Below are 51166 nucleotides of genomic sequence, written 5' to 3'. Positions count from 1 at the left end.
AGGGCAAGCTTGGTGAGTTAGCTGTAAGGTGTGTGTGTGTGTAGGGGGGCGGCTTGGTAGCCGAGTTTATAGGACCAAGAGGGGGCTTCCTGGCCTGGGCCCAGCTGCTGCCAGGGGGAGGACCAGGGCCCGCTGCCACACACAAAATGGCAGCCAGGGCCTGCCGGCGGTGGGTGACGTCCCCCTCCGCTATCCCACAATGCACTGCTCCTTCACTTCCCTCTCCGAGTGCCGCCCCTTCCCGTCGGCGTCCCACAATGCACTGCCCCTCTCCAGTCCTCGCGCTTCGCCAATCCCACAATGCGCTGCTCCTCCGCTCTCCCACAAGACCCCCCCGCCCCCTCGCCTGCCCCACAATGCCCTGCTGCCGGCCCCCTTCTTCCCCTGTGAGCGGCAGTGTCGGTCCCTGTAGGAGGAAGATGGCGGACACAATGAGCAGGAGCCGCCTCTCCACAGCCTGAGCCGACCCCGCCTGAGGGCGCTGCCCGCCCGTGCCGAAGCCGCCTGCTAGCGCCGCGCGGCCCCTACCCAAGATCCGCGCGCTTCAGGCCCCTGCCCGGTTTCCCTTCTCCGCTGCTTCGCAGGCCCCGCGGGCTCTAGGCCGCCGCCCGGCTTCTCACGTTCACCGGCGTCCTCCGTGCCCGGCTCCCGCTGGGCCCCGGCCCGGCTCCTCAGGCCTCGCTCGCGCCGCCCCATCCCTCGCGGCATGAAGCTAACGGACAACGTGCTGCGGAGCTTCCGCGTGGCCAAGGTTTTCCGCGAGAACTCGGACAAGATAAACTGCTTCGACTTCAGCCCCAACGGCGAGACCGTCATCTCCAGCAGCGACGACGACTCCATCGTGCTCTATGACTGCCAGGAGGGCAAGTGAGTGGCGGGCCCCCCCGGGGGGGGGAGAGATCTGCCCGCGGGTGGGGGGTGAGCGGAGCGGAGTGGGGAGGGTGGCCCGTGGGTGGTGATGGGGGTGCGAAGGCGCAACTGCAGGACCCCCCGTGCCCGTGGATGGTACTTAGCCTCGTTGTAGCGCTGCCTGATGGGGTGCTGCCCTGGGGGACTGGGCGGGTGGAGCAGGAGGGATCGATCCCCCGGGATTATCGGCTCTCCCAGGTGAGGAGCCTGTCAGGGAGAAAACGCGGGTTCAGGAAGGGCGGAGAATGGCACGTGTTTAGTGTATACCTGCTAGCCAGAGCGCTAAAGCTGCCAGCTAAAGGCTGATGTGAAAGAGCCGGGAGTGGGGAAGACAGCCACCTAGGTGTGGGGAGAATCTCCCCAGTGTTGCTGATGCTCAGGATTTCCCCAGGTAGAAGCTGCTGAGTGAAACTGACATTTTTGTTACTTTGCTGCTGTCTACAAGGTTCTTCATAGCAAAAGTAAAGTTGATCAGAGATTCTTATGTGCTTGGTTGTGCTGCTGCTTGGCAGAGCTCTGAGCAGTAGCTGAAAATATTGTAATTGTGTGTCTGCAGACTAAGGAACCTAGAATAGGTGCCTTTATTTTAAAATGAAATGAGTGCATAAAAGTAAAACACCAGAAAAAATATGACTTGAAAATGGAGCTGCAACAGATTATTTTGATTAGATTCTGTCATGGCACTGTGATTAAAGTATCTGAGTCCCATCTACACTATAGCCTTCACTGTTACTACCTGCGGTGGAGCTGAAACTGTGGTGATTCACAGCTCCTAAATGTAGCATTGTAGATATAGACTGGAAGACTTTTGCTTCATATTTGGAGGGTTACAAATGTGATTTTCATACCTATGGAGACTAGAATCTTGTTTTACAAGAGCTAAAATTCGTTATTAACTGATGGTTCAGGACTTTTCACTGACCACAGAAATCTTTGCTTTCATTGGTGGGTAAATGAATGGATTTTTCAAGCTCTCTCATCTTAGATTTAGTTAGTAAAATTGATGGATAGCTATACTTACAGATGAGTTATGTATATGGGTCCAATTTTGAAGTCAATGGAGTTGCCATGATTTTTCCTTTGAGGAATATGCCTGTTGTTAGCTACACATTGCTGCAGACTCATTTCTTGATGAGTCTTTCCATTGATAATCTAAGCCAAAGAGCAAAAATTTGATTTGGGCATATTTAAATACCCTGTTTGGGTTTAAATGAACAGGATGAAATAGGAAACTGTTTTGACATGCATCTAGAACAGTTTGCCATTTTAAAAGGTAACCTTTTAAATATATTTTAATTCCTCAGTTGAAGATGGCATACTGTACATGCTCAGTAATTTTAAAAAACTGTAAAAACAATGAGGAGTCCGGTGGCACTTTAAAGACTAACAGATTTATTTGGGCATAAGTTTTCGTGGGTAAAAAAATCACTTCTTCAGATGCAGTTAAAAAACTGCGACACATTCCACTAGAATACATAGCCAATATTATTTAGGAAGAAAGGATTCTACTGTGCTTTGTGTGAACCCCTTTGAGTAGTTAACATCTTTACCTACAAACTAGAATTAAAACATGTATGATTCTGCTATAGAGCGAGATGGGGGGGCGGAAAAGGGAGGAGGTATTGCCTTGTATATTAAAAATGTATACACTTGGACTGAGGTTGAGATAGAAATAAGAGACAGACTTGTTGTAGGTCTCTGGGTAAGGATAAAAGAGGTAAAAAACAAGGGTGATGTCATGGTAGGGGTCTATCACCAAGCGAGGAAGAAGAATACATATATATACATGGATGAGGCTTTTTTTAAACAACTAACAAAATTATCCAAAGCACAGGACTTGGGGGGAGGACTTCAGCTACCCAGACATCTCTTGGGAAAATAACACAGGAGGGCACAGATATCCAACAAGTTCTTGGAATGTATTGGAGACAATTTTTTATTTCAGAAGGTGGAGAAAGCTACTGGGCAGGAGGCTGTTCCAGATTTGATTTTGACAAATAGGGAGGAACTGGTTGAGACTTTGAAAGGGGAAGGCAACTTGGGTGAAAGTGATCATGAAATGGTAGAATTCATGATTCTAAGGAATGGTAGGAGGAGAACAGCACAATAAATTTCAGTGGATTTCAAGAAGGCAGACTTCAGCAAACTCTGGGAGCTGGTAAGTAAAATCCCATGGGAAGCAAGTCTAAGGGGAAAAACAAATGGAGACTTTTGGCAGTTTTTCCGAGAGACGACATTAAGGGGACGAGCAAACTATACCACTGCGTAGGAAAGATGGGAAGTATGGCAAGAGACCACTGTGGCTTAACCAGGAGATCTTCAATGATGTAAAACTAAAAAAAGAGTCCTACAAAAAGTGGAAACTCAGTCAAATTACAAAGGATGAATATAAACAAATAACACAAGTATGTAGGGACAAAATTAGAAAAGCCAAGGCACAAAACGAGATCAAACTAGCTAGGGACATAAAAGGAAACAAGAAAACATTCTACAAATACATTAGAAGCAAGAGGAAGACCAAGGACAGAGTAGGACTGTTACTCAATGGGCTGGGAGGGAGGGGAACAATAACAGAAAATGTGGAAATGGCAGAGGTGCTTAATGACTTATTTGTTTTGGTTTTCACCAAGAAAGTTGGTGGCAATTGGATGTCTAACATAGTGAATGTCAGTGAAAATGAGGTAGGATCAGAGTCTAAAATAGTGGAAAAACAAATAAAAAATTACTTAGAGAAGTTAAATGTCTTCAAATCATAGACTCAGAGTCGCTTCTGACTGCGAAGTTGGGGAGCAGGACCCTCTGGCTTCCCCGGGAGCCCCGCCTGAGCGGACTCGCTGTGGGAAGTGTACGGAGGGGCAGAGGATGCTGAATGCTCCGAGGTCAGACCCAGGAAGTTGGAAGCTGTGTAAGCTGTTTGCCCTGCAGACAGTCTGCTCACAGAAAGGAGACTTCCCCAGAGTCCTGACTGGCTTCATAGGGAGCAGTTCCAGAGCATGGCCCGGGGACTCTGTGACTGTGTGTATGATAAAACCCATTGTTTCATGTGTTCTGTGTGTGTGTGTGTGTGTGTGTGTGTATAAATCTCCCCACTGTATTTTCCACCAAATGCATCTGATGAAGTGAGCTGTAGCTCACGAAAGCTTATGGTCAAATAAATTTTAGTCTCTAAGGTGCCACAAGTACTCCTTTTCTTTTTTGCGAATACAGACTAACACGGCTGCTACTCTGAAAAAAGGTCAGAAGGGACCATTATGATCACCTAGTTTGACTTCCTGCACAATGCAGGCCACAGAAACTCACCCACCCACTCCTGCAATAAACCTCTCGCCTATGTCTGAGCTATTGAAGTCCTCAAATCATGGTTTAAAGACTTCAAGGTGCAGAGAATCCTCCAGCAAGTGACCAGAGACTGATGAAATGCATCGCAGAGTACTGTAACTTCTCACTTAACGTTATAGTTATGTTCCTGAAAAATGCGACTTTAAGTGAAATGATGTTAAGTGAATCCAATTTCCCCATAAGAATTAATGTAAATGGGAGGGTTAAGTTCAGTGAATTTTTTTTTTGCCAGACAAAAGGCATTATATACATTTTAAACAAGCAATTTAATACTACAATTATCATTGCTGAGTATGGAGCTTGGTTGAGGTGGTGGAGTCAGAGAGTGGAAGAGGATGGATTGTCCGGCTGCTCCTCTTTCTGAACTCGAAAAAACACATTTAGAGAGTGTTGTTTTGCTTTCCTTTATTTTTTTTTTCTTGGTAAATTTCTTTATAGCAAGTTATTAGATGACCAACTCCCCTAATCACTTTGGAGCTGGGTTCCCTGTCAGGATCGTCGTCATTAAGAATTTGAAAGCAAGCTTCAGTCATTTGTTGGGAGTTGCCCCTGCCTTACTCTACACAGGCACAGCCCACTGGCACTGGAGATGAGGCAGGCAAGGAGGCTGAAGGCGCTGTAGGCTAGGAGAAGCACTTCGCGCAGTGGCAGCTTCCCCTACTCTGCAAGCACCAGGGGCGGGGGGCTCAACCCTCAGACCGCCCACTCCACCCCTTCCCCCAAGTCCTCACCCTTGACCCACCTCTTCTCCCCCCACACCTCCTCTCCCTTTACTTTGCATGCTCCATTTGGGCAGGAGGCTGGGAGGGGAGGGGGAAGGTGCTGATCAGCGGGGTCTGCTGGCGGGCAGGAGGCGCTGTAGGGGGGTGTAGGGAGGCTGCCAGCTGTGGAGAAAGCAGGCAGCCAAACAACGTAATAGTAGAGCATTGCACAACTTTAAATGAGCATGTTCCCTAATTGATCAGCAACGAAACAACGTTAGCCGGCACAACTTTAAGTGAGGCGTTACTGTACTCAAGGAGCTGACTGAGGAGATATCTGAGCCATTAGCAATTATCTTTGAAAAGTCATGGAAGACGGGAGACATTCCAGAAGACTGGAAAAGAGCAAATATTCTGCCCATCTATAAAAAGGGAAATAAGGACAACCCTGGGAATTACAGACCGGTCAGCTTAACTTCTGTACCCAGAAAGATAATGGAGCAAATAATTAAGCAATCAATTTGCAAACACCTAGAAGCTAATAAGGTGATAAATAACAGTCAGCATGGATTTGTCAAGAACAAATCGTGTCAAACCAACGTGATAGCTTTCTTTGACAGGGTAACAAGCCTCGTGGATAGGGGGGAAACGGTAGATGTGGTATATCTTGACTTTAGTAAGGCTTTTGATACTGTCTCACATGACCTTCTCATAAACAAACTAGGAAAATACAAGCTAGATGGAGCTACTATAAGGTGGGTGCATAACTGATTGGAAAATCATTCCCAGAGAGTAGTTATTAGTGGTTCACAGTCATGTGGGAAGGGCATAATGAGTGGGGTCCCGCAGGGATCAGTTCTGGGTTGGGTTCTGTTCAGTATCTTCATCAGTGATTTAGGTAATGGCATAGAGAGTACACTTATAGAATTTACGGGCGATACCAAGCTGGAAGGGGTTTCAAGTGCTTTGGAGGATAGGATTATAACTCAAAATGATCTGGACAAACTGGAGAAATGGTCTGAAGTAAATAGGATGAAATTCAATAAGGACAAATGAAGAGTACTCCACTTAGGAAGGAACAATGAGTTGCACACGTACAAAATGAGAAAGTACTGCCTAGGAAGGAGTACTGTGGAAAGGGATCTGGGAGTCGTAGTGGATCACAAATATGAGTCAACAGTGTAACGCTGTTGTAGAAAAAGCAAAGATCATTCTGGAATGTATTAACAGGAGTATTGTAAGCAAGACACGAGAAGTTAATTCTTCTACTCTACTCTGCGCTTATTAGGCCTCAACTGGAGTACTGTGTCCAGTTCTGAGTGCCATATTGGAGGAAGTCCAGAGAAGAGCAACAAAAACGATCAAAAGCTTTAGAAAACATGATGTATGAAGGAAGATTGGGGAAAAAAAAAGCTGGGGGGGGGGTTGTATAGTTTTGGAAAAGAGAAGACTGAAAGGGGATATAACAGTTTTCAAGTAAATGTTGTTATAAGGAGGAGGGAGCAAAATTGTTCTTCTTAACCTCTCAGGATAGGACAAGAAGCAATGGCTTAAATTGCAGCAAGGTTGGTTTAGGTTGGGCATTAGGAAAAACTTGCTAATTGTTGGAGTGATTAAGCACTGGAATAAATTGCCTATGGAGGTTGTGGAATCTCCATCATTGGGGATTTTTAAGAGCAGATTGGACAAACACCTGTTAGGGATGGTCTAGATAATACTTAGTCCTGCCTTGAGTGTAGGGGACTGGACTAGATGACCTCTTGAGGTCCCTTCCAGTTCTATGATTCAGTGAATGCAGATGTTTTCAGAAACTGAGCAAATATGGATTTAGACAATGAGAATAGAGCCATTTTGATTCATGAATGAATAAAATTCATCTTATAATCTTTCTTGGAGCACGTAGTAGAACATCAATCATGGTAATAAAGTCACAGAACTCTTGAAAAATGCACTTTCTGATTCGGTGTAAGAAAAAATATATATAAAAAAAATAATCCTATGTAAATGATTGTGTTTTGGGAATAGAACATCTGTAGATGGAAGACGTGAGTCATGTACTATTAGACTCGTATCAAAGTGAGTCAAACCATAATTCCTAAATATAATTATTTCAGGAAAAGGTAAACATCCTGGTGCGTTTACTTAATCTTTCTCAAAAAGTGCCTCTTTCTGATGTGGCTTTTCTGCTAATAGCAGTGTACCAAAGATAGTGTGTGTTGTTGTTATAGGGCCCAGAATTGAGCATGGAGCATCTCAGAAGACAAAGATGTGGTCCCTAATTCGATCTTTCGATGTGACACGAAAGGGTGACCAAAAGTAGCATGTGGATGGTACAAGAAGTCACTAGGGTCACAGATATGGTCATGTGGTTGCTCAGTTTAAGCAAGAGCACATCTTGATTATCTCAAGTGTTAAGGGTTTGTTTGTTTTTTGTTTTAAAGAATTTTATCAAATCATATGACAGGTTTCAGAGTTGCAGCCGTGTTTAGTCTGTATTCGCAAAAAGAAAAGGAGTACTTGTGGCACCTTAGAGACTAACAAATTTATTAGAGCATAAGCTTTCGTGAGTTACAGCTCACTTCATCGGATGCATTCGGTGGAAAATACAGAGGGGAGATTTATATACACACACAGAGAACGTGAAACAATGGGTTTTATCATCACTCTCCTTACAGTGTGTATGATAAAACCCATTGTTTCACGTTCTGTGTGTGTGTATATAAATCTCCCCACTGTATTTTCCACCAAATGCATCCGACGAAGTGAGCTGTAGCTCGCAAAAGCTTATGCTCAAATAAATTTGTTGGTCTCTAAGGTGCCACAAGTACTCCTTCTCTTTTTATCAAATCATATGCTGTACATCTTAATGTAGAGGTGAGTTTTTAGGAATTCTGTGAGGGGTGGAGTGGCATGAATGATCAAAGTAGGCTGCAAGGTACATATAAGGTGGTTAGAGTCAAAAAAACACAGCTTTGTAAGGGAAGTGGATGAAGAGGGCAGTAATAGCCAAGTGGAAGTGGTGTGGGACTGTCCAATAAAATGCTAGCCCATATGAGTCGGGAGAGGTGGTGTGATTATTTGACAAGAAAAAAGTTACTTGCCTGTGCTTTTATTCTGTCAAACAAATTAAAATGAACTATTGTCGCTGCTGTGATTGTTGAATGGCATCTCTCTGTATTCTGTTTTGAACTATTTTGTGTGGATTCTTTTTATATTTGTGTTTAGTATGTCACTTGGTTTTATGTGTAGTATGTCTTTTTGCTTTCATATAAATTAAAATGTTACTGCCACCGCCTGTCTGAGCCTAAACTAAGACTTTATAAGTTATTTCAAATTTAAATAAAAATCTAATACCCTAATAATATGGATGGTGTCCACTAGCTTTGAAATCTACATCTTGATTGTATATCCTCTACTAATGCTGGCGCTGATGAGCAGTTACTGTGACTGTCCATGGTGGTACTGTTCCTAGTCCCACTTCTACTCCTGGGGGAATTCTGCACCACTGTGCAATGCAGAATTTTGCAGAAGTTAATGTTGTGTGTGCAGAAGTCGTCTTCTCCCCCCCCCCACCAGAAATGAGCTGCTGGCCACCACTAAGGGCCACTGGACCTGGGAGATGCTGCTGTGGGGAGGGTAGGAGGAGCTGGAGAGTTCCTGGCAGCTGTAGTTCCTAGCATGCCCTGAAGGAAGAAGATGGCGGTGTGCAGGAAACTCTGTGCAAGCCTAGGACCCAGCATCAGGCTGTTTCTCCCTCTGAATCCCTGGGGAGTAGGGGGTGTGAGTGCCTGAGCTAGGGAGGGCAGTGTCTGGCCCGGGGAGGTGGGCAGAGAAACAGGAACTGGGTTGTCTTAGGGTGGGGTGGGCAAACTATATGGCCGTGGGCCGCTTCTGGCCCCCCAGACCTTTTAATTTGGCCCTCGAGCTCTTGCCGGAGTCCGGGGCTTGCCAGGGGGCTCTGCACACTGCCCCCACCCCTGCAGCTCCCATTGGCCGCGCAGAGTCACCTGGCCACACCTCAGCATAGGAGCTAGAGTGGAGACATGCTGCTGCTTCTGGGAGCTGCTTGAGGTAAGTGCTGCCCGAAGCCAGCACCCCTGACCTAATTCCCCAGTCCTGATCTTCCCCCCCCCCCCCCTGCCTTCCAAACCCTTTAGTCCCAGCCTGGAGCACTCTTCTGCACCCCCAATCCCTCATCCCCAGCCCCATCCCAGAGCCCACCTCACCCCCAATTTTGTGAGCATTCATGGCCTGCAATACAATTTCCATACCCAGATGTGGCCCTTGGGCCAAAAAGTTTTCCCACCCCTGTCTTAGGGGTTTCTTTAACCCTCTACTCCCTAAGGGAATTTTTGTGTGTGTTTGTATTGTTAGGCATACATGCTGACAGGTATTTTGGAATAAATTACCCAAATAATTGAAACTGACATGATTATATAGTGTTTTGATAAATAGATTTTGTGGAATTTTAAAATATTGTGTGTAAAATTTTTTAATTTTTTTGGTGCAGAATTTCCCCTGGAGTATGCTTCAAATCAGTAGACAGTAGCTTGATGAGACTGGAATGCATCTACAATTGGGCCTTTAGTTTATATCTGTCATGTCCTGATGTGGACTTGTTTAGATTAATGTCATTATGGAAAATCCACAGTTTGATATTGCAGTGCTAAAAGGTAATTAACGTTTTGTCAAGATAAATGTATCTGGAAGTGTAGGTTGCCTGGTGGTTACAGGATTTTTTAAAACATGCATATCCACTGTCATTTGTGCATTTGAAAGTAGGTGCAATTTTAAAGGCATCTATTGATTATAAGCCACTTTTCTCCTTACTTGTTTTTGTAAAGTGGCCTCGAAGATACTTAATTTGTACATTGCTATATTGGATTATTTCTTTTATCACTAGGCCATAGTGTGGACTCAAAGCACTGGAAACTGAATGATGGTTGCTGTACCATGGTGAAACTTGACAGCATCAGGCCTGTAGATCAGTTTTTTTTCCCTACAGTTTTGCCTCCAAGGAGCCAGAAATTCTTACCCTTTCAAACTTATTATCCCTAATAATATGCTCTTAAAAATAAGGGCAGGATGTTTCTCTTCCATTGCTGTGTTCCAACATAGTGCTTCCTAGCTTTTGCAAATGCCTGGTCTAAACTCACTAAGTTCTATCAGCATTACTGTTGGTGAGGGGATTGCTTTTTTTTTTTAATTGACATACACTACTGCTTTTATCAGCATAACTATTGGTATAAGGTGCTTTATGCCTGTATTGCTTATTTCACTTTGACAGACCTCAGTAAGCTCTACAGGTGTATATACACTTTCATTTTGGTATAACTGCTTCTACACTCGGATTCTTTTGCAATTTTATGCCTGCATAGTTAAAGCAACAAAGCTTTCAAGGGTCAGCAATGTCAAAGTTTCCGAAGGAGATCGTCTCCGAGAAATGGCGAGTAATCATGGTAAAAACAATGTGTCTGCATATTTGCCTGATCTTATAAATGCACCTAAATTGGACTATATTAGCCCCTGTCTCAGTTTCTGTTGCATGGCCCAAATGGGTAACAACTCAAATGATTGATCATTACCTTTGTTGCAATGGTTTGACTCACAACCCAGCATCCCTGGATGGACACCTCCAAAATTACTTTCAGTTGCCTGAAAGGCATCAGCTTAGCTTAACACTTTTTTTTTTTTTTTTTAAACTTCAAATTTTACAAATTTTTTAAAACAAATTCATGCTTTAAGATATGGACAATGTTTTTTGAGATCCAGGTTAGCAAGCAGAAGTCCGTGGGTGATCAAGAATGCAGCATCGCTATGAGGAGATTCAATTGCTATGCACCTTTATATAAGAATAACCTATATATATTGGTTTCAGAGTGGTAGCCGTGTTAGTCTGTATCAGCAAAAACAACGAGGTGTCCTTGTGGCACCTTGGCAAATAAATTTGTTAGTCTCTAACTCTGTCCGCATATCTATACATGGGACACCATCATAGGACCTAACCACATCAGCCACACCATCAGGGGCTTGTTCACCTGCACATCTACCAATGTGATATGTGCCAGCAATGCCATTCTGCCATGTATGTTGGCTAGAGCGGACAGTCTCTATGCAAAAGAATAAATGGACACAAATCAGACATTCAAAAACCAGTAAGATAGCACTTCAGCCTCCCTGGACACTCAATAACAGACTTAAAAGTGGCAATTCTTCAACAAAAAAACTTCAAAAACAGACTTCAACAAGAAACTGCACAACTGAAATTAATTTGCAAACTGGACACCATCAAATTAGGCCTGAATAAAGACTGGGAGTGGCTGGGTCACTACAAAAAGTAATGTTCCCTCTGCTGATACTCTCACCTTCTTGTCAACATTTGGAAATGGGCAACGTCCACCTTGATTGCATTGGCCTTGTTAGCACTACAAAAGTACTTTTCTCTCTCTTGATATTCACCCCTTCTTGTCAACTGTTCAGAGTAGGCCACTTTCACCTTAACTGAATTGGCCTAGTTAGCACTGTCTCCCCCGCACTTGGTAAGGCAACTCCCATCTTTTCATGTGCTGTAATATTTATACTGCTTACTGTATTTTTCAGTACATGCATCTGATGAAGTGGGTTTTCGCCCACAAAAGCTTATGCCCAAATAAATGTTAGTCTCTAAAGTGCCACAAGGATTCCTCGTTGTTTTTGCTATATTAATTGCTGCATCCAGAAGATGCTACAAAGTTACCCAACCTGTACAAAACGGATGTGCATTGACTCTTGCTCAGGTACAGGCTTGTCAGTAGCTTCATCAGTAAGCCTATCTTGCTGTATTCATTCTGAGAATGTCCCTAGGACACATTGTAATTGCCCCCAAAGTATTTTACTTTGTGGATGTTTGTATTGTTCCAGGATTAAGGCCACTTTTGGCTTGCAAGTGGCAGGATATTTCAAAATCTCTAGGAATTGATATTGTTCAGTGACTATAATCCAGTTTTTTTTTTTTTTTTTTAAAAGACACATTTTTGGATCTCCTTGTTGGGTTTTTATGGAGTAATCTAATAAGAGCTACTTACGGACAAAATGACACATTTTCCGTTTCCGTACATTTCATGAACCAAAGAGGAGTCATATGAATCATTGCTTAGAGACTTAGTACAATTATAAGAAGGAAAGTTTAATGTGTTCAGTGAATTAATTCTAGAGGTCGTGCACAAATTTACAAGAGGACAGCACAGCCCTTATCAGATTCTCATGCTTTGTGCAAGTTACACAAAATATTAATCTTTTCTACAAGAAACCCTATGGATATTTAGTCTTCCATTTAGTTGGCTCAGGGACTTCAGTATTACCATCTGCAGATCCAGGCTGCTTGTTGAGTTTTTTGGATTTAAACAAATGTATTTTAAAATAGTGTGGCAGTCAGGGATTAATTTGCAAATTAAACTGGCCGATTCTGAGAACAGTAGCAAACTTTGATTACAAAGTCGTAACAAAATATTAGAGCAGCCATTTCCTTCCTAAAAGAAATTTGAATTGTTTTGCAGCAGTAAATAGTCAAGTTTATTTTACTTCAAAGCCTATACTGGCTTGGTTGGCAAGCTAAGCTAACCTAACACTTAACCTTGTGGTAAAATGCCTTCCAATTACGCCTGCAGTGAAGACAAGTCCATAGTTTTGGGCATGCTTAAGCAGTTCACTACACACTCCTCCCACCCATTCTCCCAAGGCACTACTTTATAGTTAACATCAAGTAGGCTCATTTCCTTTCCTCTGCCTTGCAGCTCAGTTTTATTGCTCTGCTTAGTCATTTTGACTCTCCTTGTCTGTGCAGCAGCTCAACTCTTTTCTGCACTCCATTTTAGCTCCTTTGGTCACTCTCCCTCTAGCAGCTCTATGCTACTGTGCCCAAAGTCATTCAACTTTCCAGCTTATGCTTGTTCTAGGTCTCTGAGCAATATGATTTTTCCCAGCCTGGCTTGAGTTACATTGGGATTCTAAAGAGTGGACAGAACGTCTACATTTGATGTGATGGGGAAGAGGAGCCAGTGGAGAGGCTAAACTTGTAACACTTGAAAAAATGCTTGAGAATTTGATCAGTGGTACAGCCAAGGTAAACTATGGAGGGACATGGAATGTGTGTGTATTGGAAGAAGATTTAGTGAGCTAGTAACAGGTTTGATTCCTGGAATTTGGAGTTTTAATACTTAAAAAAAAAAAAAAAAAAAAAAAAAAGGAAAGGAGTATCTGTGGCACCTTTTAGAGACTAACAAATTTATTTGAGCATAAGCTTTTGTGGTCTACAGCTCACTTCATCTGATGCATTCGGTGGAAAATACAGTGGGGAGATAGATAGATAGATATATATATATTACACGCACGCACACAGAGAACATGAAACAATGGGTTTTATCATACATACTGTAAGGAGAGTGATCACTTAAGATGAGCTATTACCAGCAGGAAGGAGGGGGGGAAAGGAGGAAAACCTTTTGTGGTGATAATCAAGGTGGGCCATTTCCAGCAGTTAACAAGAACGTCTGAGGAACAGTGGAGGGTGGGGTGGGGGGAGAAATAACATGGGGAAATAGTTTTACTTTATGTAAAAAGAAAAGGAGTACTTGTGGCACCTTAGACACTAACAAATTTTTTTGAGCATAAGCTTTCGTGAGCATCCGATGAAGTGAGCTGTCGCTCACGAAAGCTTATGCTCAAAAAAATTTTAGTGTCTAAGGTGCCACAAGTACTCCTTTTCTTTTTGCGAGTACAGACTAACACAGCTGCTACTCTGAAACCTGTCATTACTTTATGTAATGACCCATCCACTCCCAGTCTCTATTCAAGCCTAAGTTAATTGTATCCAGTTTGCAAATTAATTCCAATTCAGCAGTCTCTCGTTGTTTTTGAAGGTTTTTTGTTGAAGGATAGCCACTCTCAGGTCTGTAATCGGAGAGATTGAAGTGTTCTCAGACTGGTTTTTGAATGTTATAATTCTTGACATCTGATTTGTGTCCATTTATTCTTTTATGTAGACTGTCCAGTTTGACCCATGTACATGGCAGAGGGGTATTGCTGGCACATATCACATTGGTAGATGCGCAGGTGAACGAGCCTCTGATAGTGTGGCTGATGTGATTAGGCCCTATGATGGTGTTCCCTGAATAGATATGTGGACAGAGTTGGCAACAGGCTTTGTTGCAAGGATAGGTTCCTGGGTTAGTGGTTCTGTTTTGTGTGGTGTGTGCTGGAAATGGCCCACCTTGATTATCACCACAAAAGGTTTTCCTCCTTCCCCCTCTCCTTCCTGCTGCTGATAGCTCATCTTAAGTGATCACTCTCCTTACAGTATGTATGATAAAACCCCTTGTTTCATGTTCTCTGTGTGTGTATATATAAATCTCCCCACTGTATTTTCCACCGAATGCATCTGATGAAGTGAGCTGTAACTCACGTAAGCTTATGCTCAAATAAATTTTAGTCTCTAAGGTGCCACAAGTACTCCTTTTCTTTTTTGCGAGTACAGACTAACACAGCTGCTACTCTGAAACCTGTTTTTAATACTAAGTCACTCGGTATCTATGGAAATTTTGAATGAATTCTTGTTTATACATAAAGTGTGGTGGTTGTCTGATTGTTCAGTTTCAGACAATCTACCTCTTCTGGTTGTAAGCAGAAACTTAAACCTTACACTGCAGTATGTTGCACCTAAAGTTTTGTCCATTTGTATTCTGAAAACAAAACAAATTAATTTGAATCTTAACTTCCTCTAGCATATTCAGGCATTTACTGAGGCTCTTGATATGTCAGCCCGAAAGTGAAATTCTATCAGAAAATTTAGATAGAGGTTACTGAAATTTTGGAGTACTAGAAGCAAATATTGTGTGGGTTTTTCCTCCCAATAACTTTTCTCTATTGGTCTTTTAACTTGTGGAAGAAATGTCGAAGATGTTCCCAAAACGTTTCCTAAAGCGGATTCAGTCTTCCCCCTGTTTAAGAATGAATGAAAAAGAGGTTTGGATTCTTTTAAGGTATTGGGAAAGAATCCAAGTTGCACTTCTTTGTGATGTGTGTGCATGAATTTAGCACCAATGAAAGCAAGGAACAGACTGCCATAACTTGTACTAGGTTTAGTGTCTCATGCTGTAGCTTATACCACACAACTTTGTCAACTGTTGCCCATTCCTTGCTTAAAACACCCCCAATTCCTCATGTTTCCCGAGCTGGCATGAGCATGTGTCAAATTCTACAGTGACTGTTGTGGTGATATCTTGTTCACTAGAGACTAAAATGAGTCCTATTAATTATCATAGGTTTTTAATATAGGTCCCCAGAGGTGGAAGGCTAATCCATTAGTGCACGATGTGACAAGGTCCCTTTTGGTTCTGTTTTCTGGTCTTAAAGATCTCAACAGTTTTCCTTCCTCATATAAAAGGACCTGGTACCTCAAAGGAGTTATAGTGTTAAGTTACTAAAAAGTGGACTAATAGTTGGTAGGTTGCAGCTTGATCTCTTGTGTGTTGAAGTAGACATAATTATTTCTGTATTTTCTTTTGACAGACCAAAGAGAACACTGTATAGTAAAAAGTATGGAGTGGACCTAATCAGATACACACATGCTGCCAACACTGTGGTGTACAGCTCCAACAAAATAGATGGTAAGTGACCATGTTTAATCTTTCTGCACTTAGATGGCACACCCAGATAAACAGTAGTGGAGGGCTGGGGAAAGCTTTGGTCTTGACTGACATGAATGGCTCATTTTTAGCAACCTCTAGGATGGTGGCAAACAGAGATGTTCATCTTTAAAGCATAACTCAGTCATTCCCTAACATATTGTTGCTAATTACTGTTCCTCTTTGCTATAATAACCAGAGTTAACATGATTTAATAGCTGAAGGGAGATGAGTTCTATTCTTGACTGTTTGACTGGCTGTTTGTTATGGGTCCAATCGTTTAGCTTCTCTGTGACTGTTTCATATAAACATAGTTACTACCTTATTAGTGAAGTTTTGAACAGTTATGCCTTGAAAAATGCCATTGTGAATATTTTTTCCCCCTTCGGTGACTCCACAGCAAATGATGCTCAAGCTAACATTTTAAAAAACTGTTGTTTGTGTTTGTTTTTCTTTCTGACAGCCTTTCAAATTCAATTTGAGATCAAGAGGCAAACTTTCTTCTGGCTAGTGCTTCATTGCTGATTAAGATTCTGTATCTGGAACTTAGTTAACAATTCTGTGGGTTCCATTCCGGCTCATGCAAGTGTGCTCTTATAGCTGTGTTGGCTTTGCAGTACCAACGGGGTGAAGAGTACCTTAACAAAAGAATTGTCAAAGAAAGCAGGTGACTCAAAACAATACATAGCATTTCTATAGTATCTTTCACCTCTGTCTCAAAGTGCCTTACAAAGATAGGGACGTATTCTCCCTGTTTGTACAGAATGGAGAGCAGGAAATTGAGGTGATGTAACAAATCACTAAATAAGCCTGGAGTAGAACACATCTCTCGTGCATACAATCTTGGCTTTGTCCATTGGCCCCTCTGCTTTCCCAGCATAATATGCATGGGCATTTCATCTGTTTTGAAGTGTCATTTTTTTCCATAGTCATTTCTCGTCATAATTGCACTTCATAATCTTCAGTGAATTAAAGTTGCTTGCTTGCTGAGCCTGGGGTGAAAGGATTAGTTGGATGTTAACATTTTTGATTTGATTCATCAACTCCCACAGGTTCACATTCTTTCCTCCACAAAGTGATTCTTCTTTCCTGTGTCAGAAACAGCTGGTATAAATGGCTGTGCTGTAATGTCACGAATCCTTGAAGAACTTCGTTCCTGGTGAAGCTCCCAATCAATTTTCTGATCCTCGTATAGCTTTCTCCTATGGTTACAATTTATTTTGTGCACTTACTGTCTCATTGTAATGATAGTATTTTAATTTTGTGTCGATCTCCATTGTGGTATCATTTATTGAGAGAAGCTCTAACCTGGTTCGATGTTTGTTTAGTGACCTTAAATCCATTGTGTTAAGGTGGTATTTGTAATTTGGTGGTTTGAAGTTTGATTATCATCTTGTAAGCGGTTTCCCTTTGAGTAGCTTTTAAAGTAAATGCACTGGTGATAGAAATGAATTAGAAAAGATTTATTACTGGTATTTGTACTGCGAGGAATTGTAAACTGGCCTGAGAAAACTAGCATGCTTCCCTCCTGTGGTGGTCCATACTCTGCATAGTCCCTATGAGTGAAACTATGGGAAGTGTACAGGATATTAACTTTTCAGGATGTTGCATTTACAAAAAGAGAAGGGTGAAATGAAGCCATTCCTTTGCTGTACGAATGCTGGTATTTTCCCACAAGTACATATATGTCTCTGAATTGCTTCTGATGCAGTTCTTTCTGAAGGGTTCCTCGAGAGCGTCAAACCTGGTTCCTCTTGCCTAATTCCAGGCTGAGGTAGTAGTTTGTACAGTTTGAGGGTCTATGATACCACCCGGTACAGGAGATAACTGTACAGGCCACTGCCTTGCCTGGGACAGCGCACTGTCGGCTAAAAGGATCACCCACTCATGCTTCACAAATGGTTTGTATTTAGCAGAGGAAGGTGAGATTCCACCTGCGTTCTTCTGAAACAGGTAACTGCAGTTTTTAGCAGAAAAACTAGGAATATGCACCAAATTTGCTGTGTAAAAACAGGTAAGTACTCACGATAATGGGATGTAAAACTCCTGATTTTGGTGGATTGACTTATGACACTTGATGATCATCTGAAGGTACTCAAAAGCAGAAGAAGCCTTTCAGAATGGTGCATCAGATTGAGCTATTCATGCTTGGTCATCAAGTTACCCTTAAAGTTCTCTTGCCAGACTCTGGAGGACTGTGCAGAGCTCTGACCTCAGCTGACTCAATGGAAAATCATTGTCAAGAATTGTTGGATTTGAGGGACTTTCCACATAACATGTATTTTACAGAAAAAGGCATTTAGAAAAATATTCTAGCCTTCTAGATGTCCAGAATGTATTCCCCACAGATTACAAACTCATTACTCTCCCCCTGCCTTGCAGAAAAGTCATTTAGCCCACCAGCTAGTATTGCAATAACAAAGGTGAAAACAGAATTTTCCACCTTTTACTTTAATTTGGTATTAATGTTGCAGTCTCAGCACCGCTTGTTGATGTAACTGTATTGAACATAAAGAAAAGGAGTACTTGTGGCACCTTAGAGACTAACAAATTTATTTGAGCATAAGCTTTCGTGAGCTACAGCTCACTTCATCGGATGCATTTGGTGGAAAAAAAACAGAGGGGAGGACTGGAAATGGATGAGTCATCACACAAAGTAAAACTATTTCCCTGTGTTTTCTCCCCGCCACCCCACCCCACCCCCCACTGTTCCTCAGATATTATTGTTAACTGCTGGAAATAGCCTACCTTGCTTGTCACCAGGAAAGGTTTTCCTCCTCCTCCTCCCCCCCTCCCCCCCCGCGGCTGGTGATGGCTTATCTTAAGTGATCACTCTCCTTACAGTGTGTATGATAAACCCATTGTTTCATGTTCTCTGTGTGTGTATATCAATCTCCCCTCTGTTTTTTTTTTCCACCAAATTCATCTGATGAAGTGAGCTGTAGCTCACGAAAGCTTATGCTCTAATAAATTTGTTAGTCTCTAAGGTGCCACAAGTACTCCTTTTCTTTTTGCGAATACAGACTAACACGGCTGCTACTCTGAAACCTGTATTGAACATGTCAACCTGAATAAACAGGTGTCAAAGCTTTATAACAAAAACAAAACAAAAACCCTGCTTTGGTTTCCTATGACATCAGTCTTTTTGTCCATCTATATTTCTAAAACAGGGTATATGTAAAAAAGAAATTGGGAGGGAGTTAGCTACTTTGATTTTTCCCTCTTTTTGTCTCCCCTAGTAAAACTTTACTGCTGATGTTGGAGGCTTAATTTGATCTTATTTACATTTCTCCATTCACAAATGCATGTGCAAGTAAAAATATTCTCAACACTTGTAATCGAAAGAATTCTGCAGAACATAATTCACTTGATCTGTGGTGAAAAATCTCAACAGAATCTTCCAAAAGAAAAATTTCACAGAGTATCAGGGTTGGAAGGGACCTCAGGAGGTCATCTAGTCCAACCCTGTTACTACTGTGGTCTATATTCGATGAAAGCCACTTAAAAGAATTACTGACTTCAAAATATTATGATCGATTCTGTCCTGTGCTATTTTACGTTTTTATAAAGAAATTGCTGTTAGATGAAAAGGGTATTTTCTTATTCTTCCTTTCCTCTCAAAGCTTTTTCCAGTCAGGAAGAGGTGCAAGAAAGCACAAAGGGAACAAATATTTGTTTTGTTTTTGTTTTTTGTTTTGTTTTTAAAAAAGCCTCTTCTGAGTTATTTAGTACCTGTGCTTAGCAATTAGTATTTAAGTGGTCCCAGCCTGGCTTTGACATTTGGATCTCAGGCTATGTCTATGCTAAAGCCTATGCCAGCAAAACTTGTGTCACTCAGTGGTGTGAATATTCCACACCCTGAGCGACATAAGTTACATCACCATAAGAGCTAATGTGCACAGCACTATGTCGGAGGGAGAGCTTCTCCCACCGACATAGGTTATGACACTCGTGGAGGTGGGTTTCTTATGCTGACGGAAGAGCTGTATGCATAGATGTGGCCTCATTGTCCTTTTGAGTGACAGAGTTCACACCTTTGCTGTGGTTATTTAGCTGGAGACAGTACTACTTGCATGGCTGCATTAACAGGACTATGGCATTTGCATGTTAAATCTATACTCCCTTTCTAACAGGAAATGCTGGCACCAACTTTTAAAAAGCTGTAGTTCTGTGAGAAATGCTTGAGTAAAAACTGAACAATTACTTGATTTTTATTTTGCTTCAGTAACTTTGGAGTAGAGAACTGTATACGTCTCATGGCAATTCATTTACACTACATGAAGTATTCGTATTATCTCCAGACTATTGGGACCATCCTCACTAGTTCTGCTGTTTTTTTTTTTTTTTTCTTCTTCCAGACTGCTTTGTTTCAGTTTCTAATTCAGTTGATCCCATTTTAGCATCCCTCTTGAAGACGAAGCAGATCATCATTGCTATCTGGTGGAGAAGGTTTATTGTATGATATATGCTTATCTGTTCTTTATATTTTCTTGCAGATACAATCCGTTACCTCTCCCTACATGATAATAAATACATCCGATATTTTCCAGGGCACAGCAAGAGGTAAGAGATGTGACAAGGGGACACTTCGGTGATCAGGATCTTGGTGGCTATGAAACAGAACAAGAAAGGCTAAAGCAGTGTTGTAATGAACCTAAACCATGTTAGATTTAATTCACTTTGCTTCTCATGCCATAAAAAATGTTAAGTATTTTGAACTTGTGTGAAGCCAATAGGATAATAGTTAGTTTGCTAACTTTCTTGCACACCTGTGTGATACCTGATGTATCTAATCTTCTATATTAGAGTGGTTGCCCTGTCCATGTCTCCAGTGGATGATACCTTTATTTCTGGATCACTCGATAAAACCATCCGACTTTGGGATCTCCGCTCTCCAAACTGCCAGGTGGGATACCAAATTCACTTGTATGTCGTCTGACAGTTGTCATGAAATGTGCAAGAAAGCTTCTAGCTTGAAATGATGAAAAATGCGTTGTAGATTAAATAGGTGGTCTGGTTTTTATACTACCATGAAGTGTTACATGGTTGCCATCAGCAGCTCCTGGAATTCGAAAGAAGTCATCTCAGGCAGATTCCCTGTTTAGGTATTCATTTTGTGCATACACTGTGTCCTCACTCACTTTTTCCTCCAGGTTCTGTGTTGGGGAAGTGCTGGAAAGGCAAGAAAAGAGCAACTTCTGGAGCTGATGAAACAAGGAGCTAGTTGGGTGTTGTCAGCATATTAATGACACTGTAGCCTCAAACAGTCTTCAGCCTTCTCTAGAAGTCTCCCATGTACCTTGGAATCAGTGGTGACAGAATGGGACCCCTTACTTGAGTGCTCTGGCTTTGTTTGTTTGTTTTAAAATGAAAAACGTTAATCAGTTAAATACACAAGCAAACTTAGAGCCAGGAGGATTCCAGGGTTTCCCAGCTGTGTTAAACTTAGCGAAGCTGGAAGATTCACCCTATGTTAACACTGCAACTTTGTCTATGATAAGCCCTTACTGTTTCAAGTGCTGTGCATGTTATAATTAATTTGTCAATTATCCAAAATGCTATCTAAAGCTTACCATAACATTTTATATTTATTAACATCTCTTGTTATTACCAGTTACCTCCATAATGCTGTACTTAGTGTTTCTGGTTTCATAGTAAAATCCCTCCAAAGCAGAAACTTGAATAGGCCTTCTTATAAAATGGACACTGAAAGTACTTGGCATTCACACACCTTGACTTTTGCAATATTTGCAGTGTTGAAAAATGTTTGTGGAAGACACTGGCAGGTCCTAAACATGCCTCTCCTCACTGGGAGTACAGAGCTTTAGAGGGAGACAATCACTGATTCATGAGGTCCAGCTGTAAAGCACAAATTGAAAACTTTTTTTTTACCCTACAGCATAGTTATATCTGCCTAAGCATAAGCCCTTTAAATCAGAAACCTTGCTTTCTTTGGTAGTGTGCATGTTGATAAGAGCCTCTTGCTTTCTAAACTTTAGCTTGGTCTTTCATGGGAAGTCAGCAGATGTGAAGAACAATGTCATGTCAGCAACATCTCACTTCCATTCTATGTGCGACTTTATGTAATTTTGACATGGTAAAAATCTTAGTTTACCAGTCTTCCCTAAGACTATCTCTTTAAAAGTCTATAATTTCCCCTGTTTTTCAGGTTCACACTGAGGGCTTGTCTAAACACAATGTTGCAAGAATGTCCACTAAAGAAAGTTGCATTATGTTGTTTAACATAACACCTGTAGTTAAACCAGTACAAAGTTTGTGTGGAGTAAGAGAATTTGTCCCCGACTCTTATGCTAACCCTTGTGTGGGAATCTGATCTCTTTGGTTTAACACTTTGCCTCCTAGTTTTTAGAAGGTTAATTTTTGTGTTAAATCAGCATAGGTAGTGACAGTGTTTGTCAGAGCTGTACGTGGATGCTCATCTTCCTGAATGGTCAGTGTTTTAGCCACACAACATCCAGCCATCTGTTGTCATCACTTCCAGCAGGAGTGCTTTGTGAAACTCTCTCAGAAGTGATGATTGTTACCAATACAAGATGCAACTCCGTTCCTGACAGAAGTGTGTAGTATGTTGCCTCTGCAGCACTCCTTGTTCTGGTTGGTTACTTTTGTTCTTGTGATGCAAGTTCCTTTCCCATCGGAGATGTAGATGGGTGTTGAGCAGGGAGTGTATCTGAATTGTTTTCCTAAATTTCTTCAGCAGTAATTTAGACCAATCAGTTCCTTCCTCCCAGAAGCAATCAGATTATTTCACCTTAATAGTGAAGCTAACGTAAAGTCTTTCTCATCTCTCTGTCCTAAACCTTCTAACTTTAGAATGCTTTAAATTGACTAACCTCTTAGGATTGTCCTTTTCACAGTGTCCCATAATAATCACGTGCCACTAGGGATGAGTTGAGGCCATGTATTTAGTTCCTCATACCCTTTCTGGATGAATGGCCACTTGTTGACTCCATGTACAGAATTGAGAGGCTAGTGCCAATGTGGGACTTGAGAAGCTGCCTTTTGAAAGATTCTTGATAAAACTGAAGACTGACCATTGAAAACCCAGCTGTTCTACCAGCAGACTGCCCTGCTGGATCTGTGCACAACTGAGGGAGCTGTCAGAAATGGACTTAGTGCATATGCCAGTATTCCCTACTTGAATTCAAGTTTAACTGTTTCCCATGTTCTAGGGTTTAATGCATCTTCAGGGGAAGCCTGTATGCTCCTTTGACCCAGAGGGGCTGATCTTTGCTGCTGGAGTCAATTCTGAAATGGTGAAGCTGTACGATCTCCGCTCTTTTGACAAGGTAAGAGACAAGCTAGATACTTTATAGCTTACAAGAAACAGCATGTAAACCCTGGACTTTGGAGCATCCCTTGAAACATTTTAGCACATGCTACAGCCAGCAGCACCAAGGAGATAAAACTTAATATATGAAAAGGGCTTTATATAAGAGTTTCTTGTACAAGTAGGTGCCGCCACCACCAGATCCTTAAATCCCATTTTGGATCTACCTTTAAGTTCAGTCTAGTTAACCCCAGAGCCAGAGAACTATTAAAATCTGAGTCTCCAGATCAATTTCTTGTAAAAAGCATTTGTTCTGGGTTATGTCCCATCTACTGACCCGACTACTTCTCACCTTCCTACCTCTTCCTCTCTATTTGCTCTCCCCATCATAAGCCTTTGCATCCTCATGTTCCCTCCACCAACATACTCAGCACTGAACTATACTACATTTCCTTAGCCTTGCTTTCCTGCGTCATTTGGGGTCTTTGATAACAATATCTCTAAGATTGGTTATGAACCTGGTCCACCTTCTGAGGTTCAGGCATATGCTGTTGCCTCAGAGGCCCGGCACATTTGTACACAGTGGGGTCTGAAGCACAATCTACCAATGCACAATCCACTTATTCTCTGCTCCAGGAGAACTGGCATTGGAGACTAGACAGAGGGCTTGGGAGCACTGAGGAGCTGAATGGCATTGCTACCTTAAGCTGATGATGCCCCTGGGTGTAGGGAGGCTGATTGGAGTCAGGTGGGAACTTCAACCCATTTCTCAGGCTTCCTGTAACACATGGGAAGCAGCTGTTAATGTTTCTTCCTCCTTGCTGGCAGAATATCTAGGTCAGGTGGACCTAGCAGCCACATCCGAGAAAGAAGGAAAACTGTAACTGGGCGACTGTAGCTGCAAATGGGCAAAGAAGAGCTCTGTTTTTAGATTGCCCCATATAATCAGATGTAATGTGAGAATTGATTCTTCTCTTTGGTGACTGTGTAGTGGTGAACCGGATGTGTTTTCACTGTCTTTTCTTTTATGGTGGTGAAACACCACAAGTTTCCTAAACATCCTGTTGTGGTTTGGTTGCTATTGGAGATGACAGAATCATGGCATGTCAGAACACTGCTGCATCACAATATATGACAGGTTGTTGCTACTCTCCCCTGCCATCCTTTGCGTGGCACCTAGTACTGGATTGTTCAATATCAGTCTGGTTTATTTCCTTTTAGGAATCTAAAATGTTTTCCTGTGCTGGAGATATAACTTTTTTTTTTTTTAACCAACAAAGTAAATGTTTGTGTGCACATGCATGCAAATCATTCCCCCCCCACCACCACTTTTTTTTTTTAAGGGTCCATTTGCTACATTCAAGATGCAGTACGATCGAACCTGTGAGTGGACAGGCCTGAAGTTCAGTAATGACGGGAAGCTCATCCTCATATCAACCAACGGAGGGTTCCTTCGACTGATTGATGCCTTTAAGGGAGCTGTACTGCATACGTTTGGGGTGAGTTTGCTGTCTTGGTTGCCTTCTTGGAAACTGCTCTGTCTTTGCTACGTCCTTGTCAGGGGTGGGATGATGTGGGATTATTAGTTTGGAGGATAAAACACCCCAGTTCCATGTATTCCAGGGGCAGGTCTCTTGGAGCTCCCTTCCAGCTGCAGTAATAGAGATAGCTGATGCCCTGTGGATGACATAAGTATTAAGGAGAGGGCTTCTTTACTAATTTGCTGCTGAATGTACCCCGATTTATCTTAGGCCTTGTCTACACTACAAAGTTAAATCAACTTAAGTTACATGGATGTACAGCCATTTCTGTAATTAAAACACGGTTGCATGTCCACATGTTGCTCCTTGTGTCAATGGAGCACATCCACAGGAGCAGCTCTTGTATCAACACTGAGAGCAGTGCACCATGGGTAGCTATCCCACTGTGCAACTGGTCACAAGGTGTCTTGGGGAAGGGTTTCCAGTGCCTCTTGGGGGCAGGTTTAGCATTACATTATGCAAGTTTTTCAATCCCATCATTCCATGGGTACTCAATTGCCCTAATAACCTTCAAGCCAGCCATCTCTGTTAGAAAGCATGGATCTTGCACTGCTGTTTGGTATTGTGCTGTCCCTTATGAACACAAGGCTATAACAAGGAACAACGAGGAATCCTTGTGGCACCTTAGAGGCTAACAAATAAAATTTGTTAGTCTCTAAGGTGCCACAAGGACTTCTCTTCTTTGCTGATACAGACTAATATGGCTACCACTCTGAAACCTGAAAGGCTATAAGAGAAGCTCAATGGGGAGACTATTCGGCTGAGGGAGGCCTTGAAGGGAGCATTTTAACAATGAGCCACAGTAATGTGTGTTGCTGTCATGTGCTGATCCTGGAATTGTTTGTTTGCACCGTGCTATGAACCTTGTAATGATGACTGTGTGCACCCAACTATAACAGTGCACATGCACCTATTGCTGTTGTATGTGAATGTTAGCAGCAGACACCATGTGATGGATATAAATAAAGATAAATTCATACTTTCCATAAGTAGATTTTTTTTATTATTCCACACCCATGCTAATCTATCTATGTAATGCTGAGGTAAACTTCATATATGCAGTGGAAAGTATCTTTAAAGGGGAGGGAACAGGGGATTCACAAGCACATACACCAATGAGGCTCTTGCAGCTGAATGACTGTGAGGCTGTCATTGTGTTTAATCTCCTGCGGGGTAGAGTGCCTTGGATACTACTGTGGTCCTGGAAGATATATGGAGAGCATAAAGAAGCGGCGTGTCTGGCTTTGCATCAGAGCAACTGTTTGCGTCCCTTGCTCCTGGAATGCCTACCACAGCTCTTTGGTTTTTACAAACGGTTCTCCTCCGTGCCCCAAGCAATCTGGCCATAGCTGTTAATGTTCCTAAGGCTGAAGTGGAGCTGTGACTGCACAGTCTCCTCTCCCCACAGACCCAGGAGATCCAGCACCTCCTGTGTAGTCCAGGCTGGAGCGTGTTTGCTGCGTGGAGCTGGCATGGTCAAATGGGCAGCTCCTGCTGGAGAGCTCTCCTAGAAAGAACAAGTTCAAAACTTCCTGGGACTTTAAAAGGGGAGGGAGTGCATGCCTGTATACCTGGCTGGAGGGCAGCAGAGTTCAAAATGGCGGCTAGACCAGTCATGGCAGGCATTATAGGGGCACATCTCTTGGAGGTCCCCTAGGTTGAAGTAAGCAATGTAAGCAATGCAGTGTCTCTACTGACACTGTGTCGCTCTAACTACATCGCCCTAAGTTTTAAGGCTCTCATCGAGGTGGTAGTATTAGGTCGGCATAGCAGGTGTGTTGAAGTGGCGGGAGGAGCATTGTAGTGTGTACGCCTCCAGAGTTAGGTTGATGTAATCTGCTTTATGTCAACTTAACTTTGTAGTGTAGACAAGCCCTTAATCTTGGCTCACTTGAAAATTTCTCTCCCTCTTCCCTTTAATTTAGAAATTACTTGTGATATTTAACTCCCTTTTAATGGAACTTTCAAGCTCTGCTAATGAGGGAAAAGTGTTTGTTTGGTTTAGTACCTGGATAAATTATTCCCCACTCTTAATCCTTACATCTGTGCTCTGTCCCCTCCTATGGCGGTTGGAGGGCTTTGCATAGGGCAGTCTGTAATTCCTAGAGGGAGGGGCTCCTGTTCTTCAGCTGGAAGTATGGTTTGACATGTCTCCTTTGCCACAGGCTTGAAGGCATTTAACCTCTTTTGTATTGTAGGGTTATAATAACAGTAAGGCTGTCACGTTGGAGGCATCGTTCACACCAGATTCCCAGTTCATAATGATTGGTAAGATACCCTTACCCCCCTTGTAGCCTGCCATTGTGTGTCCTCTTACAAAGCAATTTCAGTGCTTTGAAACTGGGTATTAATTCAATTAAACTGAAAGTTGGTTTAAAGGCTGCAAGATGCTATTTTAGGACTTAAAAAATGCTTTCCTCACTATGCTGTGGGAGACACTTGCAATGCTCTCAAAATTCTGTCATTTCAGTACAATGTACTTTGTTTAATTTAGTAGGTAGGTCTATTCCTGTTTCCCACTGGCCAAGTGTTTGCATCACATATTACCACTACAGCTGACACTAATTGATAGCTTGGCTGGCAATCTCAGCCAAGAGGAAGGATAGAAAGGGCTACTGACTGAACTTCCCTCTTACCATCACCCCCAAGAGTTGGTCCCCTCAGGCTGCTGTTGACAGATTGGCAAAGAAGCATGGGTAAAATTGTGTAGTAGGAAAAAGCAACTGAAGTAGTTCAGGAAGTTGCAGCCTCCTTCCATCCTACCTGCGGACTACATTCTTTATTTGGGCTACCTGTGTACTGTAATCTGCGCAGTATCAACTAGGATATCATAGGATACATTGCCCTCAGTGAATGAAAGCTGGTCCGCAAAACAACTCCACAATCTCATTCATATTCCTCATCCAATGAAGTGAGCTGTAGCTCACGAAAGCTTATGCTCAAATAAATTTGTTGGTCTCTAAGGTGCCACAAGTACTCGTGTTCCTCCTAAAGATATTCTAATGTTGAAATCTAGCTGGTCATCAGTAAGCAGCCCATAAATTCTTCTTAATAACTAAAGTTAAATCTAGGGTGGTATTTCGGTTTCTCAGGAAAGACCATTCTGATGGTGGTTATTTATTCTGGGGGGTGTCCTTTTTTCTTTATTCCCTCTTCCCCCCCCCCCCCCCCCCAATCCTGCAAACCCTCGTTTTATCCTCTAGAGACAGCTCAGTTCTGCAAGTTTTACCCTTCTTGCCAGGAAACGTATCCCTTCTCTAACTCTTTGGTATCCTCAGTCCTGGTGTTGGACAGATTCACTTTTCTCAACTTTGTCCCTACAACTGCTAAACTCCAGAATCGTGCATTTTTTTTTTCCATTTTACTTTGTGCAATTTGACTGATTTACCGGGTGCCAACTTAATTTCTTTTTTCCTGAAAATCCCATATAGACAAAAGGAAACAAAAACCCCACCTTCTTTTTAGGGATTTTGTTGAAAAGTCAGGATATCTTATGTAAAAGGGGTTATACCAAAGACTAAAATATTTTTGAAAAGAGGTCAATTTTAAAAATTCAAGGTGTCCCATTAAAATGAAAATTTGTAGACTTCTGCTATAAAAACATGTATTGGTGATCATGAGTTGAAACTTCTTGAACAAGCTTGGCCATTCACATTTAGCGTAACTCACTGAAATCTGGTTTACCATACCCTTTGATTATTTGCAGACTGCACAATTTTCAGTGACTAGATTGCACTTCTATTGCCTGATTTTCAGCAAGCTGTTGTGCGCATGTGTTAATCTTTTGATTTGATTCTGCATGTAACTAGTAAGCATATAACACAGTCCAATGCTTACCTTGCTCTGTATATGAACTGGGAATTTGTGCAGACAAAAACAGTATTCCATCTTCCAAGTAGATGCATAGATACATGCACAGCTTGCTGAAAACCAGGTCTTTAATGATTATGCAAATTGCAGGATTATAATCAGATGGCTTTTAGGAAGCCATTGAGCTTTATTTAGCGCCACAGCTACCTTTTTACAATGCCTTTTTATCCTCTGTTGGTCTTCAAGTCGTTAATGTGCATAGCAAACCTCTTTTCTTCGTGGTGCTGGTCTACACTAGAAAATTAGGTCAACCTTGCTATGTTGCCCAGGCGTGTGAAAAATCCACACATCTGAGCAACATTGTTAGGCCGACCTAAATCCCTGTGTAGACAGCACTAGGTCAATGGAAAAATTCTTCTGTCGACCTAGCTACCACCTCTCGGGGAGGTGGATTACCTATGTCCATGGGAGAATGGTTCTCATCGGCATAGGTAGTGTTTACACTGAAGCACTACATCAGTGTAGCTGCCGCTGTGCCACTAGCGTTTTAAGTGTATGTAAGACCTCGCTCTGCTGATGCCAACTGTCATCTTCTGCGGTGTATATATAGACTTGAGTATATAAAGTTATTCTGATCAACTCTGTATACTCCCTCTTGGTAACTATACCCCCACAACAAGTTGGGGTAAATTCTCCCTTCAGACTTCCATGTGCAAATTCCACCGATTTTGAATGGCATTCTGTATGGGCAGCATTTGGCTCTGCAACATTTTTAAAAAGCTGGCAATCGGAGATTGATTCCTGTAGGTCTAATAGCTCTCTTCTGGTGTCTCAACTACAGTTTATCAATGTACTTTGACTCTGTCTTCTGTTGTTGGCCTTTTATATGTGTTTGTCTTCTCCAACCCACAGGTTCAGAGGATGGAAAAATTCATGTCTGGAATGGGGAGAGTGGGATGAAGGTGGCTGTGTTGGATGGGAAACACACAGGTCCTATAACCTGTCTGCAGTTCAATCCCAAATTCATGACCTTTGCCAGTGCATGTTCCAACATGGTAAGAACACAGCTCCATCCTTTTCAGCCTGAGGGCCAAACACCTTTTCTGGTAGGTCAATGGGCCAGAATTAATATTGGAGTAGATTCTCTGCCCTGTTCTATTCCCTTTGCACTGCTCGGTGCCAAAGGAGTGGAAACCACCCACAAGTCCCCTCCATGCATATGCTTCCCTTCGCACAGCTCCTGATGCAGAGGTTGTGTTTGAGGTTGGGGGAGTGGCTGGTCTTCAGGATTTTCTAATTCTCCTCTCTTGGGCTGCCCTGGATGCCTGTGTGGGAGAGGATAGTCATCCTTTGCTAGGTCCTCCCCCTAAGCTCAGGAAGAGCCAGTCCAACTTGCATCCTGCCTTTCCTGTGGTTCCCCCAGCCTGGCATTGGGGACAGAAAGGAACAATGTATATGAAAACATTGAGAACAAGCAGTGCATGCACACAGAAAGATGGGTTCTTTCACACCACCATAATATGGCTGACGTTTCATGATCCTCCATCATAAACATCAGGGACTTTAAGGTCCTGTTCAGGTTCAGTTTTAGGGGCTTGCTAGAAGTGGAGTTCTTAACTGTCTAGTGAAGGTATGGGAGGACTGCTAGGCCTGAGCATGCTCATGTATTGTGTGTAAGATATATAGAATGAGCAGCTTCCTTTGGCAGCATCAGCTTGACTGACATGCATACCAAACCAAACCAGTCCAAGCAGGGATACTAATCCTAAACTGCTGGCAGCATGTATCAGATTCCTTGGCTTGCTTTTGGGGCTCACTGGGTGAGGAATTTCAGGTGCCTAGTCTAGCTCCATGCTTACGTTTTCTTCTTCTTTTAGGCCTTTTGGTTGCCAACCATAGATGACTAATTCTGAAACCACAATGCCCACTGAGTGGCTTCCGTACTGTTAATAGCAGCGTGTTCTTGCAAAGATGGTGTTGGAGCTGCCTACTTCTCCTGGACTGTATGTTCTCATCCATCATGCCCACATATGTTCCTGTATGTCTTTTATTTGCTGCATTCCTTCAGAAGGACTCCTTCATTTGACCTCCGAGAGTCTGATCCTGCTGTACCCAGAAGCTGGGTGCAACATGTACCTACTTTCCAGTCAAAGTCCAATAGGTTCCAGCAGAACTTGTAACTGGCACAGTATTACTTTTGAGAGTGCGGCGGAGGAATAACAAAGTCTGATTTTATGAAAAGTTTGCTGCAGTTTCTAAGGTGTAATTGTGTGGTTTTTTTTCTCTTACTGTAAACACACAAGTCTACAGACAAACTGGGGTGGGTGAATGGGACATGCAATTCTGTCCCACACCTGCATGTTTATCACGCCTGGGATCTCTACAGTGTCACTGTTGAATTCTACAAATACAAACTTAATTTGTGCCAAATACAAGTAGACTGACTGTTTTTAACCCAAATGTCAGATGCATGGAGATTTCTTTTGCTATCGAACACTTGGGCAAAGGCTGCATAGTCGTATCATGGCCTCCATCAGTTTCTAGTTGGTCTAGTGTCTGGCAGACCATACGGGTTTTGCCTGCTGGCAGAGAAAGCTTGAAGCCGCCTCTGTGCCATTCATCATCCCAACATCCAAGGCACACAGGGTACTGAAGAGGTCTGGTGGGCATCCCAAGCAATAAAGGAGTCTGTCAGCAGGAAGATGATTAAAACAAAGACTGAAACTGCAGTAGTCTCCAATATATCTTTCTTTGCTGATCTTACTTGTAAATAATATGGGGGGGAGGATAGTAGGGAGGGGTCATATTTTTTTACTTTTAGGTATTGAAGAGTATGATGTGGGCCAGTATTGTGGGATGAGTTCAGGCTGTTTACCTTCCATTGATGCAGCTTTCTCCTCCTGTTCTGTAAATAAGCTCCATTAAATTCTCCCCAAACTGGGTCTAGGCCTGTATCCCTTTTTTGTTAGTAATTCTTTCACACACAAGATTTTATTCCGTTATGCATTTATCTCACACATTGTGCAAGTTCTCAACAATTGCTTAACAGGCTGTGGCTCACTTAAGTCAGATGGGTGTTATCCAAAGCCAAATGGAGAATTTTTCTTGTATTTTGCCCTGGCATTGCTGTAAAGAATGCCCTTGCAGAAGTATTATGCCTCTGTTCGTGATATACTGCACTCTGCGGTCCATTTTTGGGCAATGCAAAAAGTAAATCAGGCCTACCAACTGGTATTTCATTTTCTTTCTTTTCCTAAGTCGTCATATTGTAAAATTGGTCTGATGCATCTCCATTAGCATGATGAGAAAGGTACAATGTACATGGAGCTATGTATGCACTGTGCTCTCATCTTAACCAAATACTTGCAACCTAGAGACTGAGCATACATCCTAGGAACATTGGCTTGAAAAATCCATTCTTTCTCTCCTGCTGCTGACTCCACCTTCCAAAAAAATGCAAGAGACTGTTAATGTGGCAATCTGAACAGGGAATAGGCTGATCCTGGATGTCATTTTAGTGTCATCTCATACCTGAAAATAATTTTACACCTCTGGTAATAGTGATCTTGATGCTCCATGTTGTGTAGTTTTCCATCTCCACTGTAGGGCCTGGCATCTAACGCAGAGCATGTTCCACTGGAATAATATATGGATTTGTGGTACAGCCCACCCCTTTCTCTGCTCCACCCTTGCTTGTTACAACTGTTAGCATAACGCACACTTCCATAACCAAGGGCTAGGGGTAGAATGGGTTTTTCATCACTGCCAGTCCCCTTTGAGGAATTGGTGCATGTTGCACTGCAGCTTTATCTATGACAGGCACTCTGTATGTCACCAAAAGGGCTGCTGTGCATGAGACAGTCTGAGAAATTAATTGTTTGATTCTATGCTGTGACTAAAAAAAATGCTGTTTAGACTCTGTGTTGTGCCTCTGTGCTAATTATACTGTACATGTTTAAAGCTGATTCTATGGTGTGTTCTGTGTTACGCGAGTTAGTCCGTTACTCAGACTCAGTAGAGATGACAGAGTGACTTTCTTTTGATCTCGCCAAACACTTTTATGCCGCAGGAGTTCCAGATCAGAGATTCCTTTGTATGGCTGCACCAGCATCCCTCCTACTGGCTAATACTGTGCTGATTTCCCCTCAAAAAGCCACGGGCAAAGGGAGATGAAAATCTATTCTTGCACATGATGAGGCTTCTGCAACTGTTTCTTTTTAAGCTCGCTCTTGTTGCATTCTGGGCTGTTTGATGCTATAGCTTCCACTTAGCGTTTCTGTGAGCAGACATATTTTGCAGAGGTTTATAATTTAGCATGTTTATGGTGGTGGTGAGGTTTAAAAATAAAATAAAATTGAGGTTGAAACAATGATAACCTGAAGCAAACTCATTCAGTTTTTTGCAAAGGTGCTCTTAAGTGTGTGAAATGAACAGTTAGACCCCACCAGATATTACTTAAGCAGGGAAGAGACTCAAAAGATTTTTCTTCTGAGAAGTGCCACTTGCAAATCTGCTCTAAACACTATTCATAAGGCTGTGCTCTGTATCCAGCTGTGTTGAAACCCTCTGTGTATGTGCAGCATGGAATATTTAACACAATAGAGGGCAGAAATGGTGATCAAAGAATTTGCACATCAGAAACATCACACATTTTCAGGTCAAGAGAAGTTTGCAGGATCAGACACAAGGCAGCACTGATTGTCAATGTAAAATTGGTAGTATTTTGTCTTTAGGGAACTAGATTTTTTTTTTTTCTTCTTCCCGACTGATTTTCTTTGTTGCATGAGTCTCTCATAATCTTAATGTAGCGATCAGGGTTTCTGACAGGGTTTTAGGGAAAAATGGAAAGAGAGCTAACTGTGCCAAAACAATTATCTGGAAACTTTTAAAAAAACACTCAGTTGCATTCATTAGCTTTCATAGAACAAACTGAAAGACTGGGAAATAGGCTTTCAAGGAATATGCAGGGCTTGAAAACTAAAGAATATTAGGAGTGACACTTCAGTACTTTTAGGGGAAACTGGGTATAATCAGAATAGAACCTCTAAAAATAGTATCACCTTACCCAGCCTACTGTGAGAGCTCCGTGGCTATATCCTGTCACTTTGACTCCCATTGGCCCTGCAGAGTTGATAAGTGAGAGTGAGCTGGATTGCGAATCTTCATTACTGGTGGTGTCAGTAATAGGAGTAGAAAGTGGCTCAGCTTGACCTCTTCTCAGATCCATATACAAGATTGCAAAGGAGGCAATTTATCTTTTATTTTAAAAAAAAAAAAAAATCCTGTCCGTACCCCAATCCTGCAGATATAACACAGGTGCTTAACTTTATGTGAATAATGCCATTGATGCATGTGTACAAAAATTTGCAGGATTGTGGCGTTGATTCATAATCTAATCAGATTTGATAAGAAGCAACTGAGAATAAATAGGGAAGCTACAATCTCTTTTCTGATCACAGTTCTGGCTATATTTGCACTTTAACAATCTGCAACAGGATTTCTGAGTAGCAGGCTGGGATCCTGTTTGCCTGTGAGAGGCTGTCCATTGCAACTGCTGTCTTATTGACTATATATTTGGTTGTGAACTTGGTTTTGTGAATTTAACTTTTAGGTGGTGACCATCTATTGGAGTGTAAATACATTAATGTCAAATTATGAGATGCCATAAAATACTGCAGATGTGGAAAATTCAGTGTTGTGGCTGTTACCAAATAAATATTTTGTAGACCAATTTTTTTTTAAGTAATGTAGATTCTGTATTTACTACTTGATGATTAGTTTTACTGTGCAAATTTATTTACTGTTTGTAGGGGAGGGGAAAACTAATTTAAAATAACTTTAAAAATGTTCCCTGCCTCTGAAGAGTTTGTTCTACCTAATTATAAGGGTTTTGGTAATGGAAACAGACATCTTATGCTATTGCTATACTAACCATCTGTTAAAAGACGCTTTTCTTGCCCTTAAATATACCAGTAAGTTGAATAACTAGACATGAGTTTTGTACTGGGACTTGTTTGGTCATCTGTGTGTGACTGTACCCTGGTCAGGTGATTGTTTAGGATTGAACCTGTGACCTGGATTTAAAAGCATGAGCCCCAACTGCTTGCTCTATTGGCAAAAGGTCTATTGGCTTGAATGTAGTGGGAGACACAAACCTCTTAATATGGTCCGGCTGCTAGAGAAGGACAAAGACTTGCACTAAGCTAATGAGGGTTAGATCTGAGTTAAACCATTAAGTGAATTTTATTGTTGTTACTTGAGAAACCGGAAAAAACTTTTTTTCCCCAGTTCTTTTATTACTAAAGTTCTCCCCCTACGTATGGCTTCTCTGAGCCTCTTACCTATCCTAACACATTGTTCAGATGGTCTGGAATAAGGGTTCTTTTTTATATTCTCTGACTTCTCTAACCTGCCTATCTAATTACATAAAGTTGTATGAGCAAATGTGGTGCCATGGCTGTCCATAAGCAGGCTTGAAAGAACAACTTCTCAACAACTTCTCAAGATAAATTTCCCTACTGAATTCACCTGCAAGCTATTATGGATTGTAGCAAAAGTAAGGCATGTCTGCTAATGGAAAACCCCTAACACTGCTTGTGCAATTCTCCAATGTCCTGCTCTACATCTGAAAGGGCGGTTAAAGATATGAAAAGGAGGGGCCGTTGAACTGGAAGTGATGCATTAACAGGTTTCTTATGTGGAAGGAATCTGTACAGAAATATTTTTTTCAGTTAGCTTCTTATCCCCATGGAGCTTAAAGCACTCTACAAACAAAGTATATCTGAGACTTTTTGTCACAGAAATCTGGCAGTTACGGTTGTGAAATGCACAATCTATTTGAGTGCACAGAAATTTAGGCTAGATAATCCTAAAGCAGCAAGACAAAGAGTTGCCCAAATCTGAGCTGAATCCTAGATGTAGAGCTTAAAAAAAGCAATTATTGAAGTATTGTCACCTCTGAAAGATGGTGCTTCCACTACCATAGTCTATCTTCCTACCATCCTCGGGAATGGGTCTTTGCACTGATTCAGTGACAAAACACCACCTTCTTAATCATCACCTCTACTCCAAGCAGCCTGAGTCTTCCCTGGAGGTTTTTTATCCATGTACTAACTGAACCAGCTTAGCCACTTGCATCTGATGAAAGCTCAAGGTCCTGAGGTTATATTGGCCTGGGTTACATGAACAATGCTCTTTTGTTATAAGCAAGTGTTAATTATCTATATGCAAGTCCATAAATTATGAACATTAAATTTGCAAAATATACCATTCAAGTTTATCTTAAATAACTGACCAATGTATGTCTTTATACAAGAAACTACTTGTGCATCTTTGAAGTTTTTGTTGTTGTATTGGATTATTCAGGGCTCCTTTACCAAACAGCATCGGCTGTAGGGGCACCTTAGTGATATGGAGGAGCTTGGTGCTATTGCTTCAGCACCTGGATGCCTCATATATGCATGGTTCCCACACCTAGGACTACAGTTCTTCCCAGCAGCTTCCCTGCTTTTCCAGTGAACTGTAAATCTCCAGCTCCTGATACATGAGGTATGAACCCATCTCTAGCTGACAACAAACACTCATAGAATGCAGCCGTGTATACAAACCTTCACCAAAAACAACTCAGCTGTTTAGTCTGCTTGAGCCCTAGATTTCCAGAAATAAAACTTATGAGCTCCCTACCCACCCTGTGCCAATGGGAGAGATTCTATACTGAAGTGCTACAGTGATATAGCTGTAGACAAGCTCTGAGAATGCTTAAAAGAAGGAATCCATGTGAATTAAAGAACAAAAGCAACTGTAGTAAGTGACTGGCTTCTCCTGAAAGGGTTAAATACAGGTACTGTCAGGAAGTTGGTAGCACAATAAGCTGGTTGTTTCTCCCTTGGAGATGTTTTTCTATTGTTTATGTGAGGTTTTTAACTGTACCTAACTTCTTTCAGAGATAATTATCACCTTGTTCATGGGGGATTGGCTCACTGAGAAACGCCATTTTAGCCTGACCCTGCAGTAGTGTACTTAAATCATGCATTGGGTTAGCCTCAGAAAAGGACAACTCATGTTCTTCGACATCCAATACTACCCCTCAGACCTTGTCCATTCTTGTGAGGTTAGAAGGGAATGAGGGGATGTAACACAGATGTATAATGCCAGAAATGGTACAGGGGGCTAGTATGTTTGGGTGGAGCAAAAGGAAAGTTCTCTTCTGCTCAAGCTGGCACTGTTCCAGTACCTGTCTTACTACAGTAACTCTTCCTCTTACTGGAAAGTGTGCACACAACTGTGCTCTTTCAAGTACACCTGTCTCTTAGTGCTACTTAGTTATAAAACTATTATGCTAGAGTTCTAGAGCTTCTCTATGATGCTAATGTTAGACCCACACTAGAAGTCTCCCTATGGGATAGGGAGCAAGCAGATACCAGACCCAGGGTTGGTATATGATACTCTAAATGCTCTTCATTGATTACAAAAAAAAACCCTTACTTACTCCACAGTCACACCCCCAGACATACTATACCAGAGAGTCAAAAGGTCAGAGTGGTCCTGAGGGCTAGGGCAAGGTTCCTTCCATCAGGATAAGATCATAAGCTGTAGGGAGCGGGCAAAACCACATCTATATCCACATGGGACTCTGGATCAATAAACAGCTCTGATTTGCAGAAATCATAGGCATCCATTTTTTGTCCATTCCGTGTTATCAGTTCTTTGCCTTTGTTTATTAGGCCTTCCACCCGCACAATTCCAAAGAGACAATTCGGGGCAGGCTGCTAGGATCCAAGATGTGCCATTTCCTCCACTTCTTATACAATTTTACATAGTCCATCTGGTTTTCTTTTCTTTTCTGATGACTTTCCATATTTTTCCTCAGAACATAAAATTGTTTTTGTATGGAGATCTAATAGACCCTGACCTTAGGTCCTTGCTTTGGTTGCTAACTTGCAATGCATGCATTCATGTCAAGCACATGTCATTCATACTAGGCCTCAATGACCTATAACATGGATATGTGAATCATATATATATATATATATATATATACACACACACACACTAACAGTCCTCATCCCTGTTGTATAGTAGGATCACAAAGACAGAGATATCATCGTAGGACGCCGGGCTGTTGTCATCCAAAATCCACTGATGGCCATTCTTCTTCCCCTTTGCTGTGTGTACCAGGCACCTGGCCAGTTCTGAAAACCTGCAACAGAAACCCAAACTAACCTGGTTTTCATCTTTCAAGGACTTAATACATGGCACTGCAATTGTTCAAAGCATGACCTGGAGCCTGACTGACAGCCTCTTCTCACTCCCATGAAGAAGGCATTGTTATCCCCATTTCACAGAGGGGCAAATAAAAGTTAAGGCTTTCCTCAGACTCCCACCACAGAGGCAGAGGTAGAAGTTAGGTGCTTTTAACTCCCACCTTTTGCTCAGCCCAGCCCACTCCCTCATGTCACTGGGGCCTCAGATGATGCTAATAATAATTATAAAGGTCAGTATCATTATAGTCATTTTAAAGATGAGAAAACTCAGGCACAAAGTGGTGACATGACTTGCCCAAGGTCAGTCAGTAAGTCAGAGGAATCCGCCGCTTCCAGGCCCGTGCTCTGTTTGTTGGCCCATGCTACCTCCCCATGCATCTACAGCTACAGCCTTCAGTAGTGTGACCAGGTCCATGGGGTTGGGAATAAGCAGTGAGTTTGGATGGCTACAGGAATGCTGATGAACATCTGACCAGACTACACTGGCTGATGATACAGAAGGGCCACAATGTTCCATAAGAGAATGGGAGGATAAGCTAATGTGGTTTGAGTACAGCAGCTAATCCTATAGGAGTTTAATTTAACACACAGGAGCAAGACATGTTAGCCAGAGAGCGGAGTAATTTGTGACTTCAAAACCTGTCTTCACTGTGAGCAGTCCCCCAGCCAAAGCAAGGGAAGACAGAGGCCCCCATTCATCTCCATACCAGCTGCACGGGGTAGTAACAGCTAGAAAAGCTCAATATTACCTGTATGGGTCTGTTCTGTTTTTGTCAATAAAGCTCCTGACAGTCTGGGCCACTTCTTCATTGGACAGAATGTCCCAAAGGCCATCAGTTGCCAGGACAAGGACATCATCTTCTTTAATGTTATGCAAAGCAAAGTCGAACACTTTCACCTAGAGAACAGAGTTAGAGATTTACTTAGGTTTTCCCCATCAGCTCTAGTACATAGCAAATGGTATTCTTCATGTTTCCTCTAGTGTGTTTGGCCTCAAAAATGTAAGCAAATCCTATCTTTCTTTGATTTCCCTATTTAAGGGTGATCATGCTTAATTAACTTCATAAAGGCACATGGCCAGAGGCTGTCCATGAGGGTGGGCCTATTTTGCCATAGTCAGGAAGCCTGAAGAGCATTTGAATCCAAAACTAAATGGGTTATCTTGCTTTATAACAAGTTGGGGCACTGGCACCACTCTAGTGGATTGTTATAAAAGGCTGGTGACTGCACCATTGAATGGGTAAGCTTGGAATGAGCAAGGGGTTGGTCCTCTGAAAGAATCCTGGGCTATGAAAACAGACCAATATACCTGAAACTTTCCCTATCCCTGTCCTCTCCGCCCCACCCTGTGCTGTTGGATTAATACCACCCGCTGGAAGCTGTGCAGTATGCAAACCAATACCAAGTTAGGCTGAGTCCTGCTGCTTCAGAAAGGAGGTTCTATGACCTGGTTCTGCTAAAGTGGGATCCCTAGTTCTGGCAGCTAGACTCTTATGTTCACTATCACAATCCTCACTTCCCCTTAGTCACTTACCTGGGGGATGCAGGAGAGGAATGGCTTGACTTCAATGTCCGTGTCAATAACTTTCAGCTGATGATCCCCCAGCCCTCGTGACACAGCCAGGGTCCCCAGCAAGCGTGTCTGGAACGGAACAAAGCCGTGTGTCAGAGCAACCCAGAACTCAGTGCTCTGAAGGAGTTCTGTGACTTTGGGTGTCAGTGCCCTGCCTCTTCCCAGGCACAAAGCATGGAACTGATGTGAGAGAAAAGAACCCTTGAGACAGAGTCTGATTCTGCCTGGCCCAATGTGAGCAAAAAGTCAGAGGGGCCAAATGCCTGTGGAATGTTTTCATGGACATGAATACACCTGTCCACTAGACCTTGGTTTGGACCAAAGGTCACAGGGTGCTATGGAGATTCAGCCTGCAGGAGGCGGGGCTGGGTTTAGGGCTCTTCTTCAGGTCTAGGGAAGCCTGTAGCTGTAACTTCCTTTGATTTTGGGAGAACTACAAAGATAAAGGAGATTCTCAGCTTTCACTTGCAAAGGCAGGTTCTAGTCCTGTTCCTTCTGGAGAGCCTTGCAAATATAAAGCAACGTAAGCCACTGCAAGGAGCTAGCAGCTGGGCTGCTATAGCATGAGGCTGGGGTGACAAAGTCCCACACTGAGATGCATGCACTTGCTATGCACAATGGTGGCCGCCCCCTGCACACACACACACAGAATCCTGATGCTCCCCTGAATACCTAGGCCCCCCACGTACAGTGGGGTGATCATGGTGGATGATAGCAGTCAGTTCTGTTTGGAGGCAGGGGCAGAAAGACACGTGTGTAGCCCTGCCTCAAAGTGTTAATGCTGGCTCTGGAGGTGCTTGTGTGTGAAGGTCAGTGCTGAAAATGGTTTCCCAGGTAATGTAGGAAGATAGGAAGCGCCAGACTGGATCTGACCCATGGTCCATCTAGTCCAGTGTCCTGTCTCGGACAGTGGCCAACAGCAGATGCTTCAGAGGAAGGTGTAAGAACTACACACACAAGTCTCATCTTGCTCTTTCAGAGAGGTTGGCATAAGCCCTGAAGCAGGATATTTAATATCCCTTCCAAAGTTTGGCTGTCGTTAATTGTAACTCTAGGTAGTCTTGATAGCCACATAACTATCCTCTCCCTCTTTGAATCATGTTGAGTCCTTGGCCTCAGGGCAACACCATGCATCCAGCAGGGATTAGAAAGCACGTTTGCATTGCAGGCTGATGAGGCTTGCCTGGCTGCTCTGTGTTGGGGGGATTGAGCTGCTGGGGAAGCCACGGTAGTGTCTGATGTGGAAGGGTCTTGAGAGTTTCTCTCTGTATGGGATGAAGAGACCATGTAGGTCAGCTACTCCAGGGCCAAGCCTCACAGCACTGCCTATAACTAAATTAAAGAAGGGGTGCTGAGCAGCTGTTACTGTCTTGACAGTCATAGCTCTGTAAGGCTCTTGCCCTCCCAGTGGGTAGAGGTCTGTAGTGAATTCAGTTACCTGCTTCCCATGGCCGTGGATAAGAGGGTACTTGAGGTCAGCTTTCTCCACTGTCTTGTATCCCCTAAAATAAATATATGTCATTCGCTGGCATTTCGTTTACTTAAAGGCTTTTCTATGGGGCCCATCACCCAGTATGTGAGCCTCTCTCAACAAGAGTGAACTTGTCTTCCCAACGCTCCCTGTGACACAGGCACAGAAACTAAGTAATGAACCTCAGCTTACACAAGGATTTTGACAAAACTGGGATTTGACCCCAGCTCTCTTGAGGCTTGGTCCAGTTCCTCAGTGACAAGACCAGACCCTTCTCCTCTCACTTCTCTCCATCTGTACCCCTGCTGGTGCACCAAGACTGGGCTTCCTGGTCATATACCTAGAGAGATGAGGTGCAGAAGGGCTTTTATGCTGTAGACCGTCACTTCTCTGTCCTGAACTCATCGCTGCCCTTCCTCGTAGACAGACAAGAACAGGGGGCTTGCTAATGGCTGGCAAGCAGCCTCCTGTGGGGCAACAGCACTGCCCAGGGAGACTGAACTCGGGTGTCTCGTCATCCTTACTGCTCACACTTCATGTGGCCAGTACAAACATATCAACCTACTCTGTGCAAGGAAAAGGGCTGGGGGAGGGAATGTGGGAATCGGTCAGCCATAAGCATTTTGCACTGGTTGCCATCTGATGGCTATGCAGTGACAAAACAAACTGGTGGCTGGGATTCTGCCTCATTCAAGTCTCCCTTATTGGCACACACAGTAGAGGAGTCCACAATTTAACGTAAACTCCTTCCTCAAGGTGAGTTGCCCCTGGGCAGATGTTGAGGCCCATTAGCAAGGCAGCTTGCACTGTTGTGGTGGAGAGGGGACTTCAGGCTCCAGAGTGTTAGTCCAACTCCTGTCACCAGTGCTAAATTCACTTATCTCCTCACAAGCAGCATTAAGGATCAGAGGGTTCATGCCAGGACCTCCCCTTTCTTTGCACCATACTTCCTCACTGCCAAAAGTGATCTCAGCTGAGCTCACTGGGACACCCGGGGAAGGGAGTGCAATTATAAGGATATCTGCACAAGTCGGAGACTCACCAGCCAGCCATGGAGTAATCCCGGTACAGGACCTTCTGGCCTACGTCATCGCCTTTCAGTCTCCTAGGAAACTCAAACCGGGTGAACTCATCTGCCAGGAGCTTGGGGCAGAGAAAGGCCTAGAGAAGGAATCAAAACGGAATTGTCATCTCACGGGTTAAGGATGACGGCCGCCCCAGACTCATGGATGGAGCCCAGGGCTGGAAGTCAGCAGTAGGGTTGTGCTCTGTTCCAAGCTCTGTCCCTGATGTGCCATGTGATTTTAGACAAGTCTCATCATCGCTCAGTGCCTCAGTTTCACCATCAGTAGAACAGGAATAATGACACTAAAGCTCCAGATGGTTGAGATCTACATATGGAAAATGCGATGTAAGAGCTAAGTAGTGGTATTATTCGCCAGATTCTGCTGTAGCTCAGCCATCAATACTCCTTCTTGGGGGCTGTAGAGCCTGGACTTGATCCCCTTACCTTCCAGCATGGCATGTACTATTGCTGAAGTGCAGGCTGACAGAACCTGTATTTTCTGAGCTCCATCTACCACCCACTCAAGCGGGTGTTAGGGGGTGGTCTCCTTCCTAATTTGGCCATACTGCATTTACCAGTTCCCCAGCACCGAAGGGGCAGTGTACCAAAAATGATGCTCTTGACAGCCTGGACAAGATCCATGACATTAGGAGGAGCTTTGATGCTGGGGGCACAGACAGGGCTAGTGGCTGGTGAAGGGCATTTGCTCACCTGTACAATCTCGCAGGCACACACATTCATCATTATAATACATGCAGGCGGCTAAAAGAAGGCACCACTCACCAGCTGCTGGATTCTCTGCCTCTCTGTCTCTGGAGTGAACTCACTGCTCAGAGGCACTACGCTCTGTTTCCGAACAAGGATCGCCCTGCATGGAAAAGAGAGGAGGTTCTAAGCCTATAGCCATCAGGAAAATGCTTTCTTACCTTGAATTTCATTTCCATTTACGGTACTCCTCCTCTGAGTCAGTAACCGCAGTATAGTCACTCTCTGCTCCCTCCTTCCTTATGTCCCTACTTAGTGTTTTGTTCCACGGGGTCAAGTACACACAAAAACACCTGGGGCCCAATACATCACTGGTCAGAAGGCGCAAGTCCACTGACGTCAAAGTTACACGAGGAATGAATTTGGTATATGGGCAGATGGACACAGCTGGCCTAATTCAGTGCTGATGTAACTTCCATAATTTCATTGCAATTGAATTCTTACACCAGAGCAGAGTTTGGCCTGGTCAGTTTAAGAATGACACAACTTTGTTGGAGAAAGCAATGGACTCACAACTGCCATGGAGACTCTAAAATCCTCCCCTGCTCTGTATTTGAATGCACCCACAGGCCAGGATCAGGAAGAAGAGACATAAACAATGCTTATGTCACACTGGCCCAGCTGGAGGTAGTATTAGCTGCAGCTTAATGGATCTAGAACCAGCAAAGCAATTGGGGCCCCTTGGCTTGGTAGTTCCTTTCATATCCAATAGCCCAATGCTATCTGCACATTGCCAGTTAGAAATAGCCCTGCCAGTCTGTCTGTAAACCTGTCACGTGGATGAAAGGGAATTCTGTATATGCCTAAAGGAATATATCTTACCCATTGATGGGGTAACCCAGTGTGCCATATCCATGTGCTCAGCACCCCATAAGCCATCATGCTCAGCAAAATTCACCATGAGCTGGGGTCTGAACTTACCTGCTGTCCCCAGCATTAGCCACGTAGAGCTTTCCCTGTAGGTAGAGAGCAGCCAGAGCAGTGCAGCCTCCTGACTGATTAGTAGCTTCCATCTCCTGACCAATTATTTCATCCTGTTGGTGTGAACAACTCCAGTTAGCGACCTCATCTGTGGCAGTATGGCTCTCAGGAAGAGCAGCACACTAAATCCAGGATGGTGACTCCAGAACTGATAAAACGATAGTGGGGAATGGAGATACTGCTCTGGCACAACCCGGGGAGCTGCAGCCGGAGCATCTCAGGGCCCTAGTACATGACAGAGCTTAGAACCGCTGGACATCAGAGTGTATTGTAGCAGGTTGAGGGGAAGATTTTCAAAGTTAGGCTCCCAACTCCTGTTGAAAGTGCATGGGAGTTGCGCACCTATCTCCTCTATACCCTTGAACGTCTCCCCGTAACTTCTCAACAGAGGCCAGTTGAGGGCTTGTCAATATGTGCAGTTGCACTAATTCAGGCAAGATGTACACAGATTCAGTTAACCTAGTGCAAATGGCTGTGTGGACGTACTTAGTCTGGGCTGGACCAGGTTTATTTCAGTTTAGTTTATGGCAGTTAGGATCAGGTTTAAGCTAAACTACAATAAGCTGCTCTTAAACCAAACTAAGAGTGTGGATACAGGGGTTGCCTAAACCGCTGCGAGTTTGGGTGGCCTTAGAGAGATCAATCAAGAGGGGAGGTATTTGGCCCTGTGGGAGGCTACAGATCCCATTTTGGACAGTGTGACTGCAGACTGGTTTGTGGGACACCAGGTAAGAGCTGGGCCTCGCTGTGCTAGATGAGAATTGCCTCACTATCCTCCAGTGGCAGTGATGGAGGGAGAGAAGGGGCAAGTCTGAGTAGCACTGGGGCCTGAGCAATTGCTTTCATTGTTTGTGCTATCCTTGATATTGGGCGTGGGTGGAGCAGCAGTGGTGCAATTCTCTCGGTACCCACGGACGGATCACTCACACATTCCTGGAAGGCATTCTCCAGTGCTCCAATGACCACGTCTTCCTGCTGGATTTGTTTTTCCTCCACGAACTGGGGATCGCTGGGACAAATGCAGCAGCCACTCAAATGCATGGGGGGCTGGGCTTCAGTGATGCCTTCCACTACTTCCTCCAGCTTCTGCTTGATGCAGTAATGCAAGTAGTTGGAGGCGATTATTGCTGCATCTGGGCCACCATGGCCATCAAACAGGGCCCAGTAATAACCAGCCAGATACTAGTGGGAGAAGAAGAGTGAAGGTGAGAGTGGCTCTGTGCAGGTAGCAGGAGCACAGCCTGGAACTTTTGACGATAGGTTTTATATATACATATATATGTATATGCCATCCTGGCAGGACACACAACCCCGGTGGCTTTTTCAGATTCACTAACACATCATTTGGCCTCCCCAACATATACAGACTGTGCTGAGCCCCAGAAAGTTTTCTGAACATTCTTGTTTTACTCCTGGCACAGAATCGCAGCAGTGTTCTGCAGGGATAATACCTGAGCTCATGCCTCCTGTAGTTTTCATGGGAAATTCAAGACATGAATTGGCTAAAAACCATGAGGCAGCACTTCTCATTCATAGCAGGAGCTAGTCATCCTTTGTCATCCTTTTCCCACATGGCTACAATGCAGACAAAAACAGTCCACTGACAGTGGCCCAATGATGGTAAATGACATGGCAAAACAGGATGGAGTGGTTAATGAGAGCAACTTAGTTAGGGATATCAAGGATATTTGTTTATTAGCAACTGGCCACATGATGGCAATGCGATATACCCTGAGAACAGCTTGTCTCCCGCAAGGGACTCTGAAAGGCAGCAGCGGGTATACTCATACCATCTGTATGGTCAGAGCAGGTGGACCTCACACTGTCTAGATCAGTAGTTATCATGCTTTTTTACTGGTGACCCTTTTCACATAGCAAGCCTCTGAGTGCGACCCCCCCCCTTATAAATTAAAAACACTTTTTTATATATTTAACACCATTATAAATGCTGGAGGCAAAGCAGGATTTGGGGTGGAGGTTGACAGCTTGTGATCCCCATGTAATAACCTCGTGACCCCCTAAGGAGTCCCGACCCCCAGTTTGAGAACCCCATGTCTAGATGGCCAGAGATGGTGGAACTTATATTATGTGACCTGTGGCTGCTTCCACCCCAGGGCACTGCCCTGCTTCTTCAGACATCCTCTTTCAGTGCCTAATCCAAAACCCACCGAAGGGGCTTTCCATTGCCTCCCATGGGGACTGGAACAGGCTCCCCAAGCTGAACCCCAAGGCAAGGGTGCTCATCATCCAAACAGATGTGTATGAAGGATCAGACATCTCAGCTAGGTTCCATGGTGAGTGGGGAACTAGACATACATCTATACATGAGATACAGGTAGATTAGACAGAACACATGGAATCACCTGATTGGCGCAAAGAATCATCCAGTCCTGCTCCTCCTCCATGCCAGTCTCCCTCCTCCTGATGGATATCTGACAGCATGTCGCCTGGTCCTCATTGAACTCTGATTTCTCTGCATTGATGACTCTGAGGAGACAAATGCTCCAATTAACTGGGAAATGACATACATACCTAGCATTATGCTAGGTCCAAGACGCTTGTGTAAAGAGCCTGTGGAGAATATTATAGTATTGCTGTGTTGCCAACTCTTGTGATTTTATCATGAGTCCGATGGCATTTGGTGTTTTTCAAACCCCAGCTCCTGGAGTCATGGGATTATGAGAGTCTCAGCTTGTATTTTTTTAAAAACTATATTTCTGGCCCTCCAGGCTGGAGAGAAAAACTGGGAAACATGACCCGCAATGGCTCAACTGCCAGAAGGCAAATACAAAAAACCCAACATTTAGACTTTTTAAATCTCATGATTTTAAAGTTAGTCTCATATTTTGGGGGCCAGTGAATCATGACTCTGAAGTGCTTTTGTGAAGCACATAAGGACAAGTCAATTCCAGGGATGGATCTCCTAGGTGTCTGAGCAAATACAGAAAACTAATTACTAGGAAAAGCCCCAAGTTATTTATTGGAGATGGAGGGGTCTCGGGCATTAGGAGTCAGTGACGTCAGTCATTGCATACAGTCACTGTCCTTTTTGCTACTGCAGGTGTATACTTAGGTGGTGGCAAAGCCTGAATGATTTTACATATATAATAATAGTACTTTGCAATTCTCTAGCACCCTCCATTCAAGATTCAAAGTGCTTTATAAATATTCAGTGCATTTAGCTTCACAGCCTCACCTCAGAGGCGTGTATCATTAGATACACACACACCCTTTACAGATAGGGAAATTGAGGCACAGAAAGGTTAAGGCCTCCATTTCCAAAGGTGTCCACTGATTTTTGGGTGCCCCACTTGAGATCCATAAGGCCTGACTTCCAGGGATGCTGAGCACCCCCAGTTCTCTTTAAAGTCGGTTGCAGTTGTGGGCACTCAGCATCTATGAAAACCAGTTGACAGTGTCTCAAGTTGGCCACTCAAAACCAGAGGCACCCAAATCAGCGGAGGCTCTTGGAATCGTAAGCCTTGTTTGAGGTCCCACAGTGAGGGTGGAGCAAGGAATGGAATCCATATCTCCTGACTCCCAGTCCTGTGCTCTGACCACTATACCATGCTTGCTCTCTTTTCAACCTCAGTCATCTCTGTGTCATGTGACAGTGATCTAACAAATAGGTCCATTATGCAGTCACTGCAGGAACACAGAAACAGCTGAATGGGGAGGGAGAAAAGTTTTTATTCAGAGCATAAATGTCAGCAAGTGATTGGAACTACAGAAAATTATAGTGTGATAATCTATTATGTGTACAGTATGGAGTGTCTGTGTTAGAGCCTGGGCTCTCTCTATGACCTTCTCCCGTTGGCTCCGGGAGCACTGGCATTTCTGGCAGGCATGGTACAAGTACATATGCCAGGACTTGTGCTGTGTCTATGTCCCTGCATGAGCATTGTTGTTGCTTGTGTCTGTCCCAGTGTGCCCTCTTTTAAAGGCATCTCTCTCCATGTTCTGGCTTGTATTCACATCTTAATGCCAACAGGGTCAGACCTATGCTTCTGCTACACTGCCTTGCACCACTCTGGCAGTACAAAGCAGCTGTAATGCCAGTATAACTGACCCCCAAAGGATTCCCTGGGTGATGCAGAGCTGTTTGGGTTGAGCGCAGAGATGGAGCCTATCAGGTAAGGATTTTGAGACTGTTTTAGTAAGTTGCTCTGCACGGCCACAGGAACATGTGGCCCAACGATAAAGCACAGTACAGTCGCAGCACAGGACTACTGGAGTCTCATCGTCTGTGAGCTGTCCAGCCAGTCTTAGTGCTTTTAAACCCTTATTACTCTTCGACAGAGTGGAACAGGCAGTCATTATCATTCGCTTACGCTTGGCACAGCAGAGTGGGAGATGGCAAGGAGCCAGTACACACCCTTGATTTTTAGCTCTGGTCCTGGCTCCGGAGCATTTTAGAGCTGCTTGGGAGCTGCTCTGAATTATGTCAGTTGGCTGGGGCCCTAAGCAGCTTTGTGCTCCAGCCATTTCCCTTATCTGCCCAAGACATATACCTCCCCATCCCAAACATGCCCCCTACACTGAGAAAGGGGCACAGGAGCCATTCCACCAGCTCTTCACCTGCTGGGGACTCGACCCATACCAAGGGAATCCTCAGCAGGGGACTCAAGGGAGGTTTCCACTCCCTTTGCACTGTAAAGTGGGCCAGAGAACTTGGCCCTTCCTTGGTCAGGGATGAAGTGAATAGCTTCTACAACCAGCAGTACTGTTAACCCTAAAAAGCAGCCAAAGCCCAAACATTCACTTTGCTCTTTTCTGGAGGGCTGATCCAGTCCTGGCTGGCACAGCAAACACCTCACTGATTTATCTCCTCAAGTTTGAATCTGCATTATTAGAATTCTTCTTCTGTTTTCCTTGGAGCAAAGCATTAAGGTCTCCTCCTCCTGCCTGCAAGCCTGGCTCACACAACAGTACCGTGTAGCCCGGCCTGCCTGTTCCAATGCTAGGAATTACTCTGAAGAGCCTCGTTTGACCAGTTCTCTGCAGCTTTGAGGTTTCTAGCAGACCTTGTGCAACTCAGTATAAACAAAGTCATCACAGAGGACAGGAGAAACATTCAAAAGGAAGGGCCAGATCCTCAGCTGAAGGAAGCAGGCATAGCTTCACTGAAGAGGTGTAGATTTACACCAACGGATTTACACCAGCTCAGTGTTTGTCTCCAAGAGTTGAAGAGCGATGACAGCATGGGAACTGAGGCACAGGCCTGTTGGAAATGCGTGAGTGGGTAAAGCTGGGGGAACAGATCCTCCAAAGCCCACAGTGGCTCCCTCTTCATTTGAGTGCAATTGCAGGGATGCTGACATTGCTCTATGATGAGCTTGGATCCTGGCACCTGAAAGGCTGCCTGTCTCCCCATTCACCTGTGCCCAGTTTGGCTGGCTTTACAGGACACTGTTGCAAGATGGGCTAAGCCCTTGCCTTCGCTCTTACTTACAGCCATGCATGGAACCTTTGCCTATAATCGTGTCAAATCACCACAGCTAAGCAGCACTGAGTGTGGAGAGCACTTGGCTGGGAAATCTCCTGTGTGCTACAAAAGCGGTTCTGCTGATTCACTAGGAGGTGCTCTTCCCCACCCACCCGAGCCATTGCTCCAGTACAGGCTAAGGAGCTCTCTGCTGCCAGATGGTGCCATCTCTCTTGCACTGGTATCCTGGCCAAACTCCAACAGCAATAGCTACATTCTGCCTTAAAACTTCTCCCTGCAGTTTCAAGTGGCTGTGCCTTTCTTTTTCTTCCCTTCCTGCCCTGAGCAGCTGTGGTGCTGCTCAGCAGCCAAGCTTCACCCAGAGATGGGATCCCTGGAGAGTCCTTTGGGATGAGGGGCAGGAGAGAAATGGAAATACTATGTCATCCTAATTCTCTTTCTTCCTTTCTAGCAATCAGGAAGATCTGGAGCCTTCAGGGTAAAAGTCTTTGGTCTGACACCAGCTGTTGATGCCCTGCTGAGCTGGAAGTCCATGAAGACAACACTGGTTGTCTCCAAGCAGCTCCTAACTAGGCAGTAGTTCTCTGATCTCTGCCTCTGCAGCACCTCTTGCCGCTCTACTGAGAACTCAGGGAGTCCATGCTCTGGCCCTCGGGGCTGTGCGAGCAGCAGCATGCAGGCACTATTTCTGTTGACATGCTCACATCCCGACAGGAGAACCCTCTCCCTCTCCTAGTCTGTAGCAGTCAGGGAAGATCTGACATGCCTGCTTTACGTTTTCAGAAAGCTCCTATTTTACCATGCTGTAGTAAACCTGCAGATCTTCCTAATCCTGGCCTGACATCCTGCTTTCGTCTCCCTGGCACAGCCTGGCATGTTCCCACAGGGGGCACAACCACTAGAGGCCAGGACTCCACCTGTTAGATGCTGAAAGCACTTCTAGCCCCAAACCCTAGTTACTAGAACTGTGGCTGGTGTCTATAGACAGTTAGACATTAGATCTGCTGGCAGGGTCAACAACAGATACAAGAACGGGCAGGGGAGAGAGGACAAAAGCGGTGTAGGATGAAGAGCCAGCATTTGCATTTCCTCCTGGGCTTCAGGCTGGGATTTCAGGACACTCAGGATAAAGCTGCTGTGGCATTAAAGCTACGGATTCCATCACAGTTTTGCTCCCCTCCCCGCCCAGCTGTAAGCAGACCCATATTCTCTCTCTCTCTCTCTCACACACGTCTTCCAGGCTGTCTCTCTCTCTCTCTCTCACACACACACACACACACACACATCTTCCAGGCCCTCTCTCTCTCTCACACACACACACACACACACACGCACGCACGCACACGTCTTCCAGGCTCAGCCACGCACCGGATGCTCCCCCATCCCGCCAGTAACCCTGAGCAAAGGGTACTCACTCCGCGTAGCCCGTCCTCCACTGCAGTGGCCTGTCCCGGGGTGGGCAGTAAATAGGCCGCCTGCCTGGAAGTCTCTCGCCGGAGCAGACTCCGCGCAGGAACTTGGGCCTCCTGTACAGCGAGGCAGCTGGCAGCTGCTGCTTCACCCCCCGCCCGAGGGACTCGGCTTTCCCTGGGTTTGTTGTGGATCCGCTTCTCAAAAAATGCTTCTTAAACCAGACTGAAGACATTAAAAAGGAGCGCGAGGGGGAAACCACGTCAGCTTCGTGCTCTGCCCGCGACGGCTCTCTACAACTCAGAGACCAAAACAGAAGTTGGCTGCTGTGGGACGAGTCATAAATGCTAATGCAGGGCTCTGTGCAATCAGTGACCTCAGTGCCTGTGAGTCAGCCACACACACGCGCTGACTGCAACGAGAACTCAGCCCCCTGCTTCTCCCAACGCTTTGCACAGTCCCCGCAATACCTAGAACTGCACACAGGCAGTTCCCCTTGTTACTTAAGGGAAGACTTTGGTCATTTGCACTAGCAAGATTGCAGCCCTATTATGCTCGGTTTTGTACAAGCATGGGGAGAGGCAGTCCCTACCCCAAAGGGTTTACAATCTAAACAGGACAGACAAGGGGAGTGTTGTTATCTCCTTGTACAGCTGGGAAACTGAGGCCCAGCGAGAAAGGAAGTGACTTGCCCACCCAGGAATCAAACCTGAATCTCTTGAGTCCCAGTCCCCTGCTCTAACCATATGATCAGACTCCCTTGGTCCTGGTGACACTCGACACTACAGGGAACAGTAGGACAGCTGTTTTCCTGATAGCTAGTAAAGATGATGTCAAAGTGACACATTTAAGGCACTGTACAAACTTGAAACACCACTGAAGGACAAAACCAGAACGAAAGAGATCCTTAGCGTAGGTTAGAAAAGGGCAGTGGTCTGA

The 51166-nt window shown here is 43.9% G+C and overlaps 2 protein-coding genes across 2 annotated transcripts; one reads left to right on the top strand and one right to left on the bottom strand.

Annotated features, from left to right (window-relative positions):
- The first annotated feature begins 248 nt into the window (after positions 1-248).
- Positions 249-33516, top strand: WDR82 (WD repeat domain 82). Its single transcript, XM_038408382.2, has 9 exons — positions 249-867; positions 15495-15592; positions 20107-20173; positions 20417-20516; positions 22804-22920; positions 24245-24400; positions 26641-26710; positions 29165-29307; positions 30130-33516. The coding sequence occupies exons 1-9, from the start codon at positions 707-709 to the stop codon at positions 30157-30159; spliced, it is 942 nt and encodes a 313-aa protein (XP_038264310.1). The 5' UTR covers positions 249-706; the 3' UTR covers positions 30160-33516.
- Positions 32473-50574, bottom strand: PPM1M (protein phosphatase, Mg2+/Mn2+ dependent 1M). Its single transcript, XM_038408381.2, has 10 exons — positions 50233-50574; positions 45735-45858; positions 44299-44553; positions 43312-43424; positions 42409-42493; positions 41602-41720; positions 40527-40590; positions 39050-39157; positions 38265-38413; positions 32473-37451 (listed from the first exon to the last, which is right to left on the bottom strand). The coding sequence occupies exons 1-10, from the start codon at positions 50460-50462 to the stop codon at positions 37304-37306; spliced, it is 1395 nt and encodes a 464-aa protein (XP_038264309.1). The 5' UTR covers positions 50463-50574; the 3' UTR covers positions 32473-37303.
- Positions 50575-51166: the final 592 nt, after the last annotated feature.

Source organism: Dermochelys coriacea, chromosome 7 (genome assembly GCF_009764565.3).
Source record: "Dermochelys coriacea isolate rDerCor1 chromosome 7, rDerCor1.pri.v4, whole genome shotgun sequence".
Classification (NCBI taxonomy): Eukaryota; Metazoa; Chordata; order Testudines; family Dermochelyidae; genus Dermochelys; species Dermochelys coriacea.
The sequence above is the reverse complement of the archived record's forward strand: the minus strand, read 5'-3'. Positions and strand labels throughout refer to the sequence as shown.

Bases quoted from the DNA above. Each gene is read 5' to 3' on its own strand.
- WDR82 (XM_038408382.2), top strand. From the start codon at position 707: ATGAAGCTAACGGACAACGTGCTGCGGAGCTTCCGCGTGGCCAAGGTT. The intron at 20,517-22,803 runs GTGGGATACCAA...CCCATGTTCTAG, and splicing joins TCCGCTCTCCAAACTGCCAG to GGTTTAATGCATCTTCAGGG. The intron at 24,401-26,640 runs GTGAGTTTGCTG...TTTGTATTGTAG, and splicing joins CTGTACTGCATACGTTTGGG to GGTTATAATAACAGTAAGGC.
- PPM1M (XM_038408381.2), bottom strand. From the start codon at position 50,462: ATGTCTTCAGTCTGGTTTAAGAAGCATTTTTTGAGAAGCGGATCCACA. The intron at 43,425-44,298 runs GTGAGTGATCCG...TCACACCAACAG, and splicing joins AGAATGCCTTCCAGGAATGT to GATGAAATAATTGGTCAGGA. The intron at 42,494-43,311 runs GTAAGTTCAGAC...TTTTCCATGCAG, and splicing joins GCTAATGCTGGGGACAGCAG to GGCGATCCTTGTTCGGAAAC.